Source organism: Lutra lutra, chromosome 5 (assembly GCF_902655055.1).
Source record: "Lutra lutra chromosome 5, mLutLut1.2, whole genome shotgun sequence".
In the NCBI taxonomy this organism is placed as follows: Eukaryota; Metazoa; Chordata; class Mammalia; order Carnivora; family Mustelidae; genus Lutra; species Lutra lutra.
Genome location: NC_062282.1, coordinates 42,556,067 through 42,608,202, shown reverse-complemented (window position 1 = coordinate 42,608,202; position 52,136 = coordinate 42,556,067). Strand labels below are relative to the sequence as shown.

The 52,136-nt window shown below is 56.2% G+C and overlaps 1 protein-coding gene across 3 annotated transcripts; it reads left to right on the top strand.

Annotated features, from left to right (window-relative positions):
• The first annotated feature begins 9,587 nt into the window (after window positions 1–9,587).
• On the top strand, window positions 9,588–46,687 carry PDGFRB (platelet derived growth factor receptor beta). Of its 3 annotated transcripts, none has more exons than XM_047730130.1 (23): window positions 9,588–10,049; window positions 25,666–25,711; window positions 26,794–27,117; window positions 27,641–27,907; window positions 28,630–28,757; window positions 28,873–29,047; window positions 29,634–29,826; window positions 30,523–30,638; window positions 31,973–32,096; window positions 32,430–32,644; window positions 35,078–35,172; window positions 36,098–36,230; window positions 36,711–36,815; window positions 37,170–37,280; window positions 38,323–38,482; window positions 39,138–39,298; window positions 39,840–39,958; window positions 40,186–40,308; window positions 41,028–41,139; window positions 41,552–41,651; window positions 42,173–42,278; window positions 43,351–43,583; window positions 44,722–46,687. In XM_047730130.1, exons 1-23 carry the CDS (start codon window positions 10,020–10,022, stop codon window positions 44,885–44,887), a joined length of 3,342 nt encoding a protein of 1,113 aa, XP_047586086.1. In that variant the 5' UTR covers window positions 9,588–10,019; the 3' UTR covers window positions 44,888–46,687. The 3 variants fall into 3 exon arrangements, with proteins under 3 accessions (XP_047586086.1, XP_047586087.1, XP_047586089.1); XM_047730131.1 differs by having other exon boundaries at window positions 9,589–10,049; window positions 32,433–32,644; XM_047730133.1 differs by lacking the exon at window positions 9,588–10,049 and adding an exon at window positions 20,958–20,977.
• Window positions 46,688–52,136: the final 5,449 nt, after the last annotated feature.

Below are 52,136 nucleotides of genomic sequence, written 5' to 3'. Positions count from 1 at the left end.
AGTGTTGCGCTCCGCAGTGATCAGCTCGAGGTGACCGGTCAACCTGACTTCAAACAGGGTTCCCTCTGGAAGGTAGCGGGTCCTTAATCTTGGTGGTGGTGGTGGGGGGAGGGGTCACGACCCCTCGGAGCCGCCAAAGAAAGCTGTGGATGTTTTTCCCGGGAAAATGCACATATGCACATACACGAGGCTGCATACGACTGGGGCGTTTTCCTGAGTTGACTCTCCTGAGAAAGCTCTTAAAGAGGAAGTGTATGTGCGTCTTTGCGGGATCTTCTAGGGAATTTTTCACAATTCTCTCGACGAACCCTTTTAGCTCCCCAAACCCGCCCTTTATTTTAATGAGAAGTTTGAAACAGACACAGAAGCAGAGTGTGTAGTGAACCACTAAGGTAGCCATCACCCAGCTCCAACCGTTAGCAAGATTTCCTAAGTTATTTCATCACTCCCCTCCCTTTTTTGCTACAGTATTTTAAAACAAATCTCCAACATCATGTCATTTTACCCCTACATACTTCAGCATGCATCTCTAAAACACGTGGACGCTTCCTTACATAATATGCCATTAACACATCTAACAAAAATAACACGAATTCTTGAGTATTATCTAACACTCAGTTCATAGGCAAAATACTCCAGATGATTCAAACGTGTCTTTGTAACAGTTGCATTGGGTGAATCAGGATCTAAACGCCCTGATTCATTTATTATAGCTGGGGCCTACTGGTATTTTAAATGAGTCTTGAATCCCCTTACCCTGTTAAAGACTGGTAAATATTTCCTAGCTATCCAAGGGGAAGTGCCTAAAACAGGTGAGGAGCTGGGAGTGAGTAGCAAGGTTGAGAGATCTGGGGGAAGGATTCATGAAGGACAAGACTCTGGGTCAAGAAGTCTTGGGGTAATGGGTTTCTTTTCCCCATTTGGGGGGTTCAGTGTCCACAAGCTGCACAGAGCACCCCCATTTTGTTTGATCCTCCAACATTTCCCGAGTTCACCATAAATGTGCAGAGACATGAGGCCCCCCAAAGGTGGACAGAATCAGGGTCTTATCTATTCGACCTGTCCCTCCCCTGGGTCACCGCATTGGGCAGGGCAGGTCGACATCAGTTCAAGACTAGACAGATGGGTCAGGATCTGGATACAATTACAGGGTCCAGTGCAAAATGACAGTGTGAGGTCCCTTGTTCAAAAATTATTAAGAAATTCAAGATGGTGGGCGCCTGGGTGGCTCAGTGGGTTAGGCCGCTGCCTTCGGCTCGGGTCATGATCTCAGGGTCCTGGGATCGAGGCCCGCATCGGGCTCTCTGCTCAGCAGGGAGCCTGCTTCCCTTCCTCTCTCTCTGCCTGCCTCTCTACCTACTTGTGATCTCTGTCTGTCAAATAAATAAATAAAATCTTTAAAAAAAAAAAAAAGGAAATTCAAGATGGTGACAGGAGAGAATTCAACCATGCAAGGGGCCCTACTAAATGCCGGGCCCTGTGTGACTGTAGAGGTGACACCCCCCCCACACACCCCAGGAAGCTGGCCCTGGCCAGTTTCTTGCACTTCTGGGGTTCTGATGGTATGGTACTCTAACAGAATAGGGGGCAGTAAAGACAGGGCTCCCCTTCCGGCTCAGAGGAACTTTTTCCATTGTACAGGTGGAAGCACTGAGGCCCAGAAAGGAAATGGACCATGCCCAAGTTTATGCAGGAAAATGAAGGCTGGCTGGGGTGAGGGAGGGGCTGCTGCCTGGGTTGTCACTCACATGGAGGTGCACGGGGCTGCCTCTGCAGGAAAGTCTCCCTTTCCCAGGTTAAGAAGGGGACATGTTGGTGAGATTTCCTCAGAAATCATCTGGAGTGAGGGCTCCACACAGGACTGACCTTTTTGAGGGGTCAATAAAAAATTGGAAATACACAGAGAAGGGAGAAGAGGCCCAGGAGGACTGGGTTCTCTCTCTGAGTTGACAAATTACTCAGACAAGGAAGAGAAAATCTGGACTGAAGGACTGAGTTTAGGGAGGGCTGCAGGGCACACCTAGGACCTGAGAGAGAAAGCTGTAGGCACAGACGTGGATTTCAATCCCTCCATAACAAAGTGCTCCCTAAAAGGCCATACAGCATGAATAGGTTGTCAGGAAATAGAGAGTGATCTGATTGTCACAGGAAGTATGCAAGTGGCTGCTGGAGGGCTCTGGTCAGGAATGCTACAGAAAGCATGCCTATCTGGGGGGGGGTGGCGGGGAGATTGGTGCTTTTTAGGTGCCCTCTAAAAGCACAAAGGTTGCAAATAGGTATAGGAATTCTTTTGTTTGCGTGTTCATTCATTTGAGGCATATGTATTAACACTCCTCCTTTGTTTTGACATTGTGTTGGATAGTGGGTAAGGCCTGGCCCTTGGGGTTTTCACAGTGGGGGGGCGGGGCAGGGGGAAAGCATGCATGAATCAAATAATCACAAACAAAGGTAAAATCACATCTTGGTAAGGGTCCCAAGAATGGGGACATTTGACCCAAAGGCAGGAGACATGGAAGTCTTGCAAGAGGAAATGACATAGGAGTCAGGGTCCCGTGGAACAGGGAAGGGCATTTCAGGCAGAGCGACAGTGTGAACAGAGGTGCTGAGGCCCAAGGGGACACATGGTCTGTAGAACCGGACCTGGAGCGCAGTGATGGGAGGCAGGAGATGAGTCTGATGAGGGCAGAGCAAGGCCGGGGAAAAGGCCTGATGAGAGGTGTGGGAAGGCTTTCTTGAGGGCTTTGAGTGGTGGAGATGGGAGCTGAAAGATGGTGGAGGCTGGCGTGTGGAGAATGAGCCAGAGGACAGGCGGGGAGCTCTAGAGCAGCGGCGAAGCTGTGGACGGGTCCAGGAATGATAGAAGATGGTGCCCAGGATTGGGTGGTGGCTGGGAGATGGGGGAGGGCCTGGGGGAGCCATGCCAGCTTCTCCCTAATCCCCTCAGTGTTGTCCTCCCCCAGGATAGGGGCTGGGACAGGCCTCCCACTCCACAGACACGTGCTGGGGTAAACCTTTATTTCCACCCTGCCCTGGGTCTGCTCTTTCTTGCGTCCTGCTGTTGGGGAGGGTGAGGCAAACTGGCCTCATTGCTGGATGAGGAAGCACAGAGAGGTCCGGGGACCTAGGCAAGGTCACAGAGGGACAGTGCTGGGTACAGAAGCTGGGTCTCCTGATGCCAACGGCCTTTCTTGCTGCCTAACCAGAGTGCCCAAGGAGTCCTCAACCCAGCCCTGCCAAGCTTCCAAACCCACCCCTGGTCCACCTAGGGTAGGAGAGCAGGGACAGGAGACTTCACAGCATCCCGATCATGGAAGACACTTGGAGAGCCAACTTACTCATTTTACAGATAGGGTAACTGAGGCCTAGAAGCCTAAGGGAGAAGGGATTTTTGCCAAGTCCCACAGCAGGACAGTGCTGTCATGGAAAACCTCAGTCTTCTGACTGCCAGCTCAGTGCCCCTTCATCCCACCTCTCTGAGAATGCAGGGTTTGGCCCTCCACCTCGTACCCGAGTGACAATGATGACAATAGCACTACTACTGAGGGAGGGAGAGAGAGAGAGAGAGCACGTTCACTAAGTGCCAGGAGTGGGGCCAAGCCATTTGAGTGTATTCTTTCCCATAGGGTAAGCTAGCGTCCTACTATCCCCATCTTGCCGATGAAGCAGCTGGAGCTCAGAGAAGTGAAGTCACCCACCTGAGGCCACAGAGCAGGAGAGTGGCCTGTCTGGAAGTTTTTCTTTCTTCTCCAGCCAAGCCAGCCTGGGAAGATAGTGCACCCGTGTGTGTGTCTCTCTCCTAAACCTGGGATTTTGCTTATACAAATATCTGCTTCCTCTTCCTTCTCTGGCTCATGCAAAAGAGCCTCAGCTCTCCCCTTAGCCTCACCTTTAGATGGACGCCCCCCGGCAACCAGAGACCCAAGACAGCCCTGATACGACACTCCCGCTCCCCCCTCCCGAGGACACTGTAACTTTGTCCAAAAGTCCCGGGCTGGGCATCAGGGATGGCTGGTCTGCTTCACCTTAGCCTCAGACTTGCTATGTGACTTTCCCGCCTGGGTCTCAGTGTCTCCGTATCCCCACTGGGGACCGGTTGTGTCGGACAGTGGTCCAGCATGGTACTGGGACTGTGTGTATGGAGAAGCTTCCGTCCATGTCACAGCCTCCCTCTTCCTCTGACCACCCCTTATCTCCAGGAGAGGCTGTTAATTGGACCCTCCTTCCCTCTGGCTCCCGTGGTAGCCCCTCTCTCCTCGGGCCTGACCACGGCCTCCTGGGGTGGAGAGCAGAGGCACGGGTCTCATAAAGATCTTGGAGATAACTTGGTTTTTAAACAGGTTTATGGCCCTGGAAGAGGAAAGATCTTGGGCTGAGCTTTCTGCTGGAAATGGTTTGCTTAAGAGAAGATGGTGGGCTAACTTTCAGCCTACCCAGATCCCAGCCCAAGGGCTTTGACTCACTCTGTGACCTTGGGCCAGGAACTCTCCCTGGCTGAATGCTTTCTGAGCTGGAAGAGGGGCTAGTAATTCCTGCCCTTCCCACCTCCAGGGGGCGGACGTGAGGCTTACAGGTGGGTGCTGGGGCTCCTGCGGAGGTGTCCTTTCCTTCTGGACCCCTCCATCACCTTTCCTCTCACCCTCCAGAGGCTGGGGCGCCACCTGCTGGGACTGCAGGGTATTGCCAGAAGGCTCGCGGGCAGCTGTCAGTCGTGAACCCTGGACAGACTTGTGAGTTCTCCTCCTGCTCCCTGTGGAGGAGGGAGGCAGTCCCCCAGTACATAGCCACTTCAGAAGGGATGCTAGAATCAAAGGCATAGGGGCAAAGTGCCGAAGAAGCACTGTGTCTGACCCATTGTTCAGAGGAGACACAGCAGAGCCAGGGAAGGAAAGGAATGTCACTGCATGAGTCAGTGGTCTAGCAAGGACTGGGGCCCAGAAGTCCCAACTCCCTGGCCAGGGCACTCCTGCAGCCTCTCAGAAGGACCTACTGCTGTGGGGAGGGCAGTCAGTCCAAGGTCGACCACGATAGCCTCCATGCTAGTCCCCCACCTCACTTGTATTAGCCGGTCCTCCGGCGTGCACCACAGAGACTTGATCTTATCTGTCACAGTTTAAGATCAGGCATGGGCCTTCCTGACCTTCAGGATAAAGCCAGGCTCCTCTTGGGGCCACAAGGCCCTGAGACCTGGCCCCTTGGCTTCCTCTCCAGCCTATAACCCCAAATGTCTCCTTTCTGCACCTCACCATTCTTTTCCTTCTGCTCAAACACACCAAGCTCCTTTTGGCTTCCAAGTTTTTGCATATGCTGTTCCCTCTGCCTAGAACACTGTTCCCACCTTCATGCTGTGTGTGGCCGCTTAACCTCAGGTCTCAGTTGATATATTTCTTCCTCAGAGAGGCCTTAATCGACCTAAACAAGAGCCCCCAACTGCCCTACCATTATTCTTCATCTCTTCACACTAAACACAATTTGATATTGTTAATTTGTGCTTTCCTTTGGTGTTCGTGAGCTCCATGAGGGTGGGGCACACAGTAGGTGCTCAATTAATTTCCATTGCGTGGATTAGTGGCAAGAGGGACAGCATGGCCTGTGAGTCAGAGACCCCATTCCAGACTTGCTGTGTGCCTTCATGCAGGTTTGAGCCTTCTCTGGGACCCAGTGTGGGGGAGATAGGTGGCCTCTGATGGCCCCACTGTTTTGAGGATCCTTGAGCCATCTGGGTACCAGAGCACACCCTTGATTTCTAGGGTACTGAGCCTGAGGTCAGCGGGAGGCTGAGAGAGGCCAAGGCAGGCAGGGCCTCAAAGCCCTATCTCCTAGGACCTTGGCAGACTTTGGTGGCTATAGTTTGGCCTAGTAAGAGCAGTCCTAGAAATCTAGGGCAGGAATGTGGCCCAAAGTCCGCCCCCCTTGGTTTGTCTGTGCAACCGGACAGCTACCATGCTGAGTGTCCAGGACGGGAAGGGGCAATTTCCACTGTGTGCCTGTTCTGCCTCCCTAGCTGCAGGTACAAGGTAACACCTGCTCAGAGTATGCAGGGTGGAAGGACACTGGGCTAGATGTCAGGATCCTTGCATCCCAGGATCTCTCTCTCTCTCTGCTAACTTTGGGCAAGTCTTCTCCACTCTCTGGGCCTCAGTTTCCATGCCTGTCCTATGGGCACGCTCTTAGGACTCTTCCTGCCCAGATATCCAAGATGACGGTGCTGATGCCTGGAACATGTGTGTTGCTTCCTTGCCCCAGGCCTGGGGAGCCTGGGAGGGGGGCAGTGCTGGGAGCGTGGGAGAGCCAGATGTGGTGGCTGCTGGCCCTGCCTGAGTGAGAGCTGAGCTGGCCTACTGGGAATTCTCCCACTCAGGAGCCCTTTCCGGGCCCCCCTCCCCCTGCCCCACTGAGAGCTGTGGCTTCCGGCTCTAACAAGCGTGGGTGGGGGTCTGGGGGGTGGGGGTTCAGTTCAGCCTGATTCCCTCCTTCAGGGAAGAGCCGTTCCTGTCCTGGGACGGGAACATGACGAACGAAGCCTTGCTCAGTCACTCTCCAGCGTGAGCTGCCATCATCTGGGCTGTAAGATGAGCATTTGGATGGGCCCCCCTGAAGCCCGGATGGTGGACTTCTGTGACAATGGCTCCTGGAGGTGCCTGAGCATTGTCACCTTCAGTGGGGCCCCCTTGCTCTACTCCAGTCCTTGCATAAAACACCAGGTGTGTCACTTATGCAGACCTCTCAACCACTCTGCAAGGGAGACACATGCATCCCCACTTTACAGCTGAAAACACTGAGGCTCCTAGAGCTCAGGTAGTGTCATTTGTCCAGGCCATGCAGCTAGGAAGTGGAGGAGCTGGGCTGGAACTTCCAATGTCAGGGCTCAGGCTCTTGATCTGCCTCTATGCAGTGGGGAGGAGGGGTGCTGAACCCCAAGGCCCAGAGCTCCCTTCTCCCTATAGACCCCACTTGCTCCACCTCAGGCAGGATGCTCTGTTCACCCACTGTGAGCCCAGCTTTTCCAAGTCAGCAGGCTGAACCAGGCTCCCTGCATCTTGGCGGTGCCTGCCCTGTCCACGGTGGGGCTGGGGACCGTGTGGATCCCCCACCCCCCAGCTTGACGGTACCGCACTACCCTCTGTGTACAGAGGAAACCGAAGCCCAGAGAAGGAAGAGCTCAGCTCAGGGGCACACAGCAACGGGCTGCAGCTGGAATGAGGGGAACTCCGTATTTCGGTAATACTTCCAGACACTGTACTGAGTCCTTTAAGTGTGGTACAAATTGCAGTAGTCTTTCAAATCATCCCTCAAATCAGCTCCATTTACCAGAGGATGAAATTGAGGCTTGGAAGTCTCAGTGACTTGCCCAAGGTCATGCAGCTTGGCCTTGCAGAAGCCGGGATTTGAATCCAGCTCTGTTTCTGGCTCTGGACTCTGCCCTTTCCATCATGACCCCCCTGCGTCATCTGTCCAGATCTTGGTGCGTGCCCTGTGGTGTTCCATGGGGCTCTGCATCCCCCAGCCCCATCTCAGCTGAGAGGAGCCTTAGCAGTCCTGGTGCCTGCCAAGGGTTAATGGTGGTAGGGGCTAAGTGATTCCAGATGGGCCAGCCGGACGGCTGGGCTGGCCGGAAACCGGCCGCCGCCAGCTTCCCGGGGGAGCCGCCACCAGCCACCCCCTCCCCTCTGTGCTGCATCTCTGGCCCCCAGCTGTCCCCTTGCTCTGGGGCCCACCAGCCTCCTCTCTCTAGCCAGAACCCAACTCTAAGCCACTTGTAAACAGAGCATCCCAAGGGCCTCCCAGCACAGTGGGTTCAACCCTGTTAGTTACAGATGGGAAACTGAGGCTCAGAGAGGAGAAGATATCTATCTAAAGCTACACAGCAACTCCATAGCTGGGTCTCCTCACTCCCAGACTTGTTTGGGGGTTGGGAGTTAGGGTATGAAATGCCTCCTTGATCCCCCACCCCCTACCACCCCTGGAGCTGTTCTGGTCCTAGCAGTTGGGTCAAGGCTTTGGAAGCGAATGGCCAAGGCAAGTGCTAAGAGTTGCAAAGACTCATACAGTCTTCGGGTGTAAGAAATATTAGTGTAGGCTTGACCCTGTGGTCTTTGGAGTCCCCCTGCTCCCCCCATGACCCCACTGCTACCACACTGGTCTGCGACCCCTCTCAATCCCCACTCAGATAAGACCAAGAAGGGACCCCAAGATGGATATGCTGTTGTGACGGCATAAAATCCCAGCTCAGGCAAACACTCCTGCTCATGAACTGGGGCCCAAGGTGAGGCCCAGGAGAAGAAGTGGGTAGACAGAGGTGCACCAGGTAGGACAGAAGGAACCCTGAGCAGAGTCAGGCTCTACCTGTGTGATCTGGGACACCTTTCTTTCCCTCTCTGGGACTCAGTTTCCCCATGTATACAGTGTCAGGGCAAAGGGTGATTTGCCTCAACTCTCTAAACCCTTTTAAAATGATGCCCTTGGGCATCTAAGTGCCAGGAGTCTATGACCAGAGATGTCTTCTGGTCTGAGGAAATAAGGCGGACTAATTGGGTGGGACAAGAGGTCCAACCAGGTTTTGGAGGGGCCTCAGCAGACCCTAGTGGGGAAGGAATGGCAAGAGGCTGGCAATGGAACATCCGGTCCTCAAAAATCGGTGTTGGGGGACTGAGCGAGAGGCAGGGACAGGGTCCCCAGGAAGAAGGTGGGACAGGAGCCCCAGTCTGCACTGCAATGTGGGGTCAGATCACCGGTGTCTGCTCCATCATGGAACTCAGGAGGCCTGATTCCATGCCAGTTCTGCCCTTGCTGTGTGAGCTTGGGACGCTCCATTCATGCCTCTGGGCTTCTGTTTCATTGTCTATGAAATGGGGAAATAATCCTTTCCTGATGCTCCAGGGCCTGTGAGAGGACAGGAAGGAATATGTTTGGAAATCTGAAGCACACCGGTGACATGGAGCAGGTCTCCTTCCCTCTCTGCGCCAATGCACCCCCGCCTTGGGTTTCTTCTTCTGAAAAGTGACTGATAATCAAAAAGCATCAGTTAAAGGAACTCTCAGCCTCCCTGTCCTTCTTTGGGGACCTGTCTGTGCCTCGTTGTGTCTCTCACAAGCCCAGGCAGGCCTGGAGTCAGGGACTGTGTCTTACTCACTACCATGTCCCCAACATGTGTCACATAGTAGGTGCTCAACGTGCTTGTTCAATAAATGGATGTTGACTGAATCAATTATATAGGTTATGAGAGCTGCATTTATACATGGGGAAACAGGCACGGAGAAGGGAGCCCGCCCCAGGTGCCACGGCAAGGCATCAGGGAGGTGAGGCCAGGCCACTTTTTAATAAAAGTGACTCAGCGGTTGGAGTGGGCTGCAGAGTTTCTAAACATCCCCTCACATCCTGAGAGAGCAGGCGACGGAGGGATCAAGCAGAGGGGAAAAAGGGAAGAAAAACAAGAAACTTGGGGTAAAAGAAAGAGAGGGGGGAAGAAACTGAAATTGAAAACAGACACACGCGTCCTCCTTCCCCGCCCCCTCGCCCCCCTTCTCCCAGCGTAGCCAATCAGCAGCAGCCCTGCAGCCTTTCCCCCAAAGTGGGGGCGGGGGGGCAAGGAAGCCCACAGTGGTGTGAGCTCGTGGGGCTGCCAGCGCCCGCAGTCCCTTCCCATCCCGTCTGGAACCCAGGATCCCTCTGTGAACAAGTTGGAACCAGAGAGGAGGAGGACAGCAAGGAGAGAAGCAGCCCCTCTGACCAGCGGCGCGGGGCAGCAGCCTGTGCCGGGCAGCGCAGCCCAGCCGGCCAGACCCAGGGCGGCCTCTCCTGGCAGCCCTGCTCCTCCAGAAGGATGCTTTGGGAGTGAGGCCACTCCTCACCCCTGCAGCCCCTCACTCCCTCCATTCTCCTGAGGCTCCTGGAACTACAGCTGTCCTCCCTGCTCTCCTGCCCAGCCACTGCCCCATTTGGGGTCCAGCAAAGTCTTTCTGTTAATAAGAGGTCAGTGAGGAGGACTTCCTGGAGGGGGTGACAGCCCACAGCTCAGGACTATGCCCACACCTGAAGGCATTAGCAGCAAGGTAAGTGCTGGGAGAAGGGGGATCCCCAGTCCTTTGCCCTGTCCCCTCTATCCAGTCTGCGCCTTCTTGGGTAGGTCAAAAAATGGAAAATATTTTTAACAAAACCAGATGGGAGGAGGCCGGGAGGCTGTGGGCGACGTCAGGGCTGAGGGAGCCAGCTTTCTCCTCTCCTGCTCAGGCTGTGTCTGGGGTGGGTGGCCCCTGTCTCCAGAGCCCTGCTGCCCCCTGCTTTCATCAAAGGAACCTCAGAAGTTTCTGGGTGCAGACTGAGGGCCTCCAAAACACAGCACAGCCTGAGGGGCCTGGGAGAGCTGGAAGAAGCTTGAGAGGGGAGTTGGGAGGCGGCAAGCGGGGTCCGCGGAAAGGGGATCTAGCCGGGGATAGGGGACCTCGGAACCATGGCCCCTGTCTCTGGGCCCAAGCCTTGTCCTTAAGAATCTGTCTGGCCCTAGGCCAGTCGGCCGCCAGGCAACCTCTGGGGATTTAAATGGATTTGCAGATTTTCCAGATTCCTAAGATGTCCTTCTAAACCCCCAGTGGCTGGGAAAGCATGAAGACAAGGGGGCCGTGGCAGGCCTAGCCAAGCAGTCACAAAGCTGGGGCCTTGGGGCTGGGGGCCTGGGCCTGGCTGTCAGATGTGGGGGGCCCCTCTGTGAAGAAGGGGGAGTCGGTTATTGGGTCCTTCCTTCTGGACCCAGGCAGCTGGTTGGGCCGCCTTGCTGCCTCCCTCCTTCCGGACGCTGCTTTGACTCCGTCCTACAACATGAATCTGATCACGATCCCGTCTTTGATTCTCCTGTGTAGAAAGCCCCGACTCTTAATAGTAGCTGCCATTGATTGGCACCTACTGCATGCCAGGACCCCTTGGAGAGCTTTATGGGCCTGATCTCACGTAACTCACCAGCAGCTCCGAGGTGGGCACGGATTTTATGCCGGTTTTGCGTGTGAGGGTCAAGGCAGCTACAAAACTGTATCACAGTGCTAGTAAGTGGCAGAGCTCAGGGAGATAATAAGCTCCCTGCCCTGTTTCTCCAAACTTGGGGCTTGTGTTCCTGCCAGTCAGATCCTAGGGTTCCCAGGAAGAGTATGAACAATCCTGCCCATGAGAACGCCCTTCCTCATCACCTCCATTTTCCTTCATGGACCTTCCCGACTTCACCTCCTCCAGGCAGCCTTTCAGGTTCTTCAAGCCATGCCCTTTGCCTGGTTGCTTGGCCTTCTCTTCCTGTGTGCACATCAGAGATCATTTGGGCCCCAGGTTCCCCCATCTTGTGTTCTGTCCCCAACATGGGCAGGGGGCAAATGTGCTGATCAAAGGTAGGAGGGGGCTCACTGAAGACTTTCTGTTCCCAAATGTGAGACCAGAACCAGGCCCCTCGGTTCCCTCAGGTGCCCTTTCAGAACATCACGTTGTTCCTCCCGGTGGCATTTTACTATGTCAAACAGGGAGGAGCGTCCCGGCCTGTCTCTGCAATCTCAGAGTGCACAAAGGCCTATAGCCAGATATCTGAAGTTGTGCAGGCCTCCCCTGCCTCTGAGCAAGAGGCTCTGGGCCCACAATGCTCGGGGATGGAGGGCCGTGTTGCTCACTGTCATAGAGTGCTTGCCCTGTGCCAGGTGCAGAGCCCGGGACCCCATGCCCCTTGTAACCCCCGCAGCAGCTCTTGGGAATCCATATGGCTATTACCCTGTTTGGCAGAAAAGGAAAAACCAAGGCCCAGAGAGGCTACCCAACTTTTCCAGTATCACACAGTTAGAGTTGGTCTTTAGGCCCAGGTCTGCTTGAAACCAAAGACTTAACCCCTTGCTACCCACAGAGGCCCAGGTCAGAAGGGAGAGAATCTCCATCCTTCCACAGAGGCTGCTCCTGGCTCCAGCACCTTCCACAGCAGGAAGTTCAGCATCAGGCCCCACCTGCTCCCAGGTCCACCTGGAGTCTGGCCGGGTCCTGAGTGAGGAAGGAGACTATCTGGCCAGCACCTTCCCTTCACTAGTGACCAGGCAGCCCTCCCTCCTGTGTGGGAAGAAGAGCTGAGACTTGTAATTGCCCACAGATGTGGGACAGCAGAAAGCACCATGGATTCAGAGTCAGGAGACCTGGCGTTGGCCCTGGCTCAACTCAAGTCCATTGATTGGCCAGCCTCGGGTACCCATGTCCTTTATCTGGACGGCATCTACATCTGGAAGGCAGTGGACACCATGGGTAAACCACATCAGGTTTGGGCATCAGGGGACTGTGCATTAATCCCTAGTTGGCTCCTAGCTGGCTGTGTGACCCCGGGCCAGCGCTCTGTCACTCTTGGCATCAGTTCCCTCCTCTGTGAGCAGCAGGGGCATGTAAGCCCTGCGAGTGGAACATAGGTAAGGCGCTGAGCAGCTCTCACTGGGCTCTCACAGGGCTGGACCTAATGGTCATGGGCTGAGAGAGGGCCACTGCTCTCCCTTCTCCTGCATGGGACCCGGCAGTGAATCAGTCTGGGATCAACAAAGGACCAGGCCCACGGGAGGGACCTGGACACCATAGGTATGGTAAAGGCCACTTCCACCTTCCAGGCATGGTCTGGCTCTGGGACCAGCTGCCTTCTGGACTAGAGGAGGGGGCTTCATGTTTTGCTCAGGATGGGCTGCTGAGTGTGGTGGGGAAGGAAGAAGGAAGGAGAGGGTCCCTTGACTGCCCTGAAATGCCCTCTGTGCCCACCTTATGTCCTTGCACACTTCAGAATCCTGCAAGCAGTGGGCCCTCGCCCTCCTCAGAATGCAAGGAGATCTTCCTCCATTGTTTTCCATAGGCCTTCCTGGGGGCCTCCCAGGAGGCAGAGTTCATAGCCCCTATGCTGGGGAGCAGTGGGGGCAGGGTGAGATAACAGGGACCAGCAATTCCTGAGTGCTTTCGTAGTGCCTCCCATCCCATTACTGTGAAGTTCACTGCTGTGGTCCTTGGGGCTTCGAACAGGCCCAGCATTCAGAAAGTGCTTAATAAATATTTGCCAAACTAATATAATCATCACAGCAACCTCCAGGAGTAGATATAAACTCTCTCTGTTTAACAGATGAGGAAATGCCCAGAGAGGTTAAATCAGTTGCCCAAGTTCCCACAGCTAGGAAGTGGGAGAGCTGGGGTTTTCGTCTGGGTATTTGTGACCCCAGAGCCCAAGAGAGGCTGGGTGGGGTGCGGGCCACCCCTGGGGAACCAGCATAAACTCTGACAATGGGCCTGAGCTGTGGGGACCCCTCAGAGTTCCAGAGGTGGTCCTCAGACCCTGGAGCCCATCCTGTGTGACGGTGGCTGAGTCAGTCCTAAGCTGGGCCTCAGTTTTCCATCAGTAAGACGCAGGAGGTAGAACGAGATGATCTCTGAACTCCTTCCGGGCCAAAAACAATTCCAGGATTCCAAGCCCTGCCAACCCAGATTGGCAGCCACACAGCCTGTTGGGTATACAGGCATCCTGTATCTTTAACTTCACGGTGAAAGGATTTTTTCTTACTCTTTCTTTACCCATTACAGAAAGAGGTCAGGATCGATGTTCACTAATGGAAAACTGTAACCTGCTATAAAGAGGAGAAACTTTCTGCAGTTAGAACAGCCCATTCGTTAATGTACTCGGTTTCTTGGGGAGCTCCAAGGGTGTGTTCCTGCAGAGCCCCTGCCCATTTCTTGGGGTACAGAGGGAGGAAGTCAGAAGATGCGCCTGTTGGGGTGTGTATGGGTGGATGCTCTGAGCCTTTAGGCCCTTTCTGATGCTGATTTTTCAAATCTCATGTGCTTTGATTTCAAGAGGAAGAAGGGCTTTGGCTCAATGGTGCATGGATGAATGGTGGGGTCCAGAAGTGAGGGAAGTGATGCAGGGTCCTGATGGGAGCGGGTGTGGAATTTACACACTTGTGGCTTCTAGTTTAAAAGCCACCTTAAGACCCTCCCAAGACTTCAGACTCAGAGCCAACGGCTTTCTGAACCCCCAGACCCTCACCCCAGGGACCACCCTCTTCCTAGATGCTTTCTGGGACACCCTGCCCCCAGCCTAGTTCAGGAGGTTGCAGATCAAAGTGTATTGCTTTAGCTGCACTATTAGTACCCTTTCTTCTCCTCTCTTCAGCTCAGAGCTCTTTGATGTCTCAGGAGCCCGAAACCTTCCATCTGCCAGAGGTACCACCTTCTCCACCCTGTGATGGGAATGATCGTCTCTTGGGAAGTGGGGGCAGCAGGGTCAGAGAGTCAGTTCCTGAAGGTCAGAGATGGGAAAGACTCCTGGAGTCACCTGGTTTGACTTCCTTGTTATACGGGTGGGAAGCTGAGGTCCAGAGAAGGGCTGGTAAGAGAGGTCCAGTCATATGGACGGTCAGTGGTAGCACTGAGCCCGGGACCCAGCCAAGTATGTGCTGTCCATCCACTTCTGCCATCTGGGGACTCCCTCAGCCTCAGTTCTCCCTGGCTGAGGTCACAAGGCAGAGTTTGGGCTAAAGAGGAAATGCAATTTCTATGAGTAAAGTTTTGTGGACCCAGAGCTCTCCCCACGTCAATTCTCAATTCTGGCCAAAATTTCCTTTTATATAAGAAAAGGGGACCCCAGATGTTCCATCCCGCTTTGCCCTTAGCCCCTGCCAGGCTTCTGTGGCTGTTTCAAATCCTCATTGCCGCCCTTAATAGCCTTCCTTCCCAGAAGTCAAACCAGCTGGCGGGTCAGGGTCTCCTTCCTTGAAACTGAGCCTCATTTAGGCATAGGGGGATTCCAGGGTCAGTCCATAGGGTGAGGCTCAGCTTTAGGAACCTGTCACAGCCGTAGCTTAGGGCATGGGACTTGAAGGGAAAGGCTCGCTCTGACACAGTAGACGGTGGGCTACCCCACCCCTCAACCTGTATTTGCACCCTTATCAGTTCTCACTCTGCGACCTGTCTGCAGAATGGATAAATAATGCATGGGAGAGACGGATGGACATGCTGCTGGCTGGCTGGACAGTTGGCCTCCCTTTTAGTCCAGGGAGCAGGGCTGATGCTCCACACTTACAATTCTTTTCTTTCTTTCTTTCTTTCTTTTTTTTTTTTTTAAGATTTTTATTTACTTATTTGATGGAGATCACAAGTAGGCAGAGAGGCAGGCAGGGTGGGGGGTAAGCAGGCTCCCTGCTGAGCTGAGAGTCTGATGCGGGGCTCGATCCCAGGACCCTGAGATTATGACCTGAGCTGAAAGCAGAGGCTTAACCCACTGAGGCACCCAGGCACCCCTCACGCTTGCAATTCTTTTTTTTTTTTTTTTTAGATTCTTTTATTTATTTGACAGACAGATATCACAAGCAGGCAGAGAGAGAGAGGAGGAAACAGGCTCCCTGCTGAGCAGAGAGCCCGATGCGGGGCTCAATCCCAGGACCCTGAGATCATGACCTGAGCCGAAGGCAGAGGCTTTAACCCACTGAGCCACCCAGGCACCCCCACGTTTGCGATTCTTTTTTTTTTTTTTTTAAAGATTTTATTTATTTATTTGACCGACAGAAATCACAAGTAGGCAAAGAGGCAGGCAGAGAGAGAGAGGGAAGCAGACTCCCTGCTGAGCAGAGAGCCCAATGCGGGGCTCAATCCCAGGACCCCGAGATCATGACCTGAGCCGAAGGCAGAGGCTTAACCCACTGAGCTACCCAGGCACCCCTGCAATTCTTAATAATTTTGGAACGGGGGTCCCGCGTGTCCGTTTTGCACTTGGCTCCACAAATTACATAGCTGGTTCTGCCCAGTTCCTCAGGCGGGGTTTGAGATGGTTTCATATCCAAAACTGGCCTTGCTGTCACACCCTCCCACAGAGGCTAACCTGCCCTGTCACTCCCGTTTGAGGATGGGGAGCTCCCTCCTCCCGCAGTGCTTGGAGCTGGCCTGTTACCACTGCCCAGCCAGCAGCCCGCCACCCCCTACCCCACTATTAATGTCCTGGTGCCTCCGGAACAAAGCCTGAATCCTCACCCAGGACCCCAGGCCTTTCCCAGAGTGACCTCTGCCTTTCTTCCTGGTGTCAGACATGAGCCCTTCCCTACCTCTTTGCTAAAGACCCTTGATTTCTGATGTCAGAGCTTTCCCCCTGCTGTTCTCCCAGATGCCCTGAGATCTCCCATTTCCCACACAGAGCCACTGTGGGATACCCTTCCCTGGCATCATCCACCAAAGAAACTGGCTAAATCCTGGAGGCCAAGGTGGAGGACTCCCCCTCCCCCACTAGAAGAATCCCATATTCGGGACACTTGCCATTTACTGAGCACCTGTTTTGTGACAGGTGCTTTTCATCATCATTGCTGCCCCTCAAAGCAATGGAAAAGGAAGTCTGGAAAAGGAAGTCTCTTGTGTCGTTTTCCTGGAAATTGGAACTCGGGGAAGTTAAAGTCAGAGAGGTCACACCGTTATGAGGGAGGAGAACTGGCACTTAACTTGGACCTGGATTAAGTGGCTTCAGAGGGGGACTACTGCACCTGACCTGGTTGGGCTCTCATGTGCTTTTGGTGCCCTGGGTGGTACCAGGCACGGCTTACTGGCTTCAGGGTCCCCTTTTGCCCTCCAACCTAGCCCATCCCTTCACCACCCTGGAGGGAAAGAGTCGCCATCGCCTGCCCATGTCAGCTCTCCAGCCTAGTGAACCCCAAGCCATTAGAGGACATGCCTGAAGACCAGAAGGGCCGACCCCTACAAGGCTGTGTGATCCCTTATGGTGTGTAAGCATCTATTAAGCATCTACTATAAGCCTAACTCTGTATTAGGAATTTGGGAGCATCTGAAAAAATTTTAGGTGTGTTTCTTCATTTGTGGGGAATCAAGTGAAGGAACTAAGGCAACTAAGGTACAGGAAGGGTGGTTGGCAGACCTGGGATTGAGGCCTGGGTTCTGGTCCCGGGTGGGCCTTTAAATTCCCGGCTATGCTAGGGACACCCCCCGCCCGCCGAGGCTGCCAGCCGTACCAATAACAGGCAGCTACCCTTCCTAAGAAGTCCTTCTGGAAGGGCCTTTCCCATCTCATTTATCACAGGCATCCCTTCGCTGACGGCCCGGCCAGGGGGTCTGAGCTGTGCACTCACTGGCTGGGTGAGTGAGTAAGTGACTTATTCTCCCGTGAGTGCAGGAAGAACGAGGCCCCTGACTTGGCACAGGGCTGTGTGCCAGGCCCTGTTCTAAGCATTTTACTTGTATGAACTCATTCAGTGGCCTCCCCAGCTCAGTGACGAACCTCGACTTCCAGATGGGAACGCTGAGGCACAGAGAAGCAGAGTAACTATCTGTGGGAGAGTCGGGGTTCAGGACTGGAGAGGGAGGGATGAGAGACAGACGCTGAGAAAGGGAGAGGGAAGCAAAATGTGGGCATTTTCTCCCCTCTGGCTCTGCCGCCCCAAGGGCTCTGAGGGGAATCTCAATGCTCCACGTTGGCTCCAATTAATGGCAGGGTTCTCGTGAGCACTCGCTCCGCCCGCCTGTGGGCTTGGGCTCGAGGCTGGTGGGGGCAGGCCACGTGCTGGTGGGTCAGGACAAACGGCCTGAGGCCTGCCTGCCCCCTGCCCACTTGGCTCTGAGAACCCATTCTATTTGCGGCCCCCACCCCAGCCCGGGGCTGATCCCGAGCTGGCAGCAGCCCGGGGAACAGAAGGTTTGCTTGTCTGCGTCTGCTGCACCCCCCTCCCCAGCCTCAGCTTGGGACCCCTCTCAGGGGCTCCTTTGGCTGCCAGGATCTGGGCTCTCCATTGCCATGGCACCGGCCGGAGATGAGGCTCAGGGGGGCCGGGGGAGGGCAGGGGAAGCAGTGCAGGGAGGGCAGCGAGGGATGGTGGAGGCCCAGAACTCTGCAGCTGCCGAGGTGCTGGGGCCCCTGCAGGGGCAGGCCTGGACCCTAAGCACGGCGGGCCTGGGCCTGTGGCAGAGCCGGCCACACACCTAGCCTGACTGCCAGGGTGCTCCAGCTCAGAGGCCCTCAGGAGCAGCCTCGGGGCAGGCCAGTTACTGCTGGGGCACGGCCTCTGCCAGACCCAGGCTGTCCTCAGCAAGGACTCCTCTCCCCACCCATGAGCTGACCCTCAGGCTCTGCAGGGAAGTTGCTGGAAGGATCTGAGCTCTATCCCTAGCTTGACTTTCAAATTGCTGGGTGAGCTGGGGCACGCCCCGTGCTCACTCGGCACTGCAGCAAGGGAAGGCTAAGAACTCAGACTGGAGGATCCTTCAGTCCTTGGGAGCCTGGATTCTGTACGGACCCCATTAGGGTGAGCTGGGGCACGCCCCGTGCTCACTTGGCACTGCAGCAAGGGAAGGCTAAGAACTCAGACTGGAGGATCCTTCAGTCCTTGGGAGCCTGGATTCTGTACGGACCCCATTAGGGTGACCTCGTGTAGTCCTGTTTCCCTATGGACAGATCTGTTCCTGGGCGGGAGACAGGGCCGCCCATCGTAATGGTTAAGAAGACAGGTTTGAAGTCCAACAAGCCTGAATTTGCACCCCAGCTTCATGGCTTACTGAATGTATCACCTTGGGCAAGTTACCAGACCTCTCTGACACTCAGTTTCCTCCTCATGAAAGGAAAATAACGATTGTCACAGGACTGTTGTGAGGACAAAACAAGATCCCCAATGTAATGGACATTTCTGAGTAGCCTGACCTCTGAGGGTCCCGAGCCGTCCAAGGATGGTCTGCGTTTACGGATGAGGGGGTGAGACCCTGACCATGGGAGGTGTGCCATTGTGGACGGGACAACCCCTTGGTTGGCAGAGAGGAAGAGGGAGGCGTGTGGGGCCGAGTGTCTGGGGCCCCTTCTAGCCCCAGGGCCGTAGGGCTCTGTGAGAGGTGGTATGACTCCTGCCTTGTTCTTCGGCTTCAGGCTTACCCCGTTACAAGGAGGGCCTGGACCAACAGGCAAGGTCTGGAAGCAGAGCGGAAAGAACAAGGCGGGTGTGGCTCGTGGATGGAGCCTGTGCTGGGTGCCAGGCATGGCTTTGTCATCTTTACCTCCTGCCTCAGGGAGGCTGTGATGTGGGTGTGGAGCCAGGGTGCTTGGGGGTCAGTCGGCCCAGCACTGAGCACCAGTTCCACCACTGGCAATCCCCGTGCCCAAGGGCAAATGATTTAACCCCTCTGTGCCTTGCTTTCCTCATCTGTGAAAAGGGGCCCCCACCCAGAGGTCATGGGTTGTTCTGCTGACATCAGCCCAGGTACTGGGAGGCCCAAAAGAATTCAGAGAGACCTATTGTTATCCCTGTTGTTTTCAAGGCCGGCTAGCTCCTTGTTCCATCTCACAGGGGCTCCGGGGGGTCCAGATGGGATCCAGAGGACTCTGGTCCAGGGATCCGCGGGGCCTGCGCAAAGCCCTGGGGGTGGGGTGGGCAGCCGTGGGGGGACCAGCAGGGAAGCCAGCAAGGCACCGGAGAAGGCAGGAAGCCTTTGCTTGGGAGGCTGGGGGTGGGTGACAGGAGCACACGGCAGGCCTCCCTCCCTCACTGACCTCTTTCTGAGGACGGCTCCCAGCCTGTGTGGGGACCAAGGCCCCCTCCCCTGGGCCCCCAGTGGCCGTGAAGCACACACTGAGTGCTTTCCCACGAGCTGTTCCAAGTCCCCGGGCCTGTGTTATCTCCCACCCCCACGTGCACACACCCTGGCGGGGGAGGGGATGTGTGACAGGAGGGGGTGATCAGGCTTGTGGGGAGTCAGTCCGTTCTTTATCAGCCTGGCTTGGATCCAGACAGATGTTTCATTTTATTTTGAACTTCCAGAAAATAGGTCATTTCTTTCCATTGTGTCCCTGGGGAGGCCTCCTGGGGAGAGGAGCACACAGTGAGTGACGAGAGTGTGGGGGCCTCACTTGGGCCCCAGGGAGCCGGGAGGGCAGCGACCTCCCTTCCTCAGTCATGACAAGCTTTCGGCAGGGCCAGGGTGCCTAGTTTCTTAGAGGCCGAGTTAAGAAGCCAGCCCAGTCCTGGGGGCAGTGGGGAGCCACGGACATGCCAGGGAAGAAGGTGGTTAGACAGGTATTTCAGAAAGGCTCCCCTGGTTTCGGTGTGAGAACAGGTCGGAGGGTTCAGCTGGTGAGACAGAAGAGGGGCGGTGCCATGGGACAGCCGGAGGTGACCAAGCTTGCGCTGGAGGGAGCAGGGGTAGAGGGACCAGAATGCCAGCCCATGGAACGGGCACTGTTATTCTACCCACGTGGACTTCCAGAACGTCTGAAGCCCGGGTCAGGCCCCAACATAGCTGATTTCTGCTGCTTTGTTTGGGGGACCTCACAGGTACCCAGAAACCAGAAATTCCTCTAGGTCTGGAGCCACATGGCAGAGTGAGGCCTGGATGTCGAGCTACATCACTGTGCGATTTGGGCCAGGTTGCTCTCTCTCTCCAGCCCTGAGGTGCTCCTCTGGCTCGTGGGGAAATTCACTATGTAGAGGTGGAGTGCTGAGCCCTCACCCACAGATAGGAGGGGGGCTTAGGATTGAGGGTGGCAGGTGGGAGCTCCCCAGCCTCAGCCCCTTCCCAGGCTTCTACCCCGACTGTCTCCCTACCCAGTGGACTCTGCAGTCTTCCTTGGCTCCTGGGATGAAGGGCCCCACCCATGCTGCCAGAGCACACCTACATCTCAGCCCCCTTGAAGTAAGGCCCCCCGGGCCGCCCCCTGCCAGGTCCAGCTGGTGCGGCCCTCACTCATGTGCTCTTGCAGCTGCTGGAGGGAGGACTCCATCCCTGGCTCCAGATGCCTCTTGCCCCCACACACTCCTAGGCCTCAGGCGGGCTGCCTTCTCTGAGCTGAGTCATGACATCCAGGCCAGGGCGCCTCCCCGGGTCCCCACCCCCACCCCAGCATTCCAGCTCTGCATAGCTGCCTTCCCTGAGCGAGCGAGCGGGGCCCTGAGAGCCACAGGCAGCCCTGGAAGTGCACCCTGTGTACAGATGGGAAGTCCAAGGCTCAGCGAGGGGCACGACGGCACGATAGGTGGGTGACAGAGCTGGGACTTATTCCCGTCAGCCAGGAATCTGTCCCAGTTTGTCCCCAGGGATGCAGAGTGGAGAGGGGTGTACAGAAGAGAGGACGAGGCTGCCAGCAGTGTCCCCACTTCTGCTTGGAACTTAGCTACCTTCTCTGAGGACAGGACAGGAAGAGTGACTGCCCACAGAGTGGGCCATGAAGGTAGCCTGAACCCTGGGTCTTGAGCTACCAGCCTCACATCGGGGCTGGGGATGGAGCCAGGGCTGCCCAGTCGGGTGAGTTCCAGCGCCCCATCGGCCACCTACCTGAGCCTGGCTTGCCTAGGGCAAAACACTGACACCTGTCCCTGTTTTTCTCTAAGCCTCAGTTTCCCCACCTGTACAATGGGCACAGGAAGAGGGTTGGTTTGGAGAGATGATCCCTGAGGGCCGTGAAGCTCTGATATTCTGTGACTCTAACCCCGTGACTCCACGGCTAGGCCTCCTCCTCTCTCTGGCATCTTGTTTATTCTGAGCATCCCTGGCCTGAGACTGCCCGCCCCAACACCCCCCTCCTCCTTGCAGCAGGGCTGCCTCCCATCCCTACCTCTCTGCTATTTCTGCCCATTCCCTGCCTCCAGACAGAGGGTCCCTCCGTCCACTAGGGAACCTACAGCCCCTCCAAACCCTGAAGCAGCCTGATGGCAGCTCTCAATCCTGGCCCTTTGCCTCATTCTCATCTCAGGAAATGACACTGCATCCCCAACACACACACTCCTGCCCCTCCTCAGTGTTCCAAGTCAGAACCAGGAGTGGGGGCTCGTGCAAACTACCTCTCACTCCAGCCCCTCCAGCCTCTATCACCAGGTCCCGTCACCTCTCCGCTAAACCAGTCCCACCCTGTCCCCAGCCCAAACACAGAAGGTGGCGGTGGCACGGGCTGGCAGAGAGCACTCTGCAGACAGAGGTTCCGTCTCTGCTCTGCATTCCTAGGCAAGTTCCCTACCGGTTCACTGCCTTGGTTTCCCCATCCAAAACAGGAGTGACCCTTGGATGTAGCCCACAGAGTTGGCTGGTGAGCACTGGCTTGTATTGGGTGTTGTGGCTGTGTGCTCGGGTGTGTTGAGGCCTGCGTGCACACAGGCCCCCCTGCACGTGTGCAGCTTGGCTGGGTCCGGGTGCACATGTGATCTGTGGCACGCGTGCGCCCCGCCCATGGGTGTGTGGGAGAGCGCACAGGCAGCAGTCCACGCCGAGAGCGCGTGTGCGGCCATGTGTGCCGGGCGCCGGGGAGCTGTGTGCACGTGGGATTTGTGTGGGCACACACATGTGCAGTGCCTGCGTTGAGGGTTGGGCACACACATGGCCTGGTGCACAAGGGTGTGTTTCCAAGCAGCGTGTGAGTGAGTGCGTGGGTGGGGCTCTGGGGCGTGTGAGAGCATGCTGGCCGTGTGCAAGCCTCCCCCACCGCCGGCAGCCAGGGAGCCCTCCTCCCTGGCCTCCCTGTGTCGTGGGAGTCTCGGGACCCCGAGGGAGGGAAGCTACTGCTGGCGGATGTGGCCCAGAGGACTGGATTTATTTAGATTAAGGTGGTGGGAAAGATTCACAGGAGCTGGAAAGACATAAGTCTGGGCTCAGAATGATTCCCCAAGCATGCCTGCTCCCCAGATTTGGGGTCCACATTCTGCTCCCCCAAACAGGTCCTTCTAATTTACTGGGAGGAGCGGGACAATGACTCCATCTTTGGACCTCTGCCCCCACCAGTAAGAGGAATCATGAGGTCTTCCTGGCCCTCAGCATGCTCCTCATGGGCAAAGAGGGGATCCCTGAGAGTCCCCGCTCTCTCTCTGCTTCAGGGGCCTCCCCAGGTAGGAGAGTATGGCAGGTAGAAGGGTGCCTGCATCCTGACTGTGACATCCATCTTGTCCCAGGTGACTCCTCCCTGGAGTGCAGCCCTCCACCTGAAGAAGGGGGGCTTGTCACAGGCAAGCCCACAACCTCAGATTTAGCTGCTTGGGCCTCTGTGGGGTTGGCTGGCACTACAGCAGCCTCTGAGAAGCACAGAGGTCCATAAGGCATTGGGTAAATAACTGGGGGTATCAGGGAGTCATCCAAGATGGGCCTGGGAGGTTGAGTCTGGGGCCCCCAAGCTGTACTCTTGTTCTTCCCAATCCTTCCGTTGTCCACACTACCTTTTCTTTTGCCACCTCCTGGGTTTCCAGATCACCTGTTTATTTGTCTCAAAGTCCCCTGAAAGGCCGGCTAACTCCTAATTGTAGATATGGGAAAAGTGAGGCCCAGAGAGGGAAACAATTTGTCAAAGTCCACACAGCATGTCTGTGACCAAATGGTCAGGGAAATTCAACCTGTGGAATGAGATGGGTTGTGGACTGACGTGACTCCAGCCTCGGTAACGTAGCCCCCTCTTTCTCATCGGCCTCACCTCCCTAAACCACCCCAGCAAGAATAACAGTGACCAGAACCTTCTCTCTAGCAAGTCAAAAGCACGGTTTTAGAACAAGGGTAGCTCTTTGAGTTGCCCCCTCCAAACTTCTCCCTGTATTCATGGGGGCGGGGGACTGAGTCCCAGAGAAGGCGGGAGACTTGCTGAGTCTCACGGTGAGTCTGAGATCCCTTGTGACTGGTGCCAAAATATTCATTTCCTAGAGTGAGAAGTCGGTCCAAGATCCCTGGCACATCTACACTGGCCCTGAGCGCTTCTGCCCAGACTATCCTCTCCCTAGCCTGATTCTGCCTTTTTGCTGTGTGATTAGGCCACAGTTCTGTCCCTCTCTGGGCCGCTGCCTGTTCAAGAGGGCCCCTCCTGGCTCAGAGTCTCAGAAACTCTGAACTGCCCCCGGCCCCACGCCCAGCAGGAGAGGAGCCAGGGTCAAGGGAGTTGGGGGCCCAGCCTTCCAGAGCCAGGCCAGCCCTGGTCGCAGTGACCTCCCATCTCCAGGCCAGCCGACCAAATTCCTCCTTTAGAATAATAAACAGTGTGGCCAGCCAGGGAGGCTGGGAGGGAGCGGCAGGGAGGCTGAGATGACCCCCTCCCCCAGCCTGGGCTGCTAATGATTTTCTTTGGCTGGGATCTTGGGCAGGAAGGGGGGAGCAAGAGGGGCACCCAGCGAGGGGCACATGGGCCTCTGTGGGGGCTGCTGGCTCTGTCTCTGCACTGCTCCCTCTTGCTGGTGGAAGACTGGCATCCAGCTGGAGAGGTTGGAGCAGGAGGGACGGGAGTGGGGGTGCTGTGGGAGGGCTGGGCTTTGTCTCTGGAAGAGTCAAGAGAGAGGAATGGGGAGGAATGAGGAGACCCTCAGGCAGGCTGGTCAAAGGGATGGGGAGGAGGAGGAAGGGCAAAGCAGAGTTGCTCAGAGAGCTTCCTGGGGGGCTGGGCAGTAGGGGTAAATGCTGCCCCCATAAGTGGCCCACTCCCCGTCATCCCATTTTGAGAGCTGGCAACTGAGGACACAGAGAGAGCGATAGCACAGGAGGCAGCCCCCATGGGGCTCAGACCTGGAGCCCAGCCCTAGACTGGGAAGTAAAGGGCCATCTGGGCGTGGCCTGAGGAGCCAGGCCTGGCCCGCAGCCACTCAGGGAAGTCAGCAGACCCACAGCCTGGGAGGCGCCCTGTGCCTGGTCACGTGGTCTCTTCCCACGTTTCTTGCTCTGTGACCCCTGTCTACTTCTGGTCACCTTCTTATCGATGCTGCAGGCAGACCCTTGCCAGCTTGGCTATTGGTGGTTGTCTGGAATCTGCAGATGGGGCTGCTAAGGGCAGGGATGGAGCAGAAACCCGCCTGAGTCGATCTGTCTCTCTGTGGTCCTTCTTCTGTCTCTGGTTTCCTCCTTTACCATGTGCGTCCTCCTTCTTGGTCTCTGTGTCTGTCTCTTTCTGCCTCTATCATTCCAGATCTCTTTGTCTCCCTCCTGGACAAGCTCTGCTGGGTCATCCTGCGTGAACTTCTTTCCCATCCGGAGCCTTGGTTTCCCTGTCTGGACCCTAGGGGTGAAGGTGGGGGAGCTTGGATTCAGTAGTCTCCAAGGACCTCTGAAGCCTTCCCGCGCAGTGGGGCTGCCCCTGGGCTCGGCCCCTGGCCCCTCTCCCCTAGGCCTCCCTGTGCAGCTCGAGGCTGAGTAAAGGGGGCCCAGGCATAGGGGTGCCCCCCCCACATTCCGCAGTCCTGACTCCCCCGTTTCCCTTCCCACAGCCGCCTCCACTTCCTGTTGTGCTTTTGGAGCCTGTGGGAGTTCTCTGGGTTCTGGCTTTCCCCTTCTGCTCCCCCAGGCCTTTCATCACGCTTTCCCAAATATTTGTCCTGGCAGATAAGAGCTTGGTATTGGAACTGTCACCCAGATGACTGGCTGTTAGAGCTGGCGGGCCCCTGGACACCATCCAGCCCGAGTCCCCCACTTCCACTGCACATAAAGAGAAACTAAGGCCCAGAGAGGCCTGGGTTCAGCCAAGGCTACTGGAGAGGTAGTGGCAGAGCTGAAGTTTGGTCCATTCGCCCTGAGGCCCAGCCCCATGCAGGGGGTGGAGACTTGGGCGAATGCCCTCTTGATCATGGGACATGGGTGGGTTTCAACTTCAGCCCCATAGACTTGGAGGCTTGGTGGTCTGGGCTGGGGTTTCCTCTGCAGGACCCAGGTGCTAAGTCCAATTTCGCAATGACTGTGCCCACTCAGCCCTGACCCCTATATTTAACTCTGCAGGACACCATGCAGCTTCCGAGCACCAGGCCAGCTCCTGTCCTCAAAGGTAGGTACACTGTGGCTTCCAAGTGTCATGCCAGCTCCTGTTGTCAAAGGGGTAGGGGGCCCCCAGGAGGCACTGAGCAGAACCCTGGAGCTGGCCAAGGCTGGTAAGCTAGCACCGGGGCCTGGGAGCCCAGGGACACTGCTGTGCTCGTGAGCCTCGATTTCCTGCCTTTCCTGCGGTGCTCAGTGGAGGCCTCCTTCTACAGTTCACTCAGCTCAGTCACCCCCGTGTCCCACCTTTTCTCAGTACTCTGGGGTACCAGTCTGGCTGGTCTGCTTCTGGTCTGGGGCTCCCCTCCCATGCCTGGATCCCTCACTGGCTATGAGGTCCCAAGTCCTGGCTAGGCTTCTGCGAGCTCACCCTTCCCTCACTACTGCCTATTCTATGCTGTCGGTGCTCTGGGGGCTGGGTGGCCCACCAGGCACTGAACGGTCACCAGCCAGCAGGGACCAGCCGACAGCCTACCGAGGACGGCTGGCTGGCTGGCTGGCTGGCTGGCTGGCTGAGCACCTGCAGGTCTGGGGGACGCGGCTTACAGAATCCTGCCCAGGGGACATTAGCAGGGAGAGAGGAACTAATCACTTGACACCCTCATCCAACCCCAGTTCCCTCCAGGCCCCAGAAGGGGGGCCCCCAAGTCTCTCCTGTCCTGTGTGCCCTACTCTGAGCTACCTTGCCCCACCCTCCCCAATCAAGGCCACCTCTGGGGTTGGGTGGAACCTGGACAACTGGGCCAGCTGCAGGGAAGGGGCTTGAGGAAAGTGACCTGGGAAGTAATGCAGGAACTGGAGGCCTGGGAATTGCTTCCCACGGATTTCCTGATGCCTTTGGGTGAACATGCCCGCGGCCTGAACACAGCATAGCTGGAGACTCTAAGGTCTGGGAACTAGAGGCACTAAGATCAGGAGTCCTGAGGGCTCCCAGCACTGGGCAAGCTGGCTTCAAAGCCATGGCTTCCAGTCTGTGTCAGATTAGGGTGGCATGGTCTTCAAGGACTGTGCAGACATGGCTTCCTCCAGGGTCAGCTGAGAGGAGAAGGGCTGATGTTCCTGTGCTGACATCTGACACCTTTCCTCCCAAAGGCCAGGTGCTGTTGCTGCCCCTGCTATTGCTGCTGGGCCCACAGTCTTCCTGGGGCCTGGTCATCACACCCCCAGGGCCAGAGCTTGTCCTCAATGTCTCCAGCAACTTCGTTCTGACCTGCTCGGGCCCAGCTCCAGTGGTGTGGGAAAGGATGTCCCAGGAGCTCCCACAGAAAATGGCCAAGACCCAGGATGGCACCTTCTCCAGCACACTGACACTGACCAATGTCACTGGGATAGACACAGGAGAATACTTCTGCACCTACAAAGGCTCCCATGGGCTGGAGCCTGGTGAGCGAAAACGGCTCTACATCTTTGTGCCAGGTAAGCACCCCCATCTGCCTGCTCACTCTCTGACTTCTGTCAGCTGCAGGTGTCTGGGGGGAGCGGAGAGTGCTTAGTGACATTGGGAGCCACGGCCAGCTTCGACATGCAGATGAATCACGGGATCCAGCCTGGCTCGGTCCAGGAGTATGATCACTCCCCCACCCCCCTGAGTCAGATCAGGGAGATCTGACTGCTCCCTGCCCACCCCATTCCTGGCTCCCCAGAATTCTGGCTTCTCAGCAGGTTCCAATATCTCTCTGTTGGGCCTCCACATCCCATCTTTCCCATCCTGCAAGCTGGGTACCAGCTGCCCTTTGACTTGTAGCTTATCTTCTTTCCCACCCTGGTGCTGACCATATCAAATGTTAAAACTGGAAGGGACCTCTGAGAGCATCCTTATTCTGTAATGAGAAAACTGAGGGACAGAGAGAAGACACCTGCTCAAGGTCACATCGAAATTCAGGGGATAGCCAGAAAACCAGCTCCCCTGACCCTCATTCTTGACTCCCACACCTGGCAGATCCCACGATGGGCTTTCTCCCGGTTGACCCCGAGGAACTATTCATTTTCCTCACGGAAATAACTGAGATCACAATTCCGTGCCGAGTGACGGATCCGAAGCTGGTGGTGACACTGCATGAGAAGAAAGTGGATATCCCACTACCCATCCCCTACGACCACCAACGTGGCTTCTCTGGTACATTCGAGGATAAGACCTATGTCTGCAAAACCACCATCGGGGACAGGGAAGTGGATTCTGAAGCCTACTATGTCTACAGCCTCCAGGGTAAGCCCCCTTTCTGACCTGATGTTCAGCAGAGGCAAGTACGGCCCTCTGCAGGTGTAGGGCCCTTTCCAGCTTACGAAGTTGGCAATTCCTGTTTTCACCACATTCTCACTGTAGTCTCGGAAGGCAGGTAGTGTTTCCCCATTTTACGGGTGAGAAGCCTGAAACTCAGGGGAGGGAGTGTGCCCAAGGTCATGGGGAGGGTGGGTGGCAGGGCTGGGCTGCACACTGTGGTGGGCAAAGGCACAGGACTCGGAGCTGGTTGGGTTTGAGTCCTAGCTGTGCACTTCCCATACGAGCGAGTTTGCACCAGGTACCTAATCTCTCTGAGTCTGCTTCGTCCTCCGGAAAATGAGGACCACAATGATGGCCCACCTGGTGGGATTATTGGGAGGATTAAAGACAGAGACTCCCTGGTGCACGGTTTGTGCTCCATACCTTTCTCTGGTACTTAGATGCCCAGAGAATACACTGATTCAAGATTCTAGAATGTCGGATCCATGAGGACAGGAATTTTGTCTGTTGTGTTTATTGCTAAAGTCCCAGTGCCCAGCATAGTACTTGGTGTACAGAACATAGTTAACAAATATTTGTTGAATTAATGGATCTTCTGCATGAGTCATCCCTTCCATCTCTGAACCCCCACCCTCTCCCCAAGCCGCAGGGCTGGTGTGATGGCTGGTGGTGACTTCCTTGGCCCTAAACTCATCTCTCTCCACTAGTGTCATCCATCAACGTCTCCGTGAATGCAGTTCAGACTGTGGTCCGTCAGGGCGAGAACATCACCATCATGTGCATCGTGACCGGAAACGAGGTGGTCAACTTTGAATGGACCTACCCACGCATGGAGGTAGTGCTGGGCTGGGGGGTTGGAGGAACGGCCAGGGAAGGATGGGTATCTTGCCTTGTAGCCTAACTTCTTGGATTCTGCCTGATGGGGGGGCTTCCCCCACCTGTCCCTACAGAGTGGGCGGCTGGTGGAGCCAGTGACTGACTTCCTCTTCAATATACCCTCGCACATACGCTCCATCCTGCACATCCCTGCTGCTGAGCTTGGCGATTCAGGGACCTACATTTGCAATGTATCAGAAAGTGTGAATGAGCATCGGGATGAAAAGTCCATCAATGTCACTGTGGTTGGTGCGTGCCCTGGGGCTCAGCCCCGACCCTCCTTCTGAGCTGGACCTAGACCCTATCATGGCCCCAGGGTCCTGTCAGCCGCATTCCAGTACAGCTCTAGCTTCAGTACCAACCAATGCCCATTTCCAGGATAAACCAACACGCAGTGTCGGCCCCAAATCCAACTCTATTCCCAGCGTGGACTTTCTGCCTAGCCAGAACCTCGGGCCCAACCCGATTTCTAAACCCACCCCCAGGTCGCCCCATCCTCAAATTCAACCATGTTGCAGCTCACCTCAGCCACAATCCTGAGCCAGAATACGCTCAGTGAGAACAACAACTCCAGTCCCAATCTCAAACCCGGTCCCCAAATCAATATCAGCCCCCAGTTTGGGCCCTGGTCCAGGCTCAGTCCCGACTTTAACCCCAGATCCCGTACCTGGCTCATTGGTTCAGGTCCTGAAGCCTGAAGCCTAGAAGGCCGGGCTCATTTGCTTTCGGTGGATGCCCTGCCTCCGGGAGCCCCGCCCCCAGGAGGCGCTGTCCTATTGGTAGCCGGGCCGGGCCCCACCCCTGGGGCCCCGCCCCTGACGGCCGCCCCTTGCAGAGAGTGGCTACGTGCGGCTGCTGGGAGAGCTGGACGCCGTACAATTCGCGGAGCTGCACCGCAGCCGGACTCTGCAGGTCGTGTTCGAGGCCTACCCGCCGCCCACTGTCATGTGGTTCAAGGACAACCGCACGCTAGGCGACTCCAGCGCTGGCGAGATCTCCCTGTCCACACGCAACGTGTCTGAGACCCGGTGAGCAGCAGCCCACCCGCTCCATTCTTGACGTTATTCTCTGCAGCTGCCCGGCAGCTCACAGCCTTCAGCCACGAGACACACCTACAGACACTTTTCCTGAGAGCCCACTACGTGCAAGGCGCCGTACCAGGCACTGGGGAGGCTGCAGAGCTCCAAGTACACTATTCCAGCCCTCCTAGAGTCTCCTGTCTAGAGGGGGAAACAGACGCGGGTCAGATGATCACCCAGATGTTCAGTTGTCCTTGTGATGGGTGGGGCCAGCTGGGAGCAGCTGAGGAGAAGAAGGCCAGATGATCACGGAGGAGGGTGCCAGACGGGCCATGACCACCCATGCATGGATGTTGGCCCGGAGGCAGGAGGCGAGCAGGCCGACAATGAGGGGACATCTGTGTGGATAAAGCCCTGTCAGGCCTTTCTGCAGGAGTGAGATGTGGAGGGGGAGGGAAGGGGCCCTTGCCCCACCTTCTTCACCCCTCCCCAACCCCCCTCTGAGCTCTGTGGAGCCAGCTGCCGATGGGTGGGGGATTCAGGAGACTGGCAGCGTGAGTCCCGTCTGCTAGCAACACCTGTGTGATGTTGGGAAGGCCCTGCCCCTCCCTGGGCCTGGTTTCTCAGGTCCATCCAAGGAGGGCTGGGTGGGGGGACTGTGGGAGATCTTCCAGCGACGGCAGCTGGGCCTGTCGTGCTCCACAGGTACGTGTCGGAACTGACGCTGGTGCGGGTGAAGGTGGCGGAGGCTGGCTGCTACACCGTGCGGGTCTTCCATGAGGACGCGGAGGCCCAGCTCTCCTTCCAGCTGCAGGTCAACGGTAAGGAGCCCTGCACCCTGCCTCCCTGCACACCCCCCCCCCCCACCGCTTCCCTCTCCCTTCCTACCTTGTCCACCCACCCACAGGAGGAGAAGGAGCAGGAGAGGGAGCAGAGGACTCAGGAGGCTGGCCTCCAGGCCGAGCTCCAACATTTCCGCTCCTCTGTGAACTCAGCATGTCTCCTCCTTGGGCCTCAAGCTGTACACGGAGGCCCCTGGGCTACACTGGTGTCCCTAACAACTCAGGCCTTCATGTGCCAGTCCCAGTGATTCTCACATGCCCTCATACTGGACTACTACTTAGGTATTCACTGAGCAACAACAACGTACCAGTCTGGTCAAGGTTCTTGAGGCCCTGCCTTTGTGCTTCTTGTCTCCTGCTAGGGGAGGACAAGCACTCCACAGTAGGGCAGAGAACCAGCAAATGACACAGAAGGTTAGAAGGTAACTAGTGCCATCGAAGGAGGAGAAAAGCTGGGTAGGGAGGACCAAGGGTTCAGGGTGCATGGGACAGTGAGGGTTGCGATTTTGAGCGGCCTGATCAAGTTTGCCTCAAGGAGGCGACATTTGTGTGAAGACTTAAAGAACGTGAGGACGTTCACCAGGGGGTTCTGGGGGGCAAGGGCCCGCCAGGCAGTGGCAAGGCAGGACAACAGCAGAAAGCTGGTGTGGCAGGAACTGAGAAGGGGGAGAGTGGTGGGAGATGAGGTCAGAGCTGAGACCTGGTCGTGGGGTGTAGGGGGTCACAGATTGCGTGGGTTCCCTCGGGCCCTTGTATGGACTTTGGCTTTTACTGTGACGGAGATGACAGAGCCACGGCAGGGTTTTGAGCAGGGGAATGACACACGAATGACTTACTGTTTTGTCAATTGACTTTCTAAAAATAAATGTATTTTGAAAGAGAATTTAACCTCTCAATTGTAGATGGAAAATCAGCATCACATGTCATAAATATAAAGCAACCACTAAAATAAACTCTGGGAAAACAAAGCGATGCTATTAAATTCTAGCTTCGTGCTCTCCTGCTCTCGCTTTCCCAGGGCTTTCTCTGACCCTCAGACCTGCTCTGTCTTTGTTAAAAGGGCAGATTAGCGAGTCTCAGAGAGGTGTTAGAGACAGACAGGCACCCTACTGAGGCTTTCCCTTTGAAGTGCCCAGAAGGGGAACCTGTCAGTTTTCACACGGGGATTCCTGGTATTTGATGTTCACCTGCAGCCTGAGGCTCCCCTCCCACCCCCCAACCCCCATACCCTGGGCCACATCCTCCTGGAGGACCTTTCTCACAGTCTCCTTCTTGACCTCCCCACCTCCTGGCCTCCTGCCCTCGCCACATAGTGCCTGTCCGTGTGCTGGAGCTGAGTGAAAGCCACCCTGCCAGCGGGGAGCAGACGGTCCGCTGTCGTGGTCGCGGCATGCCCCAGCCGCACCTCACTTGGTCTACCTGCAGCGACCTCAAAAGGTGAGCAGACCCCTGGCCTCCATCTCCCAGAGTAACCACAGCGGCCTGGAAGGACCCAGTGAAGGTTATCTCCTCCAGCCCCTTATCTGGGCACCAAGTTCCAGGCTAGAGCCCCGTTCTAGAAGATGTGGCTTCTTGGAGATGCTCTGCATGACCTCAATGTCCCATTTCCTTACCTTGACTCCGGCAATCAAATGAAGGGAGTGGATTTTGCGATCTTGGGCTCTCAGTTCTGGGTTCGGTGCGCCCCCTGCCGATCAGTCGACGGGGCACAGGAGGAATGAGCTCAGGACCAGTCAAGGACTGGAAGCTGACCCGGCTGGCTTTCCTCAGCAGATGTCCGCGTGAGCTGCCGCCCATGCCGCTGGGGAACAGTTCGGAGGAGGAGAGCCAGCTGGAGACTAACGTGACATACTGGCCCGAGGACCAGGAGTTCGAGGTGGTGAGCACACTGCGCCTGCGACGTGTGGACCAACCGCTGTCTGTGCGCTGCACTCTGCACAACCTGCTGGGACACGACATGCAGGAGGTCACCGTGGTGCCGCATTGTGAGTCCTCTGGCCCCAGTGGCTCCTGGAGACCCTCCACCCCCACCTCCACCCTGCCATCCTTGGAGCTGTGCCTGGGAGCCCAGCTGTGCCTTGGGGCCTTGCCAAGCCCACCAGCGTGCGCCCTTATGCACTTATGCAACAAAGCAGGACTGGCACACGTGTGTACACCCATGAGTATACGTGTCTAGACCATGGCTGGGTGTACGCATGTTCTATGTGCATCCTAAGCCATGAGCAGGAGCAGGCCTGACCCTTGGACACAGGGCAGACCCTTCCAGTGTAGATTTGTAAACCACATCATAAAGACTGCCCAAGCCCCAGATACACGTGTCAGGCTGGAGTGTATGTCTACAGGCTTGTGCACAAGCACGCATGATGCCTGCCTTTGGGGGACTACACCGAGTGCATGCATAAAGCCATGGATATGGCTATGCCCAATCCCCAGACGTGTATATAAACCCACAGGGGTGTGTCTGTATGCGTGTATGTGCAGATGCACGATCCCCACACAAGGGTGTGGATAGTGCATGTGTAATTCCTGTGCATGTGTGCAAACTGGCACAGAGCGTGGAGCGGCAGCACCCCCTCCCCCACGAAAGCATGCAGACGCAGCCTCTGCACCCAGATGCCTGCTGTCCCATGCGTGTCTGTGAGCAGGTTCACACACACACAAAGGCACAACTCTTGTCCATGGGAATAGTGTCAGCCAGCGCCTGGGTGCCCATGCTACCTGCCGGTCCCTGGGCGTGCGTTTCCCCTTGCGCTGGTCTCTATTTGTTCACTCGTTTCCTCTTTCTCCCTGGAGAAGGCCTAGCCCCTCTACACTTCTAGTGCCCTCAGTCCAGAGAGAAGGCAGCCAAGGAACTAGGCAATCCCACTGCAGGGGGCAGTACTTTGTGGGGGCCAGGGAGCCTAGAGGGAGGAGGGGCTCTGTGTCCAGCTGGGGGATTCAGGAAAGTGTCCTGGAAAAAGAAATCTTTAGGTCAAAACCTGAAAGATACCTGGAAGTTAGGCTGGTAAGGAATGGGGTTCGAGTCAAAGGGAATGGCTTTTGCAAGAGCCCAGAGGCAAAGTGGGATCAGAGAACTCAAAGGCATTCAGCGTGGCTTGAGCCCAGAGTATGTGTGTGTTTAGGGGCTGGAGCAGGGAGATAACAAGAGAAAGGGAAAGGACTGGTAAAGGAGGGGCTCGAGTTAGGCAGAAGCCGGGGCAAACAGAGCTTTGAAGGCTGTGGGAGGTGTTGGCAGGTTGGTCTGGCACACACACACGAGCCTCTCTGTGCACAGAGCTGTCCCCAGCCTGCCCTGTGATGGGACAGGTGGGGTTTTCATCCCTTACCTCACTCCCACTCCCACGCATGTGCACGTACCCCTGAGCTGGTGGGCGCCTGCAGACCAGCCCAGAGCAAGACAGAAGTAAAGCTTTTGTGTACTGCCCGAGGGGAAAGCCACGTGCTAACCCACAGGGAAACTACCATGGCAAGACCAAGCCTCTTCTTTTTATTCAGATTGCTCCTTAGAAGATTCAGACTTCCTTCCCATGCCTGGGATGTGTGACCTTGTGGGGAGAGGGAGGAGAAGAGTGATGTTGGTCTGGGACCCTGAGGAGGAGGGACAGGGCCTCCAGGGGCGCTGAGAGGGCCAAGTATGGGACAGAAGAAGAGGGAACAAGTTTGTGGGGGACCCTATGGGTGGCCAGTGGGGCAGGGTAGGGGAGGTGAGGGTCTGGCCAGAGTGGATGCAGAGGGAGGGGAAGAGAATGGGAAATTGTACAGCAAAGAGGCCGAGGCATTAGGGAGGAGACTTGGGGCTTGGGGGCCCTGAGTTAGCCCCACTTGGTTACCCCTGTTCCCTGGGGGATGTAACTTATAACTGTCATCACTACCCCGACACTGCTGGGGACTCCGGGTGAAACAGGGGAGGAAATGGTCTGGATTCATCAGGCTCTGGGAGCTCAGTCAGGCTCTGTCCTAGCTGTGACAGCCCTGGCAAAGGCATGGATTCAGAGGCGAGGTGAGCCCAGTCGTCAGGAGCTGGTATCCGGTCTGGGGCCATGGCAGACAGGCCAGACTGAGCCCAGCAAGGGCTGAAGGCATATGGGAGCCCAGAGGGAGCTGAGTGCCATTGTTACTGAGGGGTGTGGGTTCTTACAGGCAGCACACAAAAGCTTTACTTCTGTCTTGCTCTGGGCTGGTCTGCAGGCGCCCACCAGCTCAGGGGTACGTGCGCATGCGTGGGAGTGGGAGTGAGGTAAGGGATGAAAACCCCCACCTGTCCCACCACGGGGCAGTCTGACGTCACAGGCCATGGCTGGTGGAGGTCAGGACAGGCAGAGAGGATTTGCTGGACCAGCAGTGGGGACACGGGAGGACTGCCAGGGAGCTACCAAGCTCCCCGTTTGCTTATGGCTGGCTCTTGTCTCTGCCTGCAGCTCTGCCCTTCAAGGTGGTGGTGATCTCGGCCATTCTGGCCTTGGTGGTCCTCACAGTCATCTCCCTCATCATCCTTATCATGCTGTGGCAGAAGGTAAGCTCCCCCCCTTGCCTGGTGGGTGCACATGGGCACACTATTCTTTCTACACGGAGCCCCAGCTGCCCTTGAATGTTGCCGGATCTGGTCATGGCCCAGCCTGGCACAGAGCGCTGGGGTAAAACGATGGAGAGCTGCCTCTACCCCCAGCAGCAAGGGCCATCTTGGGACTGGTCCAGGCCAGCCAGAGTCCCTTGCCATTGGTGTGCCTTCCTGGGTGTTGCCTGGACCTCAGCCCTGCCCCTCCCAGCCGCAGGGCAAGGCACTTTCTGGGTGGACTACATGAGTCCCAGGATTCTTCCAGCTCTCACCTCCAGAGGCTCCCAGGCTTCTACTGAAATGCATTCTAATCCTACTAACGTGTCATTTCAATGTTCTGTTCCGAGGCTTCACCATTCTGCAATCCCAATGTTTTAAGATTCTTGAGTTAGGATTGCAGCACCCATGATTTTATCATTTTAAGAGCCCAATCCTGTGATTCCCACATCCTATGATTTCAACATCGTGTGCTTCCATCTTTCTGAGATTCCCACTGCAAATGACCCAGCTTGGAGAACGGGCTGTCCACATCTAGCCGAATGCTCCTAGCTTGTGTCACTTCCTAGGACTGTCTGCCCCGCTACTTCCATCTGGGAAGCAGCTAGGGCTCTGGGAGAAGCTGGCAAGGAGGTCCTGATGAGCCAGGCCCTGGGCTATTAGCTTCTCCTCAACTAGCACCAAGCTGAGGCCTCTTGGCACCTGTTCTCACTGAGCCCGTGAACCTGAGCCTTATCAATAACTTGCTGTGTGACTTCAAATAGGCCTCTGTCCCTCTCTGGGCCTCAGGGTCTCCTGCTCCATCTGCCCCATAAGGGGCCATGGGCGGGTGGGCCTCAAAGCCCAGATCTCCTCTGATGAGCTATCCCTGGTGCTGGTCTTGCAGAAGCCACGTTACGAGATCCGGTGGAAGGTGATTGAATCCGTGAGTTCCGACGGCCATGAGTACATCTATGTAGATCCTATGCAGCTGCCGTATGACTCCACCTGGGAGCTGCCAAGGGACCAGCTTGTGCTCGGTCAGTCCAGAGCACTTTCGAGGGCAGTCTGGGCACTTTCGGAGGGTGGCAAGACTGTCTGAGGTCTTGCCTTCTCGGGCCCTCAGTGCCCCTCTCCATACAATGGGGCAAGGTGATACCCCAGGGAGGGTTCAGCACTGCGGTCCTGTGATCCCATGACTATGTGAGATCGGACCTCTTGTGGGCAAGAGGGGAAGTAGGAATTGAGGACAGGCTGCATGTCAGGCCCGTGCTTAGTCTAGCTGGGAAGGCCAAGGTGTGCAGAGGAGCTGAACTCCCTTTGGGGATGGGAGGAAGGCTTCCATGGACTAAAGATGGACCAGAAAGCCGGCAGGACTTAGATGAGACATCAGGAAGGGCTGCAAAGCACTGTGGGAGACTCCTAGAGGGGAACACCTTACGTCCCGGTTGGCTGTTCCGAGAGAACAGGGTACGTGGTTCCGTGTTGGGCCAGGAGCTAAGGGATTGTCTCTACCCCAGGACGCACCCTGGGCTCTGGGGCCTTTGGGCAGGTGGTGGAGGCCACGGCTCACGGCCTGAGCCACTCGCAGGCCACGATGAAAGTGGCAGTCAAGATGCTGAAATGTGAGTCCTGGGAGCCTGCCCCTCCCTCACATCTGGGCCCCCACGTGTCCCCTGCCCCCGGCCCCACACAGTCAGGCACTCGCCGGCTGTCATTTGCTGGATGCAAGCAGTACAGTCACCTGTGGGCCAGCACCACTGTAAGCTCTGCTTTGGCCAAGAATCTTCCTCACCCTGCCCCCCACTCCTGGCACCTCCTTCTCTCCCTGACCTTCCTCCCACCCTCTTTCTCCTCCCCCTACTCGTGGGTCCTCACTGCCCCTAGGCCATCTGGGTCTTACAGTAGGGTATGGAGCAGAACAGCCTCCTTGGGGCCTCAGGGACAGGGCAGGCCTGAGGCCCCATCTCCCTCCTCAGCCACAGCCCGCAGCAGCGAGAAGCAGGCCCTCATGTCAGAGCTGAAGATCATGAGTCACCTCGGGCCCCATCTGAACGTGGTCAACTTGCTGGGGGCCTGCACCAAAGGAGGTACCAAAACCACTCCCCCAGAGGGCTCCAGAAAACGCCAGCTGCCCAAGCCTGGCCCCTCCCCGCCCCCTCCTCAGTCCAGGGATGACAGGACACTCCAGCTGGAGGGTCTGTACCTGCCCTGTCCAGTGCCCTCATTTCACAGACCCAGATGGGGGCAGGACTCACAAACCCACAGAATCACATCACCTTCAAGGCCTGAGGACTTGGCCGTTTGCAAACCCAGGGGTCCTCTGACTCTTTAAAATTTTCTCAATACATTCCACAAACTCCTAAGTCCTGGCCCCTGTGAGGTGAGTTCTGTCCCTACCCTCGGAGAACACCAGCAGGCTGACTGGGAGCTGCTTTCATTCAGATCATAGAATGAAGTCTCCCCAGCCCGTGTGTTTATTTGAAGCTCTGACTACAAGTTAGGCCATTAAAAAAAAAAAAAAAAAAAAAAAAAAAGAAGTATTATCACTGTTTGCATCTGCTTATTGTGAGATCTGGGATTTTCCTCAGTATTATGCAACCAAAATAAAATACAGAAGTGAGCTGCACACAGAAGTCAATTTATGTCCACAAGTTCACCCATTTAAAATGTCTGTCTTCATCAATATCATCAAGTTCCCACTGACGGGCTTCAAGTAAATGGACTGTATTTGGGTTGAAACAGTAACCTGATAAGAAATAGTTGCCTTTCTTTGCTCTATATCCTGGGCTCCAGCATCCACCGTCATTTGAAAACCTGTGGGTGACATCTACCACCCTGTCCTTGCTCTGTGCCAGGCCCGGGGCCGAGCTGACAAAGCCATTATCTTATGAGTGCTCAGGGAGGTGGCTAGGGTTAGCCCCATTTAACAGATGGGGAAAGTAAAGCTCGGTGAGAATAAGTATCTCCCTCCTGGTCACAGAAGCCGGAAAAGAACCAGGGTTAGCCCGGTGCCAAAGCCTCTTGGCCATCCTACGAAACTGCCTTTCCAAGCTGCAGCCCGGCGTTAGACCCCAGGCCCTGACAGCAGGTCTGAGCCCGGGGGCTGTGCCTGAGCCTGTGCCCCCACAGGACCCATCTACATCATCACTGAGTACTGCCGCTACGGGGACCTCGTAGACTACCTGCACCGCAACAAGCACACTTTCCTGCAGCGCTGCTCCGACAAGCGCCGCCCGCCCAGCGCCGAGCTCTACAGCAACACCCTGCCCGTCGGGCTCCCGCTGCCCAGGTACCACAGGAGGCTTCAGGGAGCCCTCGGGGCACCTGCTCACTCCCTCCCTGTCCAGGATGGAAGCTGAGGCCAGGGTGGGCAGAGACGGTTTAGGAGCTGGGGTGTCGGTCTGTCACCGAAAGACAGGAAGACTCAGCCCTGCCCACCCCCTCCCCACCCGCACTGGATCAATTTCCGTCTAGTCCTTGGGCCACCTCTAAAGACATGTGGCCCCCTAGCTCTCCGGGGAGCTGGCACTGTAGGCAGAGGCATTAGGATGACTCCTTGCCCACTCTGGGCTGTGGCTGGGCCCTCACAGGGCATCACAGCTGGATGGAGACCCCCGGAAAGGCACCGTGCTACCTGCCCTTCCTCTGACCCTTGCACTCGAGTGCTGTGATCACGCCTAGGCGTGAGCTCCCCGGGGACACGCACGGGGTCTTATGTCATCCCAGCACCCCGCTGCCCAGCTTAGGACCCCATGGGCTCGGGGGAAGGGCTCCCTGCATGGCCATTCAAGTGGTGACAGACTGGAGGAAGATGAGTGGTGGAGGGAGAGAGGAAACCCATGAGTGACAGGGCCTTGTGGGGCCTCGGAGCGAAGAGGGGTGGGAAGGGAAGCAAAAGAAAAGCCCCATGGCCCTTCCTCCTGTGACATTCCTCTCTCCCCCAGCCATGTGTCTCTGCCCGGGGAGAGCGACGGTGGCTACATGGACATGAGCAAAGATGAGTCGGTAGACTACGTGCCCATGTTGGACATGAAAGGAGGCGTCAAATATGCAGACATTGAGTCCTCTAGCTACATGGCCCCTTATGACAACTACGTCCCCACCGGTGGGTCCTCACCTCAGCACAGCCCCCACCCCTGCAGTCGTGCATTCCTATCAGAGCCTTTCATATGCCCAGGCTCGCAACAACAGGGGGAGGAAGGTGGTTTGTCCCCATTTCAAAGATGCGGAAACTGAGGTTAGCCACCTGCACACAGCTGCTCTTTGAGGGAGCCCCAGAGTGAACCTCTGTTTCTGGATCCAGAGCGGGAAGAGTTGGGGTGGAGGGAGTTCTGGGCCTCCTGGGGCATGGGCACAGAGGAGGGCCCAAGCTCCCGGGCTGACCCAGGGTCCCTGAGAAGCAGGCAGGTCAGGCTGAGCAAAGGTGGCCTGCGGCTAACGTCAAAGGCTTTTCTGGCCCATGAAAGCACACTGATGAGGTAGGAGAGGTTTGCTTTAGATATTTGGAAATTGTCTTCCTTTTTTGGAGGACTTAGAGGATCAGTAGCTACCTGTATCAGAGAGTTGGCCTCTGTGAGCAAAAGGGCAGGGGTCCTGTGGGCCATGTAGAGACCCACGGTGGTAGGTGAACTTCTGTTCTCCCCTAGCTCCTGAGCGGACCTGCCGGGCCACTCTGATCAACGAGTCCCCAGTGCTTAGCTACACGGATCTTGTGGGCTTCAGCTACCAGGTGGCCAATGGCATGGAGTTCCTGGCCTCTAAGAACGTACGTGTGGTCACTGTGGGGAGGTGGGCCACCCAGCTGGCCAGGGTCCTCCAAGTACAAAGCTCTGTATGGCAGCTGTGTCCCCTGTGGTGGGTGAGGACAGTGAACGCCCTCACTGGGTGGCTCCCCTCACCTGTGTGGCGATACATTTTTCCCCAAGCCCTTGGCGGGGAGGTCTTTCTCCACAGCTGCCGCCAAGGCCTCAGCTCCCATCTCCCCCAACCTAGTGTGTCCACCGAGATCTGGCAGCCAGAAATGTGCTCATCTGTGAGGGCAAGCTGGTCAAGATCTGTGACTTCGGCCTGGCTCGTGACATCATGCGAGACTCGAACTATATCTCCAAAGGCAGCGTAAGTACCATGTGCCTCTGACCCTGGGAGCAGGTTCTCTCCTGGTCAGCGTGGCTGTGGCACGTGGGAGATGAGGACTGAGTGCCTCATGACCTGCCCTGTCCAGCGGTGTGTGTGCAGGCCGCTAGCCATGTGTGCAGGCCCAGGAAGGGAAGCCACCAGCTGTGCATGGGGTGGGGGGTGGGGGAGTGGAGTGCTAAGGTTGTGAGGTGAGCCCAGGGCTCAGCGTCACCAGTCATGAGGGGGTGGGGGGGGCAAGGGAAGCGTGGAAAGGGAGCAGATCAAATGTGTATTTGGTTAAAATGTGACCATCCTGTCAGCCACTCATGTTCCCACTTTCCACAAGAGGACAGTGAATCCCAGAGCTGGAGGGACTCTAGACCGCAGAGATCGAAGGTGGCCGGGTCAGAGCAGGGGGTTCCTTGGCTTCTCTCTGGCTCTCCTGCTCTCTACCAAGTCGTCCAGGGGCCTCTACTGGGGTCAGGAAGAGGGACCTCAGACCTGGGGCTCTTGCTCAGGGATGGGACTGCCATGTTACCAGCTGTGGGTAAAGAAACTTGGCCTTCCGGTACCCTGGCCAGTACTGGGATGCCTGTGGGATCTGCATGCCTGCAGAGGTGGGCTCTCTGGGCCCAGGAGTCAGGTGCTGGGGGGGAACTGCCAGGTGTGGAGTGGGCCCTGGCCCTCCTTATACTTAGTGCCGTGCTGCCCTCCCCCAGACCTTCCTGCCTCTGAAGTGGATGGCCCCCGAGAGCATCTTCAACAGTCTCTATACCACCCTGAGCGACGTGTGGTCCTTTGGGATCCTACTCTGGGAGATCTTCACCCTGGGTATGCTTCCCTGGCCCCCAGCTGCCAGGGGCACAGCCCCTACCCTGCCCCCGTGTACCTCCAGCCTGGTGGGGCTGTGGGACTGGCTCTGGTGCAAGTTACGGTTCTCTCGGCTGCTTTCTCACAGCTACAAAACCTTGGCAAATCCCTTGTCCTCTCTGGGTCTCTTTACTTCCCCAGCCGATTATGGATGGGTTTGGAAGTGACATCAAAAAGCCTAGATGATTCTGGTTTCTCTGGTTCTCTGATTCTGGGGAGGGTTGCCGTCTCTGTCCAGAGCCTCTAAAGGGGGCTCACGAGTCTCAATGCCAAGGCCATTATACCGTTTGTCCATTCTAGGGCTGGTGTGCTTCTCTCTGCCACTCTTCCAGCACCTCTGAGCCGGTGTGTCTCTCGTCTCTGCTCCCTGCAGGTGGCACCCCGTACCCAGAGCTGCCCATGAACGAGCAGTTCTATAATGCCATCAAGCGGGGGTACCGCATGGCCCAGCCTGCCCATGCCTCCGATGAGATGTGAGTGGAGACTTTGTGAGGATTTTTTTGGGCGCAGACAATAGTTATCCAATTTAACTTGCTTAAGGCAAAAATAGATTCGTTCAGAGATCTAGAAAAACCTCCGCATAGCTGGATCTAGGTGTTCAGAGGCTGTCCTCAGGAATCTGGTTCTACCCGGGTCTGCTTTCCTTCGTGCTGGCCACATTTTAAGGCCAGATGGCTACCTGCTCACTGCTTTCACCATAGTTCGGGTGGAAGGCCCCAAGCTGACCGTCCAGGGCTCAGCTGGGGTCACGTGCCCATCCAGAGCCAGCCATTGAGTTGAGAGCCATGCAAACTCCGACCAGCCAGACCTGGGCCACGTGCTCACCTATGCGGTCGACCCCACGGAACTTGCCAGTGGGGGGAGGGCCTGCTAAGGGACCGGAAAAGCAATCCCTCTCCACCTGTCCTCCCCAACTCCCTTCATTGCTCACCTGGTTCCGGGAGGCTGCAGAGCCGGAGCCAAAGACTCTGACCCCCTCTGTGCCTCTCCCCAGTTACGAGATCATGCAGAAGTGCTGGGAAGAGAAGTTTGAGATCCGGCCTCCTTTCTCCCAGCTGGTGCTGCTTCTTGAGAGGCTGCTGGGCGAGGGGTACAAGAAGGTATGTTGAGGGGCACCTGGGTGGCTCAGTGGGTTAAAGCCTCTGCCTTCAGCTCAGGTCATGATCCCAGGGTCCTGGGATCGAGCCCCGCATCGGGCTCTCTGCTCAGTGGGGAGCCTGCTTCCCCCTCTCTCTCTGTCTGCCTCTCTGCCTACTTGTGATCTCTGTCTGTCAAATAAATTTAAAAAAAAAAAAAAAAAAAAAAAGAAGGTATGTTGAGGCAGCGAAACGGAGAGTTCTGGTCCAGAAGTCAGACACTGGGTACAAGGTTCTGAGTGTTGTGCTGGTATTTGAGGGACTGCCCTGTACGTTCTCGGGCTTCTCAGGCTTCATTTTCCCTGCTGGTACTAGTAAGGGATGGGCTGGGGTTGTGAGTTGAATTTATTTTAACAGCACAGCGTTTTTTGAAATGAAATCCTGCATGGAAGCCGCTGCTCACAGCCCCCTTCGTCCTGCATCCCTCCTCATGCCTTTGCACCCACGCACCAGGCCTGGGGCTCCCTCAGAAGTCTGAACAACCTTAGGCTGCGTATCCAATAAGGGCCTGAGCGCCCTGATGCTGCTTCTATTTCCTCTTCGGGCTCAGTTAAGGCAGAACCCGGCCTGTCCACCAGAGGGAGCTACAGGGAGGGGTGGTGCAGGCCTCTTTTCCCCTGACCCATTCCTAACCATGCTCCCACCCATGTTTAGTCACAGCTCAGCACCCAGTGAGATGATTGGGTTGTCACCACTTAGCAGTTAGGGAAGCTGAGGCCACAGTGAAGGAGGTTGAAGCAAGATGACAACCCACACCTGTCTGTTCTGAAGTAAGGGGAGTGTTAGGGTCACAGGCGCTAGTCTGCTGACTGTCCCCTCCCTAGGGGGCCCCCAAGCCCACCTGGTCTTGTGTAATGGCAGCTGGGATTGCAGCCAGCTGTGTGTGGCTCCGGACAATTCCCCTTCCTCTCCGAGCACCAGTTGCCCAATTCACACGAGGCAGGAGGGGCCAGGTCAGGGTCTCATGGTAGATGAACCCCACGGCATTTGTGGTCTGACCTTGCTGTTTCTCCGGTCCTCCCTCCCCATGGAGCAGAAGTACCAGCAGGTTGATGAGGAGTTTCTGAGGAGCGACCACCCGGCCGTCCTTCGGTCCCAAGCCCGTTTGCCTGGCTTCCATGGCCTCCGATCGCCCCTGGACACCAGCTCTGTCCTCTACACTGCTGTGCAGCCCAACGAGGGTGACAATGACTACATCATCCCCCTGCCTGACCCCAAACCCGAGGCTGCTGATGAGGGCCCACTGGAGAGTTCTCCTAGCCTTGCCAGGTAGCTGCTCTGGCCTGAGGCCCAAAGCAATAGTGTGTGTGTGTGTGTGTGTGTGTGTGTGTGTGTGTGTGTGTGTCTTCATGCCGCCAGGCTTGCCTTAGAAGTCCATTACCTGGGGTGAGTACTGATTCCTGCCAGTGAGCAGAAGGGAGGACTGAACTCATTTGGCTTCTGATGAGCTCAGGGGGAAAGGGCAGGCTGGTAAGAGACAGAATGTCTGGGACTTAATTGCAAGGTAGCAGTTTCCTGGAAAGTGGCCCCCACAGGCCTTGTCCCCGCTCCTCTTCCTAGGCCCTATCCAGGCCTTACGGAGAAATAGGAAGTCTAATCAGCATCCCCAGCACCTATGTACTGTTCTGGGGTCACTGCCAGCCCTGGCCTGGGCTCCCTTCTCCAGCACCACATCCCGAGGGCCCCTGGGAGCCTAGCTGTAGGAGGCTGTGGTTGTAGGAGGTCTGGTGCCCACAGGAGTTGAGGCCAGAATTCTGACTGGGAAGGAGATTCATGCTTTTCTTTTGCCTTGAGATGTGGTGAAGTTACAGTGGGTGGGGATTGCAGGAAGGCCTGGACTTCGGGTTCAGACAGGACCTTCCCTCAGCTGGAGAGGAGAGTCCCCCACAAGGCCAGACACCAGCCCCCCCCCCAAAACCAGATCCACTCTCTGGTGAAGTGGCAGCAGCCGCAGGCATGGTTCCAGCTCCAGCTGTGGCTCCAGCTGCTGTGAGGCCCGGCCAGGCCCTGTCTCCACCAGCCTCCATCTCTCCTTGGGCACTCGGAGCGCCAGGAGAACTAGAAAGCCCTCTCCGCCTTCCTTAGGAGCAAAGGTTGTGGGGCTACAGGCAGTCCATGTACAGAGGAACAAAGCTCAGAGCTCAGACAGCTTAAGGCGTGAACGCTGGCCTGTCCGGCGCCCTCGCACAAGCTGCCTCTACTCCCCAGGCCTCTGTTTCGTCCTCTCGAAGATGAAAACAGGAGCGCCCATCGACGTGATGCTTTGCTTAGTCCTGACAGGGATTGGATGACCTAAAGGGTGTGGGGTGTATGGCGCAGGCTCAAAGGCACAGAAAGCTCTGGGCCACTGCTGTTATCTTACTGTGGCCCCCGCCCGGCCCCCCACTCACCTGCCTTCTCCTCCTAGCTCCACCCTGAATGAAGTCAACACCTCCTCTACCATCTCCTGTGACAGCCCCCTGGAGCCCCAAGAGGAGCCGGAGCCCCAGCCCAAGCCCCCGGCGGAGCCGCAGCCCCCACTGGATCCAAGCTGCCCCGGGCCCCGGGCCGAGTCAGAGGACAGCTTCCTGTAGGGGGCTGGCCCCACCCTGCCCCACCCGAAGCTCCCCCTCTGCCTCCCAGCGCCCACCGCCTGCTGGGCTGGCCTCCCATCGGCTGTCACTTTCTAGAAAGCTCTTGCTCCTGGCCTGTGGCACCCCAGCCACTGGGGTGGGTTAGGAGGCAAGAAGGCTGCAGGGATCATGACCGGCCTCTGCCGCTGGGGGGGCCATGTGATGGGAGCCAGGGGTCTCCCGGGACACTTCGTTTCTCCATCTGTAGGATGGGAGCTCCGGGCCCGGTGACGCAGGATCTGGGCTTCTCGCCCTGGCTGACAGGTGGGGAGGCTGGAATCCCTAGAGATGCTCGGCGTTCAGGAGGCACAGATTAACGTTCTTCTGGTCGCACAGCTGCTCCTCCAGGAGCTGTAGCTCTCTCCTCGCACTTTCCTCCACCTGAGAGCTGGGGAAGGGACCCTGGCATCCCTGGCTCCTGACTGAGCAGGGGCCTGGCCTCGGACAGTGATGTTCATCAGGAAGCCACCTCTCCTTGATGCCAGTCTCCACTTTCCCAGGCCCGAGCTGGTCTGGGGCCATCCATGCTCCCTGCTGGGGGCTGAGCCAAGTTCAGGACACTCTGGCCCATAGCCCCTGTCCCGGGCACTTGGGGCATACCTCGTACAAGTGCCCGTGTCCATGTCTGCCTGGCCCCGTAAGTGCCGGGGTCTCCTTCCTTATCACCGCTCGTCTTACTCCACCCACCAGAGTCTCCAGGGTCAGGCGGGCCCCGCATCTGTGATGAGCGTGCAGATGTGCCAGTGAGGAATGTCCACAACCATGCATCAGGAGGCTCATCAGACTTGATGTGGGACCTTGGAGGAATCCCTCGCCCTCTCTGGGCCTGTCTGCCCTGTTGACAAATGAACAAGGTGGACTCGTTGACTTCTGGTGCCTGTGGCACTAACATTCTCAAATCTTCCAGGGGGTGGCACACTTGCCCAGAAGAAATAAAGCCAAACACTCCAAACTTCCATCCTAGGGGTCAGCTGGGGTCTGGGGAGATTCCAGACCATGCATCACACTCTGGGCACCAGGAACCGTGCCCCTTCCCCCAGACCTCCAGCAAGCCCCAAAGGGCCAGCTGCCTAGGCCTTGACTTGGAGTGACAGGCAGTGTCTTGGAAAGCCCCCAACAGCTGCCCCATGGGAGGACTTCGGGGCCCCTCTCAGACCCACCAGTGAGCCCTGGAGCCATCCTGAGCGAGGGAGGCAGAGAGGATCAGATCTGACCCCTTGTGCGGTCTGCCGTCCAGCCCCTGCTATCCACGTCTGTGCCACAGACATCGTGGACAGTGAGGGTTCCTGGGGGACCCCAGAGAGTACAAGAAGCCTTTCTAGGGAACCTGAGAGAGGTGCAAAAGGCGGGCATTTGGGGGGCTGCCTTCTCACCCAGCAGCTGCCTAGTTCCTGAGGGAGCACCCGTGGGGTACGGCTCACTCCCTGCCCAGGCCCGCTCACTGCACTCTCTCTGCCAACCACACCCCGGCTCAGTGGGCTTCGGGGGTGCCAGGGGAGTGAGGGTTGTGGCCAAGACCGCTGGCAGGAGGAGAGCCAGAAGGGGGCGGCAGCCCCCTCTGCCAGGCCAGGAGAGGGAGGGAGTTCTCACTACGGTACCAAAGATGTAATCACCTAGGTTTACAAGTATTTTTAGGACTCACATTAACTCACATTTATACAGCAGAAGTGCTATTTTATATGCCATCAAATTTTCCTATCTGTACTTTTTTTTTTTTTTTAAGAGAAAGATTTTAATATTAAACCTGGTGCTTCTCACTCATGGACTTCGTGGTCTCTCACGGGTTTAAGTCCCTGTGCCATGGAGATGGCAGGAGTGGAGTGGGGCAGATGGGGCTGAGCCCCAGCCAGTGTCCTCACACAGTGTCCTCTAGCTCGGAGTCTCAGTTCCATCTGTAAAATGGGGTTCGCACGCTCTTCCACCACTTGCTAGTGGCTGGACGGCCTGGGCCTTGGGCTGCGGCTTCCCAGGGTGTGAAATGGGAAGGCCCCCCGCCCCCCGGCTCCGCAGTGCTTGGCTCTGGGCTGGCCAGACCGTTCACAGGCTCCTGTAGAGAAGCCTGAGCCCCTCCTGTGGCCCCCCCCCCCGCCACACCATGTGCTTAGGCTTTGGCTGGTAAGCCTAGACACCCCCTGCCCTCCCCTCCACTCTACTCGCAGGCCAGAGGGAGGCTGGTGTGGCTTGGGACAGGCATCGGCTCCAGCCCAGATTCCAGGCCTGGGTGAGTAGCAGTGGGGTCTCAAGTAGGAGCAGAGCAGACAGAGCACCCATGGGTGTCAGGGAGCAGAAAGAAGTGAGGAGAGAGGGCAAGTGAGAGAAGGAAGAGGAAGAGAGAGAGGAGGGTGGGCGGGGAGAGGAGGTGGGTGCGGCCAGGGTGAGGCTAGGGAGCGAGTGAGGCCCCGCTGTGTCTCTGACACATTCGAGCTATCGAGGCCGGGCAGCAGGGTGCAGACCCAGCAGGCCCCTGGCCCCTCATGACCACAGCAGTTCAGTCGAATAGGGGTGACAGAGGCCAGGCGTCCTGGTGCCCGCTTGCCAGCTCCATCTTGACCGTTGGCTGCACAGCACAGCCCAGGCCTGACAGACCCCAGGGCAATAGAGCCAACGGGAGCAAGGGCCAGAGGGCAAGCGTCTTAGACCCAGGTTGTGGGTTCCTGACTGTCTCACTTGGGCCTTTTGGCAGGGGTCACCCAAGGTAGACCTGGGTTTCTATCTATCATGCCTCACTGTGTGACCTTGGCCATCCCTTGCTCTCTCTGATGTGGGGAAGGGGACATCTCCCTTTGCTTCTGGGGCACAGGCACCTGTCTTTGGAAGCTCACACTTCCCTGAACTGCCACCATGGGTCTGGTGCTGTGGCTGCCCACGGGGAGACTCAGGCAGCTCTGACTCACAGGCCCAGCCGCCAACGCAGGGGCAGCTGAACCCGCCGGGGGAAACCCCACTCGCCGCATGGCCTGGCCACACAAAGCCCACCCTCCTGGGGGACCTGGCTTCAGAGAACACCCTGAGCCTATGACCTTCTCTTTCCCTGGCTGTGGTAGATGAATAAGCCAATCCCCAGATCTGCCCCAGAAAGAGAATAAACTACCCACATTCCAGATGGGGATTATCCTGGCTCCTGGGAAAAGCCTCCCAGGTCAGGAGACTTGGGCTCCCTCCACTTCAGGCCTGCTCCCTAGGGGACCTGGGCTAGATTACACGACACCAGGCCTTGATTTCTCCAGCAGTAAATGGAGCTAATGATGTCATAGAGAGAGAAAGGACGAGGAAAGGTCGGTGAGCCTTTTCTCACTTTACCCTCACACCAACCCAGGGGACCAGGCACCACTACTGTCCTCATACTACATTCGAAGCCAGTTCAAGAAGGTTTCGAAGCAAACTGTCCAAGGCCATCTGGTCAGGGTGGCAGGGACAGGATCCCGGCAGACTCCCAGGTCAGCGCTCAGGGAGTAAAACGCTCAGCCAAGTTTGCAGAGCTGGGGACAGGGGAAGCCTGGGTCCCAACCCCTGTCTCCGACTGCAGACCTGTGTGCTGCACAGACAGCGTAGGGAAGGGCCGGGTAAGAGGAAAGAGCTAAGTGAACCTGAGCACTAGCGGGGGGCGCGCAGGAGTTGGGGGAGGCAAGAACCGGGCAGGCCCAAGGCAATCAGTGAGCTGGAATTTTCCTCCCAGACGGATGAGCCACTTGGACTATACAATTCTTCCGCTGCCCTCTTCACAGCCAGGGCCTTGTTCCTGGAAAAAGAAGGAAAGCCTGGAAGGAGCCATTGCTCGTGGGGTCCTACCCTTCAGCTGATGCACGGCTCATAACCCCCACCAATGTCCTTCCTCTGCCCTAGGGGACACAGTCTAAAGTCCTCTTTTATTTCTTTGTTCAACTTCATAATAATTAAAAATTACTTTTATAAAAGTATTTATGCAACATACACCAGTATTTAAAAAAATCCACTCTCGGGACACCTGGGTGGCTCAGTTGGTTAAGTGGCTGCCTTCGGCTCAGATCATGATCCCAGCGTCCTGGGATCGAGTCCCACATCGGGCTCCTTGCTTGGCAGGGAGCCTGCTTCTCCCTCCGCCTCTGCCTGCCACTCTGTCTGCCTGTGCTTGCTCTCACTTCTCTCTAAGAAAAAAAAAAAAAAATCCACTCTCAGGTGCCTGGGTGGCTCAGTGGGTTAAGCCTCTGCCTTTGGCTCAGGTCATGGTCTCAGGGTCCTGGGATGGGGCCGTGCATCGGGCTCTCTGCTCAACAGGGAGCCTGCTTCCCCCGCCTCTCTGCCTGCCTCTTTGCCTACTTGTGATCTCTGTCTGTCAAATATAAAATTAAAAAAAAAATCCACTCTCAAAATATCTAATATAGAAAGTCTTTCCTTTGTATATTTCTAGACTCCAGTAACATCGTAAATGTCTTTTCTTCATTTAGCAACTGTGTGTGTAGGAATTTATCTTATGGAAAATTCACCTCTCACCATTGATGTTTCAGTTATATCCTTCTGGGGCTCCCTGCCCCCCTTATAGCTACACTAATATTTGCATTTTGTATCTGTACCTGTATGTGTAAATATATAATTACAATTTTAAATAAAACTACCACTACCATTTTGCAACTTTTTGTTTTTCCCCTTAAGAACACATCCTGGGAATACTCACAGGTTGGTGGTACATGTAGAAAGTAATGTGTTCATTGTGAGAGTTGTGCATAATTTAAAGTATGCCTGAGCCGTACATTATTTGACTAGTCCCCTAGTAATAGACATTTAGTGTTTCCAGGTTCTCAATTATGCTGGAATGACCATTGTTCATAAAGTTTGTTTGTTTGCTTATTATTTTTAAAGTAGGCTCCATGCTAGGCTTGAACTCATGATCCTGAGATCAAGACCTGACGTTAACCCAGGTACCCCTGTAAAGTATATTTGTATATTCTATTTGTACATTCTGTAAGTATCTATTTCCATAGGTTAAATTCCTAGACACAGAGTTGCTTAGGAAACAGAATAAATATTTGAAATGTTACTGGAGTCCAAACATTGCCTTTATGCAAAATCATAAAGCTTCCGAGAAGCTAAGAAAATCAAACAGAAAAGTGGTGAAAACAACATTATTCGATTCTGGCCAGGTGTCCTGACCTCTTGAAGGAAGTCCTTTTGCAGGGAAAAGCTACAAACCAGGGGTAGAACAGAGATAAAGAGGGAGGACACCAGGTGGAGACTTTCTCCGTGGAGTGACCAGAGGGCTGAGAAGACCAGCCAAGGCAGGAACTTGCCTCCGACGCTGATATTCAGGGCCCCCCTAGGGTTGGCCCCCAGCCCACATCCAGAGGGCACCTGCCTGTTGGGAAACCCAGCTCTCTCTGGCTACCTGAGCCCTGCATGTGTCCCTCGCTGTTCCTGACAATGGCCCCATGTGATGATCACAGTCAGCCTGGGAGATAAGTCAAGGGCTCCCTCAGCTCCCGAGGAGGAAGCTGAGGCTCAGCGCCATGGAGGGCTGGCCCAAGGTCACACACAGGAGGCTCTTGCTTGCCAGTCCCGTGTCCTTCTACCACCTTCTTCTGGGAGTTTCTAAGGCCACTTCCTGGACCCAGAGGGAGCAGCAGACTGGGCCCCGGCATCAGCGTGCTGGCTACCACTCAGGATGTGGCTCCCGGAATCCCTGGGTGGGGCTCTTCTTGGAGTGGGGTCCCGGGGCTTCTCTGGGCTATCACAGATACCCACAGCTCAGAATAAAATCTGCTATGGCTGCCTCGACGGCTTCATGAGAGGGTCCCAGCCTGGGCAGAAGGCTGGCTCTTTTCCGGATCCAGCAGGGACTGAGGGATACCACAGAAGCCAGACTGTCTCCCTGGGACTTCCTCCCACTGGCTTCGCCCCTGGCGCTTCTCTCTGGGTCCCTGGTGGTATCGCGCCTGCCCTCTCCCAACAGCTCCTTACACCCTCTTAGGGTTCTTCTCCGTCTGACAGACTTAGGGCAGGTCCATAGTCTCTTTCTGGTTTCGGGTTTCATGGTAATCACTGCAAGGAACTAGAGAAGTCACAAACATGGGGAAGTAACAGAGCTCTGGAAAATCACAGAATTCTCAAGGGTGCTTGTTCCCCTTCTGAAAGGACAAGGTGGAAGTTTCCACGTCTGAGGTTACTGATCATCCTGAAACATACCATGACCTCGACTCTCTTTAGCTCAGACACCTTCAGGGGCTCTTCATGGCCCAACACACAAAGTCTAAGCACCCTAGTGTGGTCTTCAAGGCCATCCCTGACCTGGTTCCAATGTTTCCCGCTACGCCCCCCCACGTCTATCCTCCAGGGCTTCTCTACCCCCATGTGGACCACAGGCTTTCCAACCTTCCAGCTGGATGTAAGGGTTCTTTTTCTCAGCCTCGCCAACAGTTGCCATCTCTTGTCTTTGTGACACTAGCCATCCTGACAGGTGTGAGGTGATACCTTGTGTGATTTTAATTTGCTTTTCACTGATAATTAGTGATGTTGAGCATCTCTTCACATTGGCCATTTATACATCTTCTTTAGAAAAATGTCTAATCACTTTTTCCACCCATATTTTTTTAAAAGACTTTATTTTTAAGTAATCTCTACACCCAACTTGGGGCCCAAACTCACGACTCTGAGATCAAGAGAGACGCGTTTCCACCAACCGACCAACCAAGCGCTCTACTTCCTTCCACCCATTTTTAAGTCAGATACTTTGTGGGGTTTTTGTCTGTTCGTTCGGGTTTTTTTTTTGTTTTGTTTTGTTTTGCTGTTGAGTTATAGGGGTTCCTTAGATATTTTGGTTGTCAACCTCTTATCAGACAGATGGTTTGCAGATGTTTTCTCTCATTTGGTAGGTTGCTGTCTCATTTTGTTTCTTCTGCTGTGCAGAAGCCTGACCTCTGCACCTTTATTGGTGCTGTCCTTACCCCTGAGGATGCCCAGTGCACTATGGCTGAAGGGCAAACTGGCCCAGATCAAAGCCGCCTCCTCCAAGAAGCCTTCCCAATCACTCAGCGGGAAGTGGTTTTTCTTCCCAGTCCTTTGTTTGATAGCCTCAGTCTCTGGATGTCCAGTGTACTCTCTCATCTCTAGGCCTGTACCATGCCAGCTCTCCTTCCTGGAATATTCCCCACTCCTCCCTGTACCTCCCCCAGTTCCTGGTTGGCTTAGGCACACCCCTCTTTGACTCCTCTCTTCAGTGCTCCCCAGAAGTCCTACCACC

What these genes read in the sequence shown, in the direction of transcription:
- PDGFRB (XM_047730130.1), top strand. Translation starts at nt 10,020, where the DNA reads ATGCCCACACCTGAAGGCATTAGCAGCAAG. An exon ending in CTTCCAGCTGCAGGTCAACG is followed by an intron (nt 30,639 to 31,972) that starts GTAAGGAGCCCT and finishes CTCGCCACATAG; the next exon opens with TGCCTGTCCGTGTGCTGGAG. An exon ending in CTGGGAGATCTTCACCCTGG is followed by an intron (nt 41,140 to 41,551) that starts GTATGCTTCCCT and finishes TGCTCCCTGCAG; the next exon opens with GTGGCACCCCGTACCCAGAG.